The 72,089-nt window shown below is 38.1% G+C and overlaps 1 long non-coding RNA gene across 2 annotated transcripts; it reads left to right on the plus strand.

Annotated features, from left to right (window-relative positions):
• The first annotated feature begins 28,914 nt into the window (after positions 1–28,914).
• Positions 28,915–56,988, plus strand: LOC131491543 (uncharacterized). Of its 2 annotated transcripts, XR_009251520.1 has the most exons (5): positions 28,915–29,001; positions 29,515–29,555; positions 32,643–32,848; positions 53,569–53,699; positions 56,780–56,988. It is a non-coding gene; the product is annotated as an uncharacterized LOC131491543 (long non-coding RNA). The 2 variants fall into 2 exon arrangements; XR_009251518.1 differs by lacking the exons at positions 28,915–29,001; positions 29,515–29,555 and adding an exon at positions 30,814–30,924 and having other exon boundaries at positions 56,780–56,986.
• Positions 56,989–72,089: the final 15,101 nt, after the last annotated feature.

Below are 72,089 nucleotides of genomic sequence, written 5' to 3' on the forward strand. Positions count from 1 at the left end.
GAGTGGAGCCTAGTAAGTACTAAAGGAAGAAATTCTTTTTATCCAAACTTGGTTGTTTTATATTCTTTGTGTCAGAGGCACTGATTGCCCAAGACACTCACATCACTCTGAAAGGGAGTCATGCAAACTGCAGCTGGAACTCCCAACTCAGACAGTTCTGCAAGCTGGCACCAAATGCCCCTCTTGCACAACCACTAGTGTCAGTAAAAGCTTTATTAAAGAAAAAAATAGGTGTGTATTAGTTTCCTAGGGCTGCCTTAACAAAATACCACAAACTGAGTGACTTAAAACAACAGAAATTTATTGTCTCAGCAGTCTGGAGGCTAGAAGTTTTAAAATCAAGGTGTCAGCAGGGGAATCCTTTATTGCATCTGGTGGTTTGCTGGCCGTTTTTGGTATTTGCTGGCTTGCAGCTACATCACTCCAAATTCTGCCTTTGGCATCTCATGATATTCTCCCTGTGTGTCTGTATCTTCACACAGCCCTCTTCTTATAAGGATGCCAGTCATACTGGATTAGGGATCCAACCTACCCTCGCGTGACCTCGTCTTCACTAATTACAACTGCAATGATCCTATTTCCAAATAAGGTCACATTCTGCCATACCAGGAGTTAGGACTTCAACATTATCTGTTTTGGAGGACACAGTTCAATTCATGACAGGATAGATTCCAAATACTATGCAACACAACAGTTAATGACTCCAAACTCCCTAATATCCCCAAAGTACATTCCCTTTCATAGGGAGTCATAGTCCTCAGACTAGCTTGAGTTCACACAGACCAGTTACTCCCCAGCCTGGTGAAGAAAGGCAGGATGATGCAAGGAGTAGGAAGAGTCTGGATGTGGGAGTCACAACAACCTGCATTCTAACGCCAGCCGGGTTCAACATTTTATATGCTAGGGAGCAGAGGCAAGTCAGTTGACTTCTTTGAGCCTCCATTTCCTCATCCTTAAAATGTAGACAGTAATTAACTATAGCATTCATTATAGGTCCTCACCCATATTCCCTTGAACCTCCCACCTGCCGCATCTTCACTTACTTGTCTAAGGATTTCTCTGTCCACAAGAGCCCCCTCTGCTCACCCATGGCGGGCCACAAGGACTGACTGAATAATTAACATGCTCAGAGTGCAGCCCTCAACCAATGAGCAAAAGGAACCAGTGCATTAAATACCTTCGCTTCCTCACACGGTAGCTGCGACAACGCTGAGGCACCTGTCCCACACTGATTCCCAAGTTGCCCAGCACGATTAGCCCCCGTTGCCCACATTGTTAACTTACTTCTCAACACGCCCTTAACTGGCTACCTCCCCTTCCCTGCTCACTTCCTCACTCCTTCCCAGTACTTCCTGGGACCACTTCTCAAACTACTTGTACTTGAACCTTGTCTTACAGCCTATTTCTAGGAACACCACCTTGGGGCAATGTATTTTCCTTTGCAGAATTATTAGGAGAGTAAGAAATCATATAGGTGAAAAACATGATATGTGGTAGGGGCCCAGTAAATGGGGGCTATTAAAATAAGGCATTTCGGGGCGCCTGGGTGGCTTGGTCAGTTGAGCGTCCAACTTCGGCTCAGGTCATGATCTCACGGTCCATGAGTTCGAGCCCCGCGTCGGGCTCTGTGCCGACAGCTCAGAGCCTGGAGCCTGCTTTGGATTCTGTGCCTCCCTCTCTCTCTGACCCTCTCCCGTTCATGCTCTGTCTCTCTCTGTCTCAAAAATAGATAAATATTAAAAAAAAATTTTTTTTAATTAAAAAAAAAAATAAGGCATTTCCATTCAAGAGGGATTATAATATTTGTGAGGGGCAATGATACAACAAACTATTGGCTGCTACTAGAAACATACTCTCTTTTTCATATATGAATGTAACTAAACCCATTTCCAACAAGGGTTAAAGTGAATTTTCTTGCAGAAAAGAATAAGAAAAGGGGAGAAAGGGAAGGAAAGGGGGGGGGGAGAAAAAAGAAAAGAAAAAGAAGTTATTTTCTTTCATCTTGTTCAAATTCTGACTCCATCACCTACTAAGAGTGTGCCTTTGGAAAACTTTCTGAAGCTAATATTAACTATCATGAGAAGTTTTAAGTGGTAGAGCTGTGAATCCTCAAGAAAGATACATAATATCTCTAAGCCTCAATTTCTTCACCTGACTTGTTCAAGGTCACACAGGCATTATGGGATGGAGCCAGCAGTTGAACCCAGGCAGCCTGAATCTAAAGCCTACACATTTAGCCACAACATTATATTCCTTCCCTCATATGAAGCGCATTTAATCACCCAGCTGGGACCTGCATTTAAATCATTCAAACATGAAATTTTTAAGGAATAAGATGCCTTTGCATTGAAGTTAATGTACTTTCTGAGGTTTCTATAGCAACAAAAATCTAAAATCACCTCTGGTGGCATTACTTACAAAAGAAGAGAGAGGTTCCTGCTGACCCTTTATCAAAGAATTTGTTTCTTCAGGACAGGTCTAGCCACATGGAAGAGAATTGTGCGATGGATTCTCAAAGATGTGATTGCTCCACTTGACTGTGAGGGTTGTACATTAATATAATCAATAAATAGTTTTGAACACTTATGTGCTGGACCAAAGATGTTAAAATATTGTGTCTTTTCTCAAGGAACTCACAGTCCAGTAGAAAAGACAAATGTATTACAAGTGCCAAGACATCACATGACCTTATTAGTGATACAGGAGAGCCAAGTGCAAAATGCAATGGGAGTCGACAAAGGTAAAAACGTAATTGGCTGGAGAATCAAAGAAATCTTCCCAAAGAGGGAAAAATTGAGTGTCTATTCTCCAGATGAAAGGCAAACCAATCATTAACAAACGCCATCTTGTTTTTCCCTCTTTCTCTATCCTGCATTCCCCATTCCCGCATTTGAGCTTCCTGGGATCACCTCCCAAATAAACTACCTGCACACAAGGGCTTGTCTCTGAGTCTGCTTCTCCAGGGGAACCCAAACTAAGATGACATCAATCAGGTTGATTCATTCAATTTCCTGGATACATAATTTACAGTTAACTCAAGATGATGGGCCCTTCAGGATTCATTAAAGCAAGTTCATGTGCATTACAGGATTCAGAGTAAAAATCCCCAGCAAAGTGAGTGGCCCAATACTGGTCCCTGATCACTTCCCTCTTTCTTGTAGGAGCTAAACTTGAGTTCATTTTCAGTTCTTAGTGACCAAGCCAAAGCAAGAGCTCAAGAGCACATCCCCTACATCCCTGAGCATCCTCCTGTCAGGAGCCATGGGAGGCAGTCCTTCACCTTCGCTGACTGAGTTACAGGTCACTGTGGTCCCTCCGCCACCATCCCAGGATGCTCCAGGGACAGCCATTAGGAATTGTCACAGGGAATGTTTGGAGGCATTGCTCACCACACCCTCTGTGCCCTTCACATGGGGTTCTACCAAAATAGTGCTCCAAAACAGTGTTTGGGAAAGTTTTGTTTCGAATGACTGAAATACTATTCTATGTGGGTCATAACATCCACAATGCTGATCGTATTTTCCTTCTCACTTCTGCCAACACAAGCTTGGCATCAAATCTGAAGTTCACCCACAGTCAAAATCCTTTGTCACAGTAAGTGAGCTTATGTTCTTTCTGTTACCAAACTTCATATTTCACTTCTTTCCATTCTTCTGTTCTCATTCTGATTTCTAGTTTATAATGTTTTATTGAAAGTGACCTCATAATCATAATCAACTGTCTCAGATCTTTTGTGGAATTCAAAGACTGTTTTGAGTGTCTGTATATGTAAAAACTACATTCAGTAAGAGGAGCAGGACAGTGACCAAGGTAGCCAGGCTCCCCAGCACCACAGAGCTTACTTTCAGGGGGAAGAAGGTGGAATATAAATAGATTATGGGGTAAATTTTTGGCACAACAAAATTTGTCTACCAAATGGGCACTTTTTCTTTTCTGCCAAGAAAAAAGAAAAAGACTTACTATGTTTTCAATTTTGTCTTTATTATAAGGACCCCTGAGCAGTGTTTAGTGCTTAATTCCTATAATTCATCTCGGGATCCTAATACAATTACCTCTTCATTTTTTCCAACTTATTGCTGATGTTTTTTCGGACTATCCTGTTTTGTATGATTTAATTTTGTAGCCCGTCATAAATTATTTTCTGCAAGAGTAAGAATACATACCTTAATAAATTGGTGCTTTCCCTTCAGCCCTGAATTGTCAGTGTCTATGTTATATGGCATTTTCCTTATAAAACAAACCAACTCAGTTCTGTAACAAGCTCCAATAACCTGCAAACCAGAGCCCAGGCTATCAGTGCTGACTTGAGGGGAGAGAGAATGGCACCCAGATAAGATAGCAGCATTCTTTCCTTGCCTACAACTGCAAGCATCTCTTCAGGGAGAGCAATTAATTCAAGTCTGGAACCCATACTCAGGTGATCAGAGAAAGAGTACCTGGAATGGTAAAAACCCTGAAAACAATGCCTTGGAAGGAACTGATGAAATGACTGGGGAAATTTAACTTGGAGAAGAAAACATTCACTAGAGAAATCCAGTCTTTAAAAATCTGAAGAGGCAGATTTGTTATACATGGCTCAGCGGAGCAAAGGTGGAATCACATGTGGAAGCTTCAACTATGAACAAGGAAGAACTTTTTAATAGAGGAGTGTCATGCAACCACACAAGTCTGTGACTTCCTGCACCCTATATGACTCAGACTGGCTCCTCTGCTGGCTTTTTGTTTCTTGCAACAAGATCTAGGAAACCACTCTGTGATACTTTCCTCTTTAATGCTGCTTCAAGAAGTAATGAGTTCCTCATCATCAAAAGTAATCAAGCAAAAGTTGGACAAGCACTTGGTGAGGATGTTGCTGACAAAAGTTAAGTATTTCTCAGGTATCTCTCAAAGCTCTGGGATCTGAAGGTATGAGCTTCAAGAGGAGGGAAGCAAACTTCTCCCAAGAGTCTCAGTCTTTGATTAGATCAAGATGTGCTGCCTCGCTTCTCACACTCTGCATAAGCCTTCTCAATTTTGTAAGTACATTCCTCTCACCCCCTATTCCAATACATTTCTCACATGAGGTGGAACAGATGCTGGGGTAATGCTGACTAAAAATAAAAGCAAGGGGAGGAAAAAAAAAACCCTATTTTACAATAAATATCTCAGCAAAAATTTTATATCCTGAATGGATTTGGCAGCAAAAGAGCAGCTGCTGCCTGGTTTGTGGGTCTTCCTTCTCTCACTTTTATAACCTGATTAATATGCCAATCAGATTTTTGTAATCAGGAGCAGGGGACATTAACCTCATAAAGCACGTAAAATGAATCTTCTCTCAATAAAGAAGGATGTATTTCCTGAATTGGTCTCTTTGCTCTTTTTTTTACTTCCATCTGCATTGGGAATCCAGCCTGTTAGAGATGACCAAAAATCCTTGCCACCTGCCAGTGCTCTGGCCCTTGAAGTAGCATACTGGTATTCTCACCCTTGCTCTGATGGACCAGACAGCAGCACCACAAGGACCCTGACTGCACTAGGAGACAGTGGTACCCACTGAAGCTGTCCCAAGAGACTACAGGCCTGAAAAGGGTCTTACTACTCTCTAGATTTCTCTAGCCATCCAAACCAAATAATGATACATTGGAAAGGTGGGTTCCAAGCGGCTACACTAATTTCTGAACCTTACTGAGTTAGGCCATCATTATGGGGCCTTCAGACCTTCACATAGAAGCAATAATTAAGCACTGTTAGGTACAAGGCACCGAGAGAACTCTAAGGATCAACAGATGTGCAGCTACTCTCAAGAAGCTTATAATCTATAGGAAAAGATATATTATACACACCACTAAGTTTAAAAAGGCAAAATCAAAAGTGGCAGGGGATACAGAAGCATTATGGATAAAATGAATAGGAGCTCAGAGCAGGGAAATAATAGTTCTGTATCGTGGGAGAGAAGAGAGAGACATTGAAAAAGGAGGTGCATTCTGGAATAAAGTGCCATTCAGTCAGGTCTTGGAAAATGAGTAAGATTTGGGCAGTTGAAGAGAGGAAGAAGGTTGTGGTAAAGGATGAGAGAGAGAAGAACCAAATGAAGGAAAAATCATGAATAAAGACAAGGGTAGGGAAGCTCAGAACATGTGTTCTGATGGTGAAGTGAACCAATTTAAGTAAAGCATAGGGCAGAAGAGCGAAAAGAGAGGAAGGGGAACCTGGAGCCAGAGAATGGAATAGAACTTCCAGCATTTACTTTCTATAATTTTACGACAGGTCATTAATCTCTGTAGTTATCATTCTACCCTGTTGGCCACTCAATACTGCTCATTCCTGAATATCTTCCAACTCTGCCAAAAAAAAAAAAAAAAAAAAAAGGGGGGGCGGGGTGTATCTCAGGTCAGCTCCAGGACTGCAGACCTTGCAACATGCTGCCCCCCATTTGACCACTGGATACATGGGATCTATGGTTTACTTTGAAATCATTCAGCAGTGAGTGAGTGAGTGAGTGAGTGAGTGAGTGTGTGTGTGTGTGTGTGTGTGTGTGTGTGGAGTATGTATGTGTAAAGTACATTTGGCAAAATGTGGACAGTTGCTGGATCCACGTGATGGGTATATGTGTGCTCATTATTCTAATCTCCCTGCACACATTTGTTAATTATGAAACGGTTTTAAAGACAGACCTTATAAAAGGTTAAAAAAATAAATAATTAAATCCCAATTTCCAGCCTAAGAATCCTCCAAGGACCTCATTCCCAGCAGTGTCCCGCCAGGTTGTCCCAATCCCTGAGTTTGGCGTATAACCAACCCCAAGTCCATGCTGTGCTCCAGCTGGGGGTGGCTGGGATCCTTGGTCACGTCTCTGTGATGCCTGCGGTACAACTGCAGAGTTAACAGGCAACAAAATATAATCATATGTGGGAGGCGAAAAGAGCAGAGCAGTTTGCCATTTGTTCATTTTCACAAGTTGTAGGCGCTTTCAATGGCAAAAATATTCATGGGGTTAAGAATCAGCTTGTTTGGTAAACTGCAATTAGCATGAACTGGGTCTCCTCAGCTTCTGGAAAAGGGATAAATATAGATGTCGATACTTTCTGTGGGAAGACAGAGCCCCAAGCTTCTATTTTAGAATCTCAGAAAAAATGTCTTTGTAAAGGGGCATCCCAGACAGGAAGGAAGGCCTTGGCTCCACATCCACTCTGAAGATGGTGGGGAAATGCCGTGTTTTGGTCTGCTGGCTCAAGAGCCCAGGGCCCAGAATGTGCCCTCGACAATCTCTGAAGGAAGCATGCTCGACAGACAGAAGGCACGGAGGTTACACATGGACTCTGGGAGCCAGAGAGCCTGGGTGTGATCCCTGCTCTGCTGCTCATGAGCTGTGTAACTGTAGCTGAACACAAGTTAATGTGTCTGTGCCTCCGTTTCCTCATCTGTAAAATGGATATGGGATCTGGTGGCATAAAGTAAGTAGTATGTATGTATTAGCTGCCATTATTCTTTCATCTTTCAAAAAGCAAAAAAGACATTCACATTGATCTACCAGCTAATGCACAGACTTTACTTGACTTTTGCCAGTTTTTTCACTATTGTTCTTTTTCCTGGTCCAGGATCCAATCCAGGATCCCACACTGCATTAAGTCCTCATGTCTCCTTGGGGCCTCCTCCAGTCTGGGGAAGAGTTTCTCAGTCTTTGTCTTTCATAACCTGGGCACTTTTAAAGAGAACTGCACAGTTATTCTGTGGAATGTTCCTCAGTTTTGGCTTGTTCTATGTTTTTGATGATTAAATTGAGATTATGTTATTTGGGCGAGAATATTGCAGAAGTGATGCTGTGCCCTTCTCAGTGCATCATATCAGGAGGTAGAGGACATCAATACATCTTATCCTTGCGGGGGGGTGGGGGGGGTGTGGAGGAGGGGGGTGATTCTAGGTTATTGATAGGTTAACACGGTGTCTGCTAAGTTTCTCCATTTGGAAAGTGACTAGTCTCCCCTGTGTAATTAGTAAGTATTTTATGGGGGAATACTTTGAGACTATGCAAATGTCCTATTTCTCAGCATACTTTTTCCTACTACCTTTAACATCTATCAATGATTCTTTCCTTCCACAATTATCAATGTGGTGCTTCCCTAATGACGATCTATTTCTATCATTTCTGTTACATTTATTAATTGGAATTCTACTTTAAAAGAGCTGTCCTTTCTCTCACATTTATTTTTATTTTTTTTCATGTTTTTATTCATTTTTGAGACAGAGAGCACGAGCAGGGGAAGGGTAGAGAGAGAGGGAGACACAGAAGCAGGCTCCAGTCTCTGAGCTGTCAGCACAGAGCCTGACGTGGGGCTTGAACTCATGAACCGCGAGATCATGACCTGAGCTGAAGTCAGACACTTAACCGACTGAGCCACACAGGTGCCCCTCCTCTTGCATTTGTTGATGCAATTATTTATATACATATCACTCATGGATATTTATCCTTTAGGTTAAAATCCATTGCTTTGTTATTGTTATTGATGTTGCTTAAATCACCCATGTTTTTTGGGCATTAGGAGTTAGTTCAAGCTGGGTCCTGTGTCTCTTTAATTTCATTATAATTAAGTCAAATGTTAACATTAGGGAAAACAGTGAGGTGTATACAGGAACCCTATACTATTTTGCAACTGTTCTATAAGGCTAAAACTATTTTAAAATAAAAAGTTATTCAAAAGTTAAGAGGGACTTGAAGGAAGTATGAAGAAATCTTCTGGAGCACCGGTGATGTTCTATTTTTATCTTGTGTTGGCCCCATGGGTGTATTCAGTTAGTAAAAATTCATCAAGCTGTACTTTTATGATTTACATATTTTTCTGTGTTTGTTTTGCTTTAGCAAAAAGTTTTTAAAAGGAGATAATAGAGCTTTGTAAATATTGTTTGAAGATAATTTACCTATAAAGATATGGTAACAGAAGATAATAGGCAGGGATTCCTATAGAAGTAATCTTGTCAAGTTTCAAACCATCCTTGATAACCACTGGGGAAATCGTCAGTCAGGAGGAGCTAAGATCTGGGTTTCCATCTGGGTCTTCCTCAAACATCTTTTGCTGTCACTTTGTTCTCTGCTGTCTTCCGAGTCATTTGCATTTTTTAAGGTGATCCATGTTGGTTTCCATCCAGCTGGTCACCTCCTTGGACCAGAGCCAAATATTATCAGGTCTCAATTTCTCTATCTATAACTCCCTGCTGCTCCATCTGTAGGCTATAAAGACCGTCTGTTTTGCATTTTCAAAAAACTCACATTGATTTCTCCAGTTATAGATATTACTTATTGATAATTTCAATTAATTGCTCCTTCATCTCTGTTGCCACAGCCCTCTGTATACAGCTCTATTAAAACATGCATTATATTGTTTCTGTAGATTACAAACTCCTCAAAAGAAAGGATTTAGTCTCCCCCATACCCGTGTCTCCAGCAATGTATCAGGGCCTCCCCCCACAGCAACTGACTTCATCAGAGTGGGCAAAGAAGAGGACCAGGAGAGAGCGTTAACAAAATGAAATTCACAACAAAATGAAAGTCACAATCTTTTATAACCTAATATTGAAAGTAACACGCTCACATTCAAGAAGAGAGAATTACATAGGGGCAAGCATACTAGGAAGCAAGGCTCATTGGGACCATGTCAGAAGATGCCTACCACGAATGAGATTAAAAGAAGGTAATAAAGTATTGGTGGCTTTAGAAATCTTTTCTTGAAACTCTTGGTTGCTCTGCTTCTTCATTCATATTGACACCTATCTGCACCCAAATACAGCTTATTGCTTGTTTCTGTTACAAGCACATGAAAAGTGTTTTGATGGTTCAGGGTGATTGCAAACCATATAATACATTTCTCAAAAATTGTTTCCATGAATTCCCTTCTTGTTATATTACACTGTCTCTCAGCAACCCATGTTTCATCTATTCATTATTAATAATCATGTCATCAAAGATAATGATATAACAGGTTATAACTCAAAATCATAATCTATGTGTTTCAGCATATTTCTAAGTTCTTTTGCTCCCTCACTCTTAGCTGAGGGCATTTTCCCCCTACTCTGCCTTCACCAAAGCACAAATAAAGGTACAAAGAAACCCCTGATCTAAATACAAGACAAATTTTTGCATGCATGTATTGTTACTTCTGAAGACTATATTTGCCTGAGAAATAGAAATAGAAGGATGAGAAGGTAGAGGAGAGACTGAAAATGGAGAGGAAGGAGTGGAAGCAGTTAAATATGAATGAAGAAAGACCTGTCAACTTGAAAGCCAGGTTGAGACTCTGCACTGATTTCTTTTCAAGTATGGACACTCCAGTGCCCAACGTATTTGTAAGCTCCCTGAGTAGAGAGTACTCTGTATTTTACCTTTGACACCTTGTGAAGGAGCAGGGTTTGAAAGGAAAACCTTGCTCCCTGAACAAAGTAGAACCCTACTAAACCAGTTGAGGATTAACCTCTATGAGCTGAGGCAGCAGTGAAAGCAATACTTGTTATCATAATAACACCAGTAGTAGTAACTATCACTTTCAAGGCATTTTCTCATCTATATTATCTGGATAGGATTATTTCTTGCTAATGCAAAGGCAGATAAGTAACTCTCCTTGAACCTGTAGCTATGCCCTCTGAAACACCTAGCATCCAAGGTCAGCACAAGTAGGAGAAAAGACAGAGGAAGTATACTGGTTCTTATTGGCTTTGACCCAAATGGATTGACATTAGTTCTGCTCACATTTCATTGGCTGGCATTAGTCTCATGCTCAGAACTTACCTACAAAAAAGGAGATTGTAGATGAGAACACAATATTTGGTGAGCACTAACCCATCATCTTATATGATCACCTAAGCATCGGTGAAGCTCTGGGAATTTAAACAACATGTCCAAGATCATGTATTAATGAGTGACTATATACCTAATTATTTTTCTATGTTCTGCACTTACTTACATCTCAAAATCTCTTTGGCTCAGATCACATTCTTTCTGTCTTACTAATCTCTATGCTTCACAAAACCAAAATGCTGGTCAACACCACAGGTAATGTCATGCTTACCTAAGGTCACATATGCAGTTGTTAGAAACTATTCTTGTGAGCCACCAGAAAAGTCATATAATTGTCTAAATATGGTGCCATTCATTTGTGAATAGTAAAGGGCATCTGTAGCTAAAGACCCCAGTCTGTGAAAGAAATAAAAATATCCAAAGTTTCAAAGGGAAAGAAACATTTTTTTCATGAAAAAATGTTAAAACATTTTCCTGGCCCATCAATCACAATGACATAGGCTTTAATTATTCAAAAAGAAATTTTATTTCTGGAATCAAAGATTTGGATCTTTCTTCACAAGGTAAAAGTTTTGAGATATTCACTCTGCTGAGTGCTCTGTAAGATTTACTCTGACCTTATTAGAATTTAACACTCTGTAAGATAAATTGATGCCCATGCTTCAGAATAGGAAGGCTCTCTCAATCTATTTTCCAGAAAAACCATCATAAACCACAAATCAGATCATGTCACTCCTTCTGCTTAAAAAACTCCTTGGCTTCCTTGCTGGACACTTTTGGTTGACTACTCAATCTCCATTCTTTCCCCTTTTTCCTAGCTAACCAAACCTAGATTTTATTCAAGCATTAGGCAGATAATGTATTCAGGAAGAGCACATCCCTCCCAAATTCCAGGGTATGATTAAAAATACCTTATGTCAATCACTCCCCATTCAAATGCTTCCTTTTCCAACCTCACTATGTAGCCAGCTAGGGACAAGCATGTGATACAGCTTTTTTTCAGGGAGACATAAGGGGAAGTCATCCGGAAAATGTCCAGGAAAACTGATACAAACTCAAAAAGAGAGGTTTCCAGCACTATTTCTTCCCCTTTCTTCCTACCTTGAAAATAATTTTGTAAGAGGTGATGCAAGAGAAACAAGAGGAAGATCCTGAGCTATTGCAGATATTGTTCAGATGCTGCACCAATTGGAGTGATCTCTAGACTTCTTGCTCTATGAGAAAATTAAATGTCTGTATTACTTAAGCCATTGTCAGCTGGATAGTCTGTTACTTGTGACCTAAAACATTCCTAATTGATAAACTACAAGTACCTAAAGAAGAAAAAAATGGTCTTCAAGTTCTCTATCAATCTGGTCCCAATCTACTCCTTCAGCCTCACCTTCAGCCACTGTCTTCATCTCATGAACCCATACTCCATAATGAACTAAAATCAGTTCCCTGGTTTACCATGGATCATTATGCTTCCTTGAGATTACATACATCCATCCCTCTCCCAGGATTTTTCTTCTTCCCTTCTCCATCGAAGTCTTCCTTAAAGATCTCAAGTCAAATAGCACCTCTTCCTGTATTCTCTCCTGACTCCAGCATGCAGAATTAACTTCTTCCTTCAATAATATTCCATAAAACCTTTTAAAAACCTCTAGCATGTTCTTAGTTGCTCATTTGCCTGATAGTTTACCTGCCTGCCTCTCTTACTAGACCAAAAGCTTCTTAAGGGCAGAGACTATAATTCTTTTACTTCTGCTTAGTCCACACCTAGCATAGTCCCCATGGAGGATTCTTGATAAATACTTACCAAATTAAAAAGAATCATCAGATGCCAAATTGTTGACTTTCCCCCCAGAATCGATAGGATCTTTTAAGATTAACCTGTCTATCCCCCTCATTTCACAGATGAAAAAAAAAGTGAAACCCTGCAATGACCCAGACAGAATTTAGTGTCAGAACAGGTGTGGAACATAAACCTTCTGATGTTCAGGGCACTAAGATTTTTTTCCATTTCTCAGTTTCTAGGCTGAAGCTATTTTTTAGTTTGACCGCTTTATTCAACTCTGGTGACATGACCTTCCCCCAGCTTTAGCTTTACCAGTCATAGAAATAATTTTCCATAAATCCTAGTTTAAGCACAAGGAAGAAGAGAGAAATGTCAGAAAGTAAAAAAGAATACATCCTAGCTTGGAAATCAATCATCTTTAGGATCACACTAACCTAGCAAGCCCTCTGCCTTACCAGAGACTTTCTGGCTTGCAATCCACATTTCCTACACTGGGCCTGGAAGCCATCCCGGACCTTCAACCAGAATGGGTGGGGTTTGTTACCTTGCATATTTCTGAATAGTCAAACTCCTCTCCTGAAAGCAGCTGAACTAAGCCCTCTGGCCTACCAACCACTATCTGATTTCCTATTTCAGACTGAAAAGAAAACACAGAAACACAATAATGACACATAATCTGACATATTGTGCCTGGAGGCTCCTGCTACCCCACCCACCCCACATGAGAGCACTTGGACGCTGAGTTCAACCAGATATTCTTTTACCTCTGATACTAACTCCTAGCATGCTAAGCTCACCCAAGATGAGGCAGGAAGGAGTGGTGATGGCATTCTGGAAGGGCTTTGTCTAGGATCAGTATGTATTCGTGTATTCAACAAAAATTTGTATCTCTCAACATCACTAGTCATTAGAGAAATGGAAGTCAAAACCACAATGATATCACCTCACACCCATCATGATGGCTACAATCAAAAGAACAGAAAGCAAGTGTTGGCAGGGATAAGAACATAAAATGGTGTAACCATTATGGAAAATGGTACAGTGGTTCCTTAAAAGATTAAAAACAGAATTACTACATGATCCCACAATTCCACTTATAGATATATATCCAAAAAAGTTAAAGCAGGATCCCAAAGAGATATTTGTACATCCATATTCAAGGGAGCACTATTCACAATAGCAAGAGTAGGAAGCAATCCAAAAGTCCACCAACGGGTGAATGTACTTAAAAAAAAAAAAAAGTATATACATATAATGTAATATTACATAGCCTTTAAAAAGAAGGAAATCAGGGGCGCCTGGGTGGCGCAGTCGATTAAGCGTCCGACTTCAGCCAGGTCATGCTCTCGCGGTCCGTGAGTTCGAGCCCCGCGTCAGGCTCCGGGCTGATGGCTCGGAGCCTGGAGCCTGTTTCCGATTCTGTGTCTCCCTCTCTCTCTGACCCTCCCCCGTTCATGCTCTGTCTCTCTCTGTCCCAAAAATAAATTAAAAACGTTGAAAAAAAATTTTTTTTAAAAAGAAGGAAATCACACCACATGCTGTAATATGGATGAACATCAAGGGCATTATGCTAAGCAAAATAAACCAGTCAAAAGGACACATATTGTATGATTCCACTCACATGAAGGATCTAAGGTAGTCAAATTCTCAAAAACAGAAAACACAAAGGCAGTACCAAGGATTGTTTTTTACCTACTGCTTCCTCTCCATCTATACTTTCCTTCTGCAATATCATATATTTGTATGTTGGGTCTCTTGAATGTCTGCCCCTGTCACTTTTTCTTTCAAGCTTTCCTTATTTTTATCTTTTTGATTACGTATTTGTAACACGAATGACTGGTGCCCTGCTTCACATCCACTTGGCCAATCTCTGATGCCAACTGCAGCTGCAATGGACAGTGCCGTGTGTGCTCAAACTCGCCTTGTGCTGACAAGCTGTCCACTTCAACCACTGCTCACATCTTGAAATACAGAGGAATTAACGTTCCCAGGGGCACCCCTCAATTAATGGGGAATGGAAGACAGTAGTTAAATGCTCTAGACTCCTTTCCTTCAGGGGCTCAATTCCAGGAAGAATTCTGTATAGTTCTCAAGAGGTCTCAGTGGAATTGAGTCTCGTTGCCCACAGCAGAGACTTCAACAATGCATCCTCATATTGGATTTTACTCGTCCCCTGTTTTATTCTCTGTCCTATCTCACTCCGGCTGTCAGGAATCATCTCCAAAACACACTGCCTGCACCCAAGTCCTTGTCTCTGTTTCTTATTTGGAATGACTAGGTTGGAGGGGAGGGAGAAGGAGAGCCGAACCAAAGAAATGTTTTAAGATAATTCTTTTATTTATCTCTCCAGATCATTAATCTGGACCTCAACATTAATCATCCTCTCCTTTAACTCAAATAGTCTAATTTTTACCTCAAAAATTAAGTTATAGGGGCGTCTGGGTGGCTCAGTCGGTTAAGCGTCCGACTTCGGCTCAGGTCATGATCTCAGTTCGTGGGTTTGAGCCCTGCGTCAGGCTCTGTGCTGACAGCTCAGAGCTTGGAGCCTGTTTCAGATTCTTTGTCTCCCTCTCTCTCTGCCCCTCCCCTGTTCACGCTCTCTGTCTCAAGAATAAACAAACATTAAAAAAAAAATTAAGTTATAAAGAAGGTTATATCTTTCCCCCTCTGTCACTCCCTCTGTCTCATTCAATGATCATCCATCTCCTCTCGTAGATTTATTTCACCATGTTTGTGTCCTAATTGTTCATCTGATTTCTTCTCCCCTTTACTGATTGCTGGGGCTCATCAACCCTAAATGTTAGGATATCCTCAATTAGGGGAACCTGAAAGAAGGTAAAAGCTCAAGGTATATCTTATCCTATGGACTTGTGGTTTAAGAGCAGGCTATCAGCCTCCACAGAGGCTGCTAGCAGAAGCCTCTCTACTCTCAGTTCTACCAAAACTCCTTCAACATGGAGAAAAGGAAAGAGAGCCCACTCCTTTCAACTTCCTCCTGCCCTTTTGTAGGTTAAGGAAATGCGCACACTGCCATGAATTGCTACTAGCTTTTTTCAAATGTCCAAAGATCTCTGAAAAACAGCCTCTTCCCAGAACCAACCATCTCCTTTCCTCATCTTCGATCTCTGATTATTTCTCCGGGTGACTTCCCAAAAAACAGGAGAAATCCCATCAATTTCTTTCAAAGTACCTCAGCAGAGCCTAAGGCCTTATCCATACCCAGTCACTGAAAGATCCTGGCACCTGGTTAACTCAGAAGAAATAAATGTACTTGTGGTTGGAGTGGAAGAACTAGAGATATTTTCAGGTCTCAATGTTACTAATCCCCTACTCTCAGTTATGGATGATAAGTAAGCCTTTGGACTCGATGAAGTCATCTACAGAGTGAATACAAATAAAAAGAAGCCTGGGGGCAGGGGGTTCTGGAGCATGAAAACATTTAGAGGACAAAGAGAGGGGAAAACTTGTCAAAAATAATAAATAAGATATTTATTTAAAACTGTATTTTATTAATACAGTATTTAATACAGTATAATACGTATTTAAATAAGATATTTATTAAAAACTGTATTTTATTAATAAAAATATAGAGAGGTAGCCATCACATCAACAGGCTAAAAAATAAAAATCATATGATCATATAAATAAATATAGAGAAAGTATTTGACAAAATCTAACACCCATCCATGATTTAAGGTTTTTTATTTTAAATAAACTAGAAATTAAAGGGAACTTATTCAACTTGATAAAGAATATCTACAAAAACCCTATACCTAATATCACACTCACTGATGAGACTCTAAGCTTTCCCACTAAGATCAGGTACAAGGCAAGGGATTCTCCTACCACTCCTTTTCAATACTGTACTAAAAGTCCTTGTTAGGGTAATAAGGCCAGAAAAGGAAAAGGGGTGTCTGGGTGGCTCAGTTGGTTGAGCGCCCGACTTCGGCTCAGGTCATGATCTCGCAGTTTGTGAGTTGGAGTCCTGCGTTGGGCTCTGCGCTGACAGCTCAGAGCCTGGAGCCTGCTTCGAATTCTGTGTCTCTTTCTCTCTCTGCCCCTCCCCTGCTCATACTCTGTCTCTCTCTGTCTCTCAAGAATAAAAATGTTAAAAATTTAAAAAAATAATTAAAAAAAATAAAGTTTAAGAAAAGGAAAAGATACACAGATTGGAAAGAAAAATATAAAACTTTGTTTGCAGATGATATCATCTGTGTAGAAAATATAAAAGAATCTACCAAAAAAAATACCCTCTAGGAACAAATTAGTGCAGCATAGAAGGTTAATACACAAAAGTCAACTGCTTTCTTATATACCAGCAATGAACAAATAGCACTTAAAATAAAAAACACACAACACCATTTACATTGGTAACCCCCAAAAACGAAATACTAAGGTATAAATTTAACAAAATATGTATGAGATCTTTATGAAGAAAACTACAAAACTCTGATGAATGAAATAAAAGAAGAATTAAATAAGTGGAGAGGTATTCCATGTTCATGGATAGAAAGGCTCAATATTGTCAAGATGCCAATTCTTCCCAATTTTATGGATTCAACTCAATCTCAATCAAAATCCTAGCCAGTTATTCTTTTTCAGATATTGACAAACTAATTCTAAAGTTTATAGGGAAATGCAAAAGACCCAGAATAGTTAACACAATATCAAAGGAGAACAAAGTTGGAAGACTGACACTACTTGATGTCAAGACTTACTATAAAGCTACAGGAATCATGACAGCATGGTATCGGCAAAAGAATAGGCAAATAGATCAAGGAAATAGAATAGGGAGTCCAGAAATAAACCTACATAAATGTAGCCAACTGACCTTTGACAAAGTAGCAAAGGCAATAAAATGGAGCAAAGATAATCTTTTTAATAAATGGTGCTGAAACAACTAGGTATCCACATGCAAAAAGTGAATTTAGGCACAGACCTTATACCCTACACAAAAATTAACTCAAGATGGATCACAGACTTAAATGTAAAATGCAAATGTATAAAACTCCTAGAAGATAGCATAGATTAAAACATAGATTACTATTGGGTATAGTGACAACTTTTGAGATACAACATGAAAGGCATAATCCAAGCAAAAAATAATTAATAAGCTAGACTTCATTAAAATAAAAAATGCCTGCTCTGCAAAGGATAATACCTAGATAATGAGAAGACAAGCCACAGTCTAGGAGAAAATATTTGCAAAGGATCCATCTGATAAAGGACTGTTATCCAAAATATATGAAAAACTTTTAAATTTCAACAATAAGAATAATCCAATTTTAAAAAGAGCCAAAGAGTTTCACAGGCACCTCACCAAAGAATATATACAGATGGAAGAAAGAAAGAAAGAAAGAAAGAAAGAAAGAAAGAAAGAAAGAAAGAAAGAAAGAAAGAAAGAAAGAAAGAAAAAAAAGAAAAGAAAAGAAAAGAAAAGAAAGAAAAGATGCTCAATATCATGTCTCATTAGGGAAATGCAAATTATAACAATGAGATACCACTACACATCTATCGGAATATGCAAAATTCAAAACACTGACACCACCAAATACTGGTGAAGATGTGGAGCAACAAGAACTCTCATTCACTGCTGGTGGGAATGTGAAATGGTCCAGCCACTTTGGAAGACAGTTTGACAGTTTCTTATAAAACTAAACATATTCTTACCATACAATCCTACAATTGTGCTCCTTGATATTTACCCAAAAGAGGTGAAATCTTATGTCCACACAAAAACTGAGCATGGATATTTATAGCAACTTTATTCCTAACTGCCAAAACTTAGAAGCAGCCAAGATGTCCTTCAGTAGGTGAATGAATAAATAAACTGTACTATATCCAGACAATGGAATATTGTTCAATGCCAAAAAAGAAATGAGCTATCCAGTCATGAAAAGACATAAAAAAGCTTTAAATGTATATTACTATGTAGAAGAAATCAATCTGAAAATGCTACATACATGACTCCAATTAGATGACATTCTGAAAAAGGTAAAACTATGGCAACAAGAAAAAAGATAAGTAGTTGCCAGGGGTAGAGGGAGAGATGAATAGGTGGAACACAGATGATTTTTAAGGCAATGAGAATACTCTATATGATACCATAATGGTGGATACATGTCATTACACATTTGTCCAAACCCATAGAATGTATAACACCAATAGTTAGCCTTAAGGTAAACTACAGACTTTGGGTAATTATGATGTGTCAAAGTAGTTCATCAATTAGAACAAATGTCCCAACCCTAGTGGGAGATGTTGATAATGGGGGAGGTTACACACATGGAGAGGGAGGGGGAATGTGGGAAATCTCTGTACTTTCCTCTCAAGTTTGCTATGAACCTAAAACTACTCTAAGAAATAAAATCTTAAAAAAAAAAATAGAGAGGAATAGGTAGCATTGAGAATTGTGTCAGCAAAGAGGTCCTCAGAGGACTCAATTAATACAATAAGTGACTCTTCAACCTTAGACAGTACAAGACAGAAAAGAGGAGAAACAAAACTGCAACCATCAGTGAAATTAATTCAGCTACCTTCCCTTGGCAGAAAAAGCAAGCTGCAAAGGAAATAGCTCATGCATTTAATGAATGAAGAGCACATCAGCCAAGCAACCTAGGGGACAGCGCCTGTGTCCACACAGACAAGAGAATAGTCCAGGTCCTGGACGGGGAATCCAGTCATTTGCAAGACTCAGTGAATACAGGGAAACCCCGATAAAATTGGGAGTCCAAAGATAGGAATAAAGATATCACCAAGGCCCCCTTTACCAAGGTAAAAAAACACAGTCCTTGTTTGAAGAGTGGGAAAATAATGAGCTTATATGGAATTCCAACTTCTATACTTCTTAGCACTACATATATAAGGTATAGCATATTTAATGTTTATTAAACTCTGAAGAGTCTGGTAAAGGTACTTTCTTTATATTTCAAATAATCACAGGAGAACTAGGAAAGGCAAAGATGCTACCCAAAAATATTCCATGAAAATATTTACTTGAATGAATTCATAAAAACTGTGAATGATCAGGCATGCTACAAAATAATTTTTAAAAATAGAACTTCCCAGTTTAAAATCACCTTTAGGGGCGCCTGGGTGGCGCAGTCGGTTAAGCGTCCGACTTCAGCCAGGTCACGATCTCGCGGTCCGTGAGTTCGAGCCCCGCGTCAGGCTCTGGGCTGATGGCTCGGAGCCTGGAGCCTGTTTCCGATTCTGTGTCTCCCTCTCTCTGCCCCTCCCCCGTTCATGCTCTGTCTCTCTGTCCCAAAAATGAAAAAAATAAAAAACGTTGGAAAAAAAAAAAAAATTAAAAAAAAAAAAAATCACCTTTGCTTACCTAATTTAAAGCAATCCTTAAAACAGTCCTGTGTGAAAAGTAGTCAGATATCATAAATATCCCCCATTTTATAAATGAGGAAATTAAGGTTTAGAGAAGTTCAATGACTGACTCTAGGTTACTTGCTAAGTGACAGAACTGGGACCAAAACCCAGGGCTGGCACTGCCTCTGCCGAGGAAAGCATGGAAGGAAGGGTAATGACTTCTAATTGAAATGTCTACCAAGAGTGTGATGAGCTAGTGTGGGTAACGGCTGCCCCGACTCAGGCTGGGCCGGCATCAGGCCAAGAGCAGCCTGCTTCCCAAGCATTCCTTCACTTGTTCAAGAGATCATGAAAATTAAATTGGGCTATAACCAGGCCTTAATTCCCCACCCTTGATGTGAGGAGCCATATTTGTCTCATTAGCCTAGGTCATAAACTCCAGCAGGAGGGAGAAAAGGAGGCAGCAGATGAAAGTGAGGGAGGGAAAGGGAGACAACTGTATGAAGAGAAGGCAAGGTGGAGGAAAGCAAGAGGTTCGTGAAGGACAAGTACACCTCCTTCCATTAGGGGTGCTCTCCTCCCTGGCATAATCATAATTGTATTTTAAGTACACGTAGCTGTTTGTAGTTTTCTAAACAATTGTGTGTGCTCTCTCATTTGATCCTCATTATCTTCCTGGGAGTCAGGGCTGAGAGGACCAATTCCACTTTAGCAGGAAGGGGATGAGGCTCTGAGAAACTGACAGGCTTGTCCAACTAGCAGACCCAAGGCCAGTAAAGCCTGTTTTTTTCCTCCTACTCTGTAAACAGCAGGCCACAGTCTAAATCCCCTTGAGCTACACAGGGGCAAAAGGTAGAGCTCCAGTATTCTTTTGAACATACCATGCTGCCTCTCTTGTACCTTTCAAATCACAGAAACATACTGAATGAGGATTTTTATTTCTACAGAGCAATAGGAGTTTGGGTATAATCGTTCTATTACTGAATAGTTAAAAACCCAATGGATTGTCCCTCTTCTTTGATCTATGTTGGAACATGAACAAATTGCCTTATTGATTAAGCTAATGTGGGTCAAGAGTAGGAACTTAGAATTATTTTTGTTTAGTTTACAGATATCTCTGCCATAATGGTATGAATTAGAGAAACTTGATCTAAATCAAGCATGAAAGTCTTGGCTTCAAATTACATCTTTTGGATGTTTGCCTTCCACATAAAAGAAATATAATGACTGACTATCTCCAAAGAATAAAGCTCTTCAGAGAAACAGAACAAATACACTTCTAGAAAGATAATGAAGTGCTATACAATGATATGGGCTGTCAAATACAAGAATTCAAATTTGGTCTCTACCATTTAGTGGACAGTATATCATGATAAGACAGTAATAAAGAGCATAGATTGGGATTCAAACAGATCTAGGTCCAAATACTGGCCCTATCATCTCAGGAAAGTGATACTGGACCTCTCAAAACTTTTAATCCCACCATCCATACAGTGGGGATAATCATGCCTGTTTTACTGGATTATGCTGAACAAATGGTAACTATCACTATTAAGGCACATATATTCTTCAATGGAAATAGGTTTTATTATATCCTTTGCCTAAATGGCAAACCTTGGGACTTAAATAGCTCAGCTATACCACATAAGGTTTTTTCCAATAAAAATAATGATTGGACATCACCCCTTTTTTATTTTTTGCATTGGTACCAATTTGGTGAGTGCTTCTAAATTTACCTACCCTAGATAACAAACATAGATTATATTTCTGCTTCAAGTAGAGTTCACACTATACATATGGTACTAGTAAACTTCTATTGGATTGTGTTGGAAAACGATAGCACTTAGTCTACTGAAACAGGTTTCAAAGGTTTGGAAGAAAAATAAAATATTCAATAAATGTCTTTTAAAAGGAATTGTTAAGAATTTAGTTGGAAGTTTTAGTTTATGGCAAAGCATAAGCTTCCCATACCTAAGTAGTTCCACTGTAGTCTCTGAGGTTAATGTAGCATTTTATGGGATTTTTATTTGTTTTTTGTTTGTTTGTTGGTAATGAAGAGATTGGCCCATATTCATTAGGCTAAATCTTCAAAGAAAAATCAGTTTGTCAACACGCAAATACAATTTTGGAATCTCCTCAAAAAAATCTTCCAATAACCAGAGGTAGTATACAACAACCTTCATGGCTGGCAGAATTTCCATGTACCTTCTAAGGAAATAATTTAAATGACCTCTACACAAAGGAAATCCAAAGATGCTCAGGCCCCAAGGCTCTGATTCTTGGGAGAATTACAAAGGTATAAAAAAAGCCCCCTCTACCTACTGATCACTCAGTTATTGCATGTTGTTCTCCATTCACTGAGCTAGAACAAGATTGCTAGAACTTGTTCTAGCTGACTGTGTGTCCTTTGGAAATTCAGTTCAAATGTTACTGTTTCTTCTCTTAAAAAGAATTACTTTTTGAAGCAAAACAGTATAAAATTCTAGAGTCAGAATGCCTGGATTTGGATCTCAGATACCCACAGCTAACATATGCAAGTCAGAATTCTAAGATAGGGAGGGAGGGAGGGAGGGAGGGGGAGGGAGGGAGAGATACAAACATATGCACACACACACATATTTATGTATAAAATTGTATTTGACACATATAACAATGCTATAAAGTAGATACTTGTATTATTCCCATTTTACAAATGAAAAAAATGAAGCATTGGAAATTTAAGAGACTTGCCCAGGATCACATAGCAACTATTAGAACTAGAATCCAACACTGGCAACCTGGGTCCATCCTGCTCTTCACCCTCTCAAAGTCAGTTACTTACCAGATGAGTGGCTTCACATGGGCAAGGTACTCAACCTCTCTATGCCTCATCTGGTATGTGGAGATGACTATGGATCACTAACATATAGCAGACGGGTAGGATTGTTAAATGGATTAACAAAGATATTTCCTATCTTTTTCTTAGCATAGTCCTTGGCACCTAGTAAATGCTCAACAAAGACTATGCATTATTTGTAATACTATCTTCTGGGTGAGGTCAGGAACATTTTATTCATTCACTCATGTATGCTGCCGAGCAAGTCATTAAACCTCTCTGAGACTTCATTTCTTCATCTGTAAAATGGGATCATATAATATCAACATCACAGAATTATCCTGGCACACAAAAGACATTCATCAAAATACTTGATGAATTAGTGGAATCTCTTCATGCAGTATCTAACACAGTGCCACATGGAAATAAGCACTGCAATAAAAACTTCTTGATCATAGCAATCCATAATGTAAAAATGATAATATTGCCTCCTCCTCTTCCCTGGAGATCTGTGAGGATAAATGAGACAAGCTCTAGGATAGAGATTGTTAGGAGAAAGGTGCTTTATAAATCTAAGAGGTTGCTATTAATGATCATCATCATAATAATAAATTTGGTATTGGAGAAATCATAACTCATCATGCATTACTCCTCAAGGGAAGCCTATCAAGGCCTCCTTCAATGACACAGTGGAAGCTGGTGCCTGAGGCTTTGAATCTACGGAAATACGAGAGGGAAGACAGTGATGTTACAGAGAGAAATCAGAGAGGAATTTGAGCTGGCTATGTAAAGAGGACCTTCTCTTCCATGCCCTCCTGCCTCCCTATCCTCCACACTTCTCATACCAGGTCTCCAACCAGGTCTCTGGGAACACCAGAGCTTAGGTTCTGATCTTCAATTTCACAGGCCCCAGAACTCAAACACGTCCATACATCTGAGCCTATCAGAGTCTTAAAGGCACTACCCTACAGGGAAGTCTCAGAGAACCAGGCAAGCTGGGCAGGGAGTTTCCTCACGGTAGCCTGATACAAAACTCTCTATTCAGCAAGCCACAGTTTCAGCTCCAAAGCCAAAAGATGGCCCATATTGGAGAGATGAAGACAAAACTAGTATCACATCATAAAGGCAAGAGCATACAGATCTGAACAAGAATCCAGCTACGCTGCTTAGACTCGTGTGGTAGGCTCTGTTCCCAGTAAAACAGAAGGCTCTCAGAAGGGACACGTAAGGGTTAAAGAAGATAGAGTCCATGATGTGTCTAGCAGAGCAACTGACCCAAAAGCCCTCGGGTAATGATAGCAATTATCACTGGGGTTTCCGTGCTGCTAGTATTTTTATTTTGATTATTCAAAAAAAAGAATGTGTAGCAAAGCCAGGCTAAAATGAGAAAAAAGGAATAGTCCAGTCAGCTGATCAGATGAAGTTACCCCCATTTGTTCCATAATTTGGTCAACAGTGTCCTTAAAGGAATTGCATCAGGCTGGACAAACTTCCCCAACTCAAGAGACACTGATACAGAGACCGGACACAAATATATTCATTATAGATTCAGATGTCCATTTCCAGTAACCAAGCTGTATCAAGTACACGAGAAACCAAATTAGCTATTGAAAGATGACTTGGTGAGCATGAGATCATAGAAAATTGGAGGGTCCAGCGGGATATTTATCCAGGTATGTCAAAGCTAAATAGATTCTCTCCTACAATAGACTCCACCTCCTAAATGATCTGAATATTGGTCACTCGTGTCAAGTATGTGACATTCAGATACTTCTGTTTTACAGAAAACAGAGGCTTGGAGAGGTTGCCACACAAGCCTAAAAAGGGCAGCTACATTTCTGTTCATATCTGTATACTCTTGGCCATTATGATGTGATGCTACCTAATATGTCTCCTTCCAGTGTTCAGAGCTGAAGCCTTAACTCCCCTCTCCCCCAAATCCACATAGAAACTTCTCTCTATAAAGTTTTGAAGTCAACGAAACCTGGATTTGATTCCCTGATTCGCCAGTGACAAGCTGTGTGACCTTGGAAACATCACTCAACTTATCTGAACTTCAGTTTGCTGATCCATAAAATAGTGGTAATAGCCTACCTCATAGGCTACTGTGATGCTTAGCAAGAATGTATATAAATACTTAGCACAGTGTCTGTGTGATTATTGTTATAGTAGCTACTACTTAATTCTATTAAACCCACTCTTTCTTCAATTTCTGTGATTCTAGTCCTAAACACAAATTCTAAACACAGTGATTTACAACTGTTCTGCATCCACTCCCATGTCCACTCAATCACCCAAGTATAAACACATCTCTGGGGCTGGCCATGTCCAAAGATAGTTCAATTCATTGATTCTTTAACGATTTTTAGATACTTTACCTTCAGAGGGTGACCTCATTACCTAATTCTGAGGACATCTCACTATAACTGATGTGTGCAGGGAAAAGAAGAGGCATTCTGAAGACCCAGAGGAATGCAAAGGACTGAATATTCTGCCAACACCATGCAGCTTTCGCTCCATAAACTGTAGCCATTTCTATTTTTGTGCCCAGAGCATTTTCTTCTTCCCTAAGACCAGCCCCAGTTTGAAAGGACGATTGTTTTCCCTTGCTACTCTTAGTCAAGCAGCCAGTACTAACAGGAGCGTTAGAAGGATCATCTACAGTGATGTCACATTTTACTTTGGATAAAATGTCCCAGATAGCACTTTTCCCAGTGTCTTTGAACAGTCACTCTCTATTTCCAAATGCATGTGAGCTCTCTTCAATGAAGAAACACATTAACAGCAACCTCTCTATTCCCTCTAGGTTGCTTGTAAGCCTTCCTGTGTTTTCAATCTTCATAGAGCTCCAAAATCAACTGTGTTGAGTGATGCGAATACCAGGCTTCTCATTTCAGTAAGGAGATGGCTGGATTGGAGACTGTGAAGATTAATAAAAAGAAAAAAATCTACACCTAGAAAAACCACTGGTTTGAGAAAAAAGTAGAGCATGATAAAGATGATGATTCAAAAAAAAAAAAGGGGATGATATAAAATATTCCCTTCTTATCTAGAGTGGTGAAAAACTAGTGTAGGAGCAGGGCGATGCTGACCTGCTCTTTCATAACACTGGTGATAAGCAACAGGGATTCGGAATGGGGAGCGTGTTACAGCAAAGCACAAGGCTGGAGGTTTGGGATTCAGATCACAGAGAAAGGGGTTGTTGATTTAAGTGATGTGGAGAAAATGGAGAAGGTATTGCTTAAAGCAGTAACCAATGTTGTTTATTTGGGATACGAGCTAGAGAATATTATCATGGCAGAGAAAAGAAGTTATCTCTTGTGAATTGTCTTGAATTATGGGGGGAACGAGAGAGGCTCACTGAGTATGACATTTAGAATTGCAATTTCTAAGCAGAGCGCCATGTCTGATATATCATTTATTGTCTCTGCCTCTATCTTTCCAAAGCTGCATTAAGGACAGATGTGAACCTCACTTCCCTAGGTCTCCATTTTCACATTGATTTGGAGGACATTTATTTTCCCTTCTCAACAGAATCATATATTTTCCCCTCTCTGAAGGTTTAGTTCATCACTAAATATTCAGGTCTAGGAAGAGATTTTCTTTCCTCTTTGTGCATGATTTGTCTCTCTCTGGAGCTGAGCTCCTTTGGTTGAAAACAAGAATCTATACAAATAAAGGGTACAGGTGAAGAGATAGTGTGGGTGGATGAGCAGAGGGAAGGTTTCTCCAGTTGTGATGGAAATTTGCACTTCAGTCTTCCCGTTTTAGCTGATTTTACAGGAAGGAAGAAACAATGCTCATCCGATCAGGTATCAGATCCTGCTGGCTTAGAAGATTCAAAAGGCAGTTTCAATTACCATGCAGTGTACTCCTACTTCCCACTGAAAAAGCAGTATGCATATTGCAGATTCTCTTGGTTGCTCTTTGAAGATGAAGTTTCCACACCATCCCCCCTGCATTTCAGGTAGAAATGAACTGATTCCAGAGACAGACATTCAAATTTCAGAGAATCAATGAATTTTTTAACTGGAAAGAACCAATATACCCATTTTTTTGGTAGCTGGACAAACTGAGATATCAGAAGGTACTTGACCCCAGTCAAGGCAATATAGTTTTACAAGTAGTTGTATGTGTATATTTATGTGTTTTCTGTAGCACTTTGGAATTCTGTTTTCAGGATGTGTGTTGGGAACCTCACACTTAGCACAGGGTCTTTGCACTAGAAGTAGCACACAACCCTTTCTTGCATGGTCTTCCCACCTTCCCACCTGGGGAACCCACCTAGGGCTCTGTGAAGGGGTACAGGTACAGCTGCCTTCATATACCTAAATGGAAAAAGACTTTCCCTCTGTTCTCATTATTCTGCATCCCACACAAACACACTAGCCCCTCCCTCCCCACTTCTTTTAATTCCTTCTGTACACTGAGCCTTCTGAAACAAAAGCCAGCAAAGTCTGTTGTCTTCTAGCAACTTCTGCTTTTAGCCCTACAGCTAAAGCTCTGGAGAAAAGAGCTCATAAGACACAAATTAATATCTCAACAAATTATTCTACTACACTTGTCTTGTAGACTCCTGCCCCTGGGGCTTTGTTCATGCTGTGCCTTCTACCAGGAAAGTTCTTTCCTCTTCTCCCCTAGCTCTCCAAGTTTTGCTATCCCTCTATTGTCCAGGAAGCCCTCCTTGACCTCTTCACACAATTCCTAAGGCCTTCCATCTTTATTATTTCATGTCTCAAACCCATGTGACTTTTTTCCAATCAGATTGTTAGTTCCCTAGGGGCTCTTTTGTGTCCCCCAGATTACCTACCAGTCTAGCCAGTCTACCAGTCTAGCCAGTCACATGACTTCAGGTGAGGTTGGGTTTGCATCCTAAACAAATTATTTTTCCTCCCAAGACATCATAATAACCTCAGACTGCGGCTGGTAATATTTTTCCTCAAAAGCTTTATTAAAGCTTAATTGGGTTTTTTTTCTGATTATATAGATGACATTCTCATTGTAAAAAAGAATTCAAAACTACATACTACGGTAACAATGGGATGGAAAAGGTTACATGAATTCTACCTTCTTTACGTAAGGACCATTAACATGTTCTTCACCATCTTTCATACACCTGTTGATGACTCTCTATATGTATTTTTATATATACAGGATTTTACATTTTATATAAATGGGGTTATTTCATACATACTGTTTTTAAGTGGAGAATATTAAAGATCATGTGCAAAAGCATCAAGCAACATTAGTAAGTAAAAATACTAGTTTAATTGGAACTTCAATAAATAGTTTAAAATGAATAAAAAGTGTTTCCCATAAAATGTGAGGAAGAAAGGAAAGCAGAAGATGTCCCCAAGACCATTTTCCGGTCTTTAGGCACAACTTCACTGAAATATTCCTCTTAAATTGGCCCAAGGCCCAAAGTAAGTAGCACAAAGAACAAATGAACATTCTAATTGGAAATTCTATACCCGACAGATTTCTTCAGCCTAAAGTGGCTTTCAGACATTGCACATATTCTCAGTTCACCAGCTGGAAGCACTGAATGGGATGGACAGAGCTATACAACTTGGGTAAAATATTTACCAAAGTCAAGACAAAGTGACCAGACTGATGTGTATCTTCTCTGGATATCTTATAGAGGAGACCCCAGCTGCTAAAACCCAGTAAAGAACTGGGGTGCTTTCGGGGTGCCTGGGTGGCTCAGTGGGTTAAGTGTCCAACTCTTCACTTCGGCTCAGGTCATGATCTCATGGAGGGTTGATGAGATCAAGCCCCATGTCAGGGCTGTCAGCACAGAGGCTGCTTGGGATTCTCTCTCTCCCTCTGTACCTCCCCCCACTTGCCTGCACGCTCTCTCTCAAAATAAATAAACGTTTATTTAAAAGAAAGAACCTTAGCTTTCTTATCATGAGAAATAAACATATCTCATCTATCAGCAATGACATTAAAACCCACGTTAGAAAACTGGGAGCTATCTCCTTTTAATAGTCCTCAGTTAAAAATCAAATCCAGACCTAAAAGAAATTCTGTTTCCATGAAGAATAAATGTGATAATGGAATTCTCCCCGCGACAACACCCCACTGTCTTGGTGGTAGCGAGCTTCACATAGTCTCTCCTCCTGTCCCTTGCAGAGAGGCTAGAGTCTGTGTGCCACTCAGACAATCCATCACCACCCATTCCTGCCACCGGAAGTATGACTAATACATTATAAATGGTTCTTCTTCTGTCGACTAATCGGCTGGAACGTGATGCCTGCCATGACACGTAACAGTCCCGCTGTCCTGCTAACAGACACACAGGATGTGACCACCTCCACACAGGTGTGTATTCCTGACAGAGACTGAACAGCCGGGTGGTGGAGCCTGGCAGCAGCCTGAGCCTCTCTCATAAAAGAGTACAGACATCCAGGGCTAGGACCATGAATTTCTCATGCTATCCTATTTCCTTCAAGGCATTTGTCACTATTTACAATTACTTACTTATTTACTTATGTCTGTCGCTCCCATTAGATGGTAAAAGAAGGGCTATGCTTTTTTCATCAATTAAATTAACTCCCTCATCTCCTTCTAGTTTCTTCTCACATCTCACTTTCTCAATAACCAATACACCAAACTTAACAGTCCTCTACACACAGTGACCTCACTTTCTCAGGAAAGTGTTTCTGGAATTCCTGACCTCACTTTATCTTGTTTTTTACTTTTCATGTTTTTTTTTTTTAAATAGCTTCTATCATCTTCTAACATTATGTATGATGAATATCACTTATTGCTTGTCTTCCTCTATGAGAATGAAAGGTATATGGAGGCCGAAATCCTGGTCTGTTTCGTTCACAGATGAATCCCAAGAACCTGGAAGAATGACTGGAACATAATAGGTATTTAATAAATATTTATTGAATAAATGAAAAGAAATTATTCGCTTTATCCTTAACTCCCTAAGAATGCCTGGCATGGAGAATCTATTGCTTTCCTATGGAAGCCTCTGAGTTTACAAATATTTCCTCCAGGGTCCAAGTACTTGCCCACCAAAATGTCTTTCACTCATCGTCCTATGTCCCTAGTTAATAGCATATAATAGGAAACAAATGTTTGATAAACTAACCAATTAATAAGTAACTGAATTCACTGTACTCAATGCTCAAATGATTGATAATGACTGATACTCCATGTCTGACACTCTTTTCTGACAGCCTGTTCCCCTAACATAATTAACACCAACCTATCCCATTATAGCTCAATTAAACTAACATTTCCTGAATACCTATTATATTATAGTCACTATACTAGATACTGAGGGGGACAGTCAACAATACTAACAAGTGTTTACTGAGCACTTATTTCATGCCAGAAACCATGCTAAGCACTTCACATATATAACTCATTTAATCCTAATAACCGTATGAGGCAAGGATTACTATTATGCCCATTTTACAGAGAAACTTAAACCTTAAGAGGTAACTTGTCCAAAGTCAGGCACACAGTGAGCCAAGACAGTAAACAGGCAAAGCCCAGATCCTCACTCAGACAGCCCTTACTCCAGAGTTCATACTCCTAAGCTCAGTGATGATCTAAAGATGAAGAGCAATCTGAAGTAATTTCTCAAGAAGTTGTATACATTGAGGAAGGAAAAAACCATCTTCAAAAGTTATAAATCTCCATTTTTTTTTTTTTTTTTTGGTCCCCAATGCCTAGTATGGAATATAGCTCGCAGTGAGTAACGAATACATTTTGGCTAAAAGAATAAAGGATATTAAACAATAAAAAGAGGCAAAACTACAAGAAAGAAACATTAATTCTAATTGGAGGAAACCTGCAAACAATCTAGGACAATTGATTTAAACCAGACCTGAAAAAATATGTAGGATTCTAAAGGATCTAGAAGGAAGTCATACTTAAAAGAGAATATATTAGTTATCTATTGCTGTGTAACAAATTACTTCAAACTTTAGTAGATCAAAACAAAAACAAACATTTATTATCCTTATAGTTTCTCTGGGTCTGGTATTCAGGAACAACCTTGCTAGGTGATTTCAACTTGGGATCTCTCGTGAGGTTGCCATTATGATGTCGCCTGGGGCTACAGTCATTTGAAGACTTGGCTGGCAAGAAGATTCTCTTTCAAGGTGACTCACTCACATGGCTAGAAAGTTGAGGCCAGTTGTTGGTGGAAGCCTCAGTCTCTCCCTACAAAGGCCTACTCCATAGGATGTATGTCTTCAACAGTGGCAACTGGCTTCACCCAGAGTGAGTGATCCAACAGGGAAAGACAAAGAGCCAGGCAGAAACTATCTTCTTAAGGAACTAGCATCGGAAATCATATAGCATCTCTTGTGCCACATTCGATTAGAGGCAAATCACTAAGTCTGACTCACATTCAAGGAAGGGGAATTAGGCTCCACCTTTTGAAGAGATGAGTGTCAAGACTTTGAAGACATATTTTAAAACCACCACAGAGGCAGCCCATAGGAGAGTACTGGGCAGGTTCCGGAATGACAAGTTATCCAATGTCCCAGTAAATGGACTTCTGTAACCTGGTGACCTCTCTTATTTTTGCAATTTTCACATCACTCCATCTATTTCTTATATTTTGATCCTCTGGTCTTTTTCATTTTGCAGGGAGAATCTTTCAACATTTCTTATTCAGTTAATCCATTCCTCCATTTAATTTAAATATAGCTCTACTCGGTGTGTTTAGCACTAGAAATATAAAAGTAAAAAAGACATGACCCTACCATTCAAGGAGTTTGTTATCCATTTGATAATCCCAAATGCAGCCCACAGAATAATCACAAACAATATGTCAAAGGCCATAACAGAATTATATATGAAGTGCAAGGTAATACAGAGGAGACTATTTTTCTCATTAGAGGGACCTCATTACCCTATTAAGAGTTTGGACTTCATCTTCTATGCAACAAATGTTTTAAACAAGTGTGTGCCAAGATTCAGATCTGTATTTTAAAAAGACAATTTTGATGGCAACAGAGAGGATGCAATTGGTAGAGGGTATGTGAGCAATGGCATGTGAAATGGAGAGTTTGAAATATACTTGAGAGTTGTTTATTAGGAAGAATCGACAGGGCCTGGTGATTAATTACATAGACAGAAAAAGGTTGAGAATGACTTCTAGATTTCTAGAGAACATAGGATGGCCTCATTAACTAAGACAGGAAGGGGGTCCAGATGTGGGGAAGAAAATGAAATAAGTTCAGTTTTAAATATACGGAGTTTGCTTTGCGTTTAGTTACCTTGTGGAAGGATGTGTCACATCGCTGGTAAGAAATATGCAGCTGAAGTTCCAAGAGAGAAGTCCCAGCTGGAAATATAAATTTTGGAAATACTAGCATTCCTGTGCTAGTTAAACTCATAGTATTGAAGGAGATCATCAAAAGAGCTTGTAAAGTAGAAAAGGCAGCCAAGAATGGGACCTTGGGGGATACCAACACATAAAGGGTGTTGAAGAAACAGAAGGCATAAAAAACAGTGAGAAGGAGAATCCAAGAGAAAAGATATTCAAGAGAGACTTCAGGGTCATGAAACCTACAGAAAAGATTTCCAAGGAGAGAGAATCAACAGAAGCAAAGAGAGAGGCAGAGAGAGAGAAGGAAGGAGAGAGGGAGGGAGGTGCAGAGATATCAAATTAGAGGCAGACTAAAAATTATACTTCACGTTTGTCAACTAGGAGATTATTAATCACCTATAAGCATTTGAGTAAGGTGACATGGAATGGGATCCAGCTGCAGTATGTCGAGGGGTGAAGGAGGTGAGGGAGTGAACACAAGGGTAGACTAGAAAAGTTTGAAAGTGAAGAACAGCAAAAAAGATTGACTGCTATTAGTATGAGGTGGGAAAGCGATCCATATAATTCCATCTCATTAGATGGCGTTTTCAGGATTCTGTTTTATTCTCAACCTAGTCTCAAAAAAAAAAAAAAAAATTCATTCCCTCTTTGGTTCTTGCAGCTGTTTCTACAAAAGCATGTCATAAAAGGGAAGCTGCTTTAAGGGCCAAGGAGAAGACTTAGAACACACAAGATGTCAACTTCAAGACACAATGCCAGTGATTCAAGAGATCTGAACTTACCAGCCTGCTCATTACATTCAATGGACCAAATCCCTTCTCAATTTTCAACGGGATTAGCTGGTCAATAATTTATGACATTTTCAAGGTAAGAGAATGTCACCTAATTATTAATGAAGGTAACCAAAAAAGAGGGAAGTATGTGTTTATTTGATTTATGGAAACCTTCCCTTTACTCTAGGGAGCATGAGCCTATGAATATAAAAATCTTAGATTCATGATATTTTTCATCAGGGTAATATTTTCATCATTTATCAAGACATTCACAAGAATAATTAGAATTGAACATAAATTTCCACATTAGTAGATGAATGGACAAAACCTGGAGGTCCAAACAATAAAGGAGTACCATTGAATGACATAAATTAGCTCTCTGATGGGTAAAGCTGGGCATTTTAGGAGACTTTCACCAATCTGTTATGAGAAACAATGCAGAAACAGAGGCAAACTCTAAAGAATACAAGACCCAGGTAAAGAGGTCTTACCAAGAGTCCATTCTTTTTTTCTACCTTAGTAAAAATAATATAAAAAGTATATAGGAAATATGAAAAACAGAAGGGAATACTGCTCACAATATCATAACAACTGTTATCTTTGGGTGCTTTTTAGTAACAATAGATATAACAACAGTTGATTACATTCATTTATTTCACAAATGTTTGCCAGGCATTTATCTTGTGCCAAAGACTGTTAGGGGCTGGCAAACAAAGCAAACCTGTTCCTGGCTTTATGTACCTCATATTCTAAAAGGAAAGCAGACACTGGTTCACTAAACATACACTTATTTGACCACAACTGATATGGATGACAGGAAAAAGAAGCATGGGGTATTGAGAAAGCAGTGTTGGCCAAATATCCCCAAGTTCTTTCACTTTTTGAGGACCTCTGTCCTTTACCACCTGAATAAAACAACTCAAGCTCCTTCCTGCATTTGAATGTAAAGCCTGTCCCTGCATTGAACCCTCCTGAGAAGTCCCAGGACAGGTGATTACTAGTCATGGTTGTCTCCTATCAGCCCAAATTTCCTCTAAACCACCCCCTGGGCCTATTCTTCAGTGCATCTCATGTGCTCCAGCTCCCTCTGATTGATCTCACCATAACCATAAGAGGTTCACTCTTCAAGGCAGCATTTATAATACAAGAATAACTCTAAATGAGCCACTAATATAGCTCTACTAAAATTTTAATGAGTGGAGAGGGGGGAGGAAAAAGAAGAAAATTAAAACAAAAAGTACTGTATGCCAGACATCTTTGCATCCATTATGCACCCACACAAATTGTCACAGGGTATCTCCTGTTGGAACCTTCCCTTCTCATTAGTCTCTTACCTCTTGCCATTTCTCTAAGACCTGTGTTTGTTCAGAACCAAGTCCTTCCTTCCATTTCCTCTTCTCCTCCCAACGTCAAGGCTCCTTACAAAGTACTGATCAGAGATGCACTCTAATGAAGCCAAAAATTATTATACAGCAAAAACAAAAACACTTCTAACATTCATTTTATTATTCGGCAGAAAAGTTTACTTTTCTTAATCTACAATTCTTCATAACACTTCACATCATATTGACTTTCCTAGCAAAAGTTCCATTGCTGTGTCTTCCTAACAAAATATTAGGTTTCTCCTTGAGAATAATTCCTCAACATAGAATGTAGAAGTGGTTTTAGTTGTTTAATAGTTTTTCTTTCAGCTACAATAATTTATCAGTGGGGGGAAAATGAGCTCTTTGTACACTGGAGAGTGGTGTGGTCTTGTAAATTTTAAAAGTTCATTCTGATCAGAACTTTGAGCAAAGATTTAGCCATAAAAATTTTCAACCCAGACATATTTCGTTACGAAAAAAAAGCGGAAGTAATCTACATGCCCAACAAGAGAGAATGCTTAATTATGATAAAATCATTGGATGGAATATTATGTAGCCATTCAAATTATGTTCATTTAGACTTTGGGCAATAAAGGAAAATGTGCATTGTAATAAGTTAAAAATGCAGGATTCTGAGTTTAATACAGGACTTAATATCAAATATTCAAAATGTATTTCTCTAGGCTGTGAAAAAATGGAAATTTGACTACTATGACTAGTTCTCTCTCCCAGTCCCAAAAGATCAACTACATGGACACTAAATAAGAGAGAGGAAAGCAAACATTTGGGGGGAACTATCTAAATACCCTGAGAGCCCCATAAAAGCCTAAAGGATGTAACAGTCTTAAGAAGGAAGGGGCTGAGGGGATGGAGAAATACTAGATCAGATACTCCAAGCATAGCAGAGAATAAATTGGAAGATAACTGTACATTCTGCTCCTGACTTTCCTTAAATTGTCTTGAAAGGATTATAGTTGCCTGTTACCCTGTGAGATAAAAATGATAGTGTCAACGGGAGAGTAACAGGTAAGAACCAAAGCCGTGGTAGGGTAAAGGGCCAGGGGGAAAAGGCAGAGGTAGATCAGCAGCCTTCCCCACTCCAACCTAGGGACTGGTGGATTATAATCCAATTCAGTGGCTTTCAAAAATCTGATCTCAATCCACAGTTAAGGGATATATCCCCTGGCATATATCTTTTTATGTGTAAAGATACCGATACAGAGCTAAAACAAAAATTTCACTAAACAGTACTTAACATTTATCAACGGTGATGTACTCTGATATTTTCCTCTAAATTCAATTCTACTTCATTTTTAAAACAGTGGTTGTATTCCACTAAACGTTCAGTTTGAAAACCACTGATCTATTGAGATTATTATCTCTACTCAGTACTATTTCTAGCAAATAGTTTAAGGAAGAATCCCTAATCATAAAGGTTACCTGTCCATAAAGGACAGTCAACCGTTTATCTCTCCTCCTTCCTATATTCACATGAAGGAATATAACAGAGCCTAAGAACTAACCTCTTCTCCAATATACATTAGCAGGCTGGGTAGTTAATATTCCTAGGAAAATATGAGCTCATAAACCAAAATAATTAGTCATTTAAGATGGGCAATGATTATTTTTAAAAAATAAGCAAACTGAGCATGATATGCCACATGAAGTACAATTACAGAAACATATTCATAAATATTTTAAATTAAGCATAATTATCTCAAAAATAAGACAAGATATTGATTAAATGAAACAAATAAGAATTCATTAAAATAACGAAATGAAACATTAACTATGAAAAATATAGTAGTAAAGGAGTATAAAAAAATAAAATAAATTATGGAGTGGATAGTGCTGATGAACAAATTAGAAGGTGAAAGATATAATCGAGGTGATCTTCCAGAAGGCAGCGAAAGTGATAATGACATAAAAATGATAGGAAAGCAAGCAATATAGAGATGAGAACTGGAAATACTAACGCTCAGATAATAGTAATCCCGGGAAGATATGGAAAAAAACAAGGGAATATGGAAAGAAATAAAGAAAATAAAAACCTCCAGATTAAAAAAAAAAAAAAAAAGATGAAAAAGGAACTATGTTCAACTTCAAGGCTCAACACAGTGCCAAACAGAATACATGTAGAAAAACACACACTGAACTTCAGATCATCAAAGAGAAAGAAAACATTACGATAGAAAGTTGTTGTTTTTTTTTTTTAAGATTCCAAAAAGAAGCTGGTTACAAACAAAAGAGAAAGAATCATAATGACATCACACTCTTCAAGAGCAAACACTGGATATAAGAAGACAATGGTTCATAATTTTCTTATTATGGCAGGAGAAAAAACTTTGACCAGGTTTTGTCCAGCGAAATTATCATGTAAAGGTGAGGGTGCAACAATTAATTTCTGGTCATGACAGAGTAGCAGGAATCAGATTTACCCTCCCAACTCAAACAACTGGAAAACTGGAAAACATATATGAAACATGAGTTTTCAGACACTGGACAATAAAATAGACATACTTCCAGTCAGACAAGAGAGAAATTATCACTAACAGGAATGATGTGGGCACATCACTTACTACAAATCCTACAGAGAATAAAAGGATAATAAGCAATTACTGGGAACAAATTTATGCCAACAAATATGATGTCTTAGAAAAAACAGTCAAATACCTTAAAAGACACAAACTACCAAAATTCACTCTACCTAAAAAAAGGTTTTATTTTTGAATCATATTTTCATTGGGTTTAAGTAATCAAAGTTGACAACTTTTCTTTCATCAACAGTATATGTTGAATCCCCCCCAAAATATATGTTGAAGTCCTATCTTTCAGCACCTGTGAATGTGACCTTATTTGGAAACAGGGTCTTTGTAAATGTACTCAACCATTACAGTGGGTGGTAATCCATCATGACAGGTGTCCTCATAAGAAGTAGAATATGCCATGTGAAAACAAAGGCAAAGAGGGGGGAAATGCTGTCATAATGGAGGCAGAAACTCAAGTGCTGCAGCTTAAATCTGAAGACTGCCAGCAAACTAGAAGCTATGGAAGAGGCAAGCGAGGATTCTTCCCTAAAAGTTTTAGAGGGAATATTGCCCTGTCAATACCTTGATTTTGGAATTTTAGCCTACAGAACTGTAAGACGGCAAATTTCTGTTATTTTAAACCACTCGTTTGTAGTACCTTATAACGCCAGCCCTAGGAAATGAATACAAATATATTAAGAGGTTGCTCCAAAGTCTTCTTATCTGCATTCAATCCAAAGAGAAATCTGCTATCATTCTTGGGGGTTTTTTGTTCTCTCTACATAGTGTGTCCTTTTTTTCTTGCTACTAAGATTTTCTTTTTATCACTGATTTTAGACTGATTATGATGTTCATTGGTGTCATTATCTTCATTTCTTGTGCTTCGGGTATATTGAACTTCTTGGATATGAAATTCTTATCTTAGATCAAGACAAAATCTGGTCTTGCTTTTGCAATTTTTTGGGCAGGCCAGAACCAATGCTTAGTCTAGAGATACTTATGTCCGACTAATCAGCCAAGAGCCTTCTGTGGAGTCTACTCAATGCCCCGTGAATCTTGAGGCTTTCCCACCTGGCTGGTTGGAATGGGCAGTATTCCTGGCCCGGTGTGAACATCACGCACTTTTGTTACCTCTAATTCTCTAAGTAATTCTTAATCTAGACTCACACAGTTTCCTCACAGGACATGCTTGTCAGTTTTTCTGCTGAATATTCAAAAAAGACCCTCTGTAGACCTCCAGAGTTCGCTCTGTGTGCCGCTTTCTTCTAGTACTCTATCCTACAAATTCTAGCTGCCTTGGTCTCTAAAATCGGGGAATTGGTCAGACTGCCTGGTTTCTTCCTCCCTTTGACACAGCCTGGAAACTCTCTTCTGTAGTAAGCTCAGGAAAACATAGCTCATCTTGTTTGTTCTCCATTTCATAATCACTATCCTTTGTTGTCTCATGTTCAGTGTCTTGAAAACTGTTGGTTCATACATTTTCTTCATTTTTTGTTTTAGATGGAGAGCATGTTCTGTCCCTGTTCACTCTATCTTAGACAAACATGGAAGTGCTGATCTGAATCTTTTAAAATCTTTGAGGTCATCACATACTATACTGAATTTTACCTTTACTTTCTTGAACATATGACATAGTTATAACAACTCTTTTCATGCTCTTATGTACTAATTCTATCATCTGTGTCATTTCTGAGTTGCTTTCCTATGGACTGTTTTTGCTCTTCTTTATGAATAGTACTTTTCTGCTTCTTTGCATACTTGGTAACTTTTTAATTGAATACCATACATTTTGAATTTTATCTTACTGAGTCCTGGATATTTTTGTATTCTTACAAATATTCTTGAAATTTTCTCTGGGATGCAACTAAGTTCTTTCAAAACTGTGGGATACTTTTGAGGTTTTATTCTAAGCTTTGATAAGCAAGAGCAGAGCAACATTTAGTTGAGGGCTAATCATACCCCATTTTTGAGGCAATACCCCTCTTAGTTCTTTACTTCCTATCCCATGAATTTTGAAATTTTCTTCCACTGGGCTAGTGGAAACACAAAAATATTGTTGTTCTAAGCCTGAGCTCTAAAAGATTGTTCTAATTAGCCATTTTCAACTGAAGGCAATCCCATCACAGGGAACATCTAGCAATATCTACAGTTTTGTTTTCCACAGCCGGAGGAAGGTGCTACTGGAATCTAGTGATTAGAGACAAGGGATACTGCTAAACATCCTACAACACACAGGGAAACTCCCCCCACCCCGCCCCACCACAACACACACACACATACACACACACACCCCCAAATGATCTGCACCAAAACGTTAACAGTACAAACTGAGAAATCCTTTCAGATGATTTTACCCAAATTTGGGGACAGGAAAATCTCTAAACAGACAAAATCAAAAGAAGCCAAAAAAACCTAGAATGAAGAAAAATCTCTCAAAATATAATTAAAGACAAAACCATAAATAACAAAAAGATATTATATTCTTGTAAAACAAAAAGAAGAGCAGTAAGATGTAACAATTGTTAACCTATATGGACCTGATGATATCATACAACAACTAACAGACCTACTAAGAAAAGTAAAATTCACAACTTCCCCCTTTTAGGGGAAGAGTTGGGAGATTTTAAAATACTGCCCTCAAAAGCTGATAGATCAAAAAAAATCAGATATACAGAATATATAAATAATGTATTTTGAAGACTTATATTATTAGATGTATAGAGAGCTTTTCACATTATAAAGAATATACTTTCTTTTCAGGCACAAATTCAAACTTTACATAGATTAACCATGCACTGGACTAAAAAAAAAAAAAAAAAAAAAAAAAAGTCAATGAATCCCAAATAATTAGTATCATACATACCAAGAGGAAAAAAAATTTTAAATCAATAATAAAGATGTAATATACAAAATTCCTTGTCACCACAATCACCACAGCCTCTAGTTCTTTCAGGATCCATAGACTAAAGGGAGAAAGGATTTTCAAAAATTGAGAAACAAAGAATTGCAATTTCTCTTTGAGAACAGTCAGGGAATGCACATCCTTCCCTCTTGAGTTGCCACTGTAGTTTATCTGAGGGGGAGCTGTTCATGCTCACCTGTTTTCTGTCTGCACATAAGTGTTTTGTGCCCAGAGAACTTCTTTCATCATTCAACATATTTCCATTGGAATCACATGCACTCTCGTCCTCTAACTTCACATGCTGCATGGCAGACTCTTTCTCTCTCTGACCTCACTCCTTTTGTAGATGCCTGCATCTAGAATCTCACATGTTCCAATATATCTAGTCTGTCCATTCTCCCACATGCTGATTTTCCTCAGTGCACTCTTAGAGCCTGGCATTTGAGGTCCTAGCTCAGGGACCACCTGTGGGTCTACAGAAGAGTAACCAAATAATACTCAAACTGCCAAGGACCTGAAACCTATAGTTGTAGATATGATGATTATACAGTCTATCAGCCAAACCAAGACACTTTCAGATGACAATCCAGAATGTTTCCAAGAAACTGGAAACCTTCTTAATCACTCTAGTTAGAGACTAGTGGTAGCTGGAAAGCCTCTGTGGGTAGCATTTGATTACTCCTCAAAGATATTTTGCAAATGAAGGAAATTTCCTGGTTGGTTTTTTTTCATAATTTGATAATTTAAGCAAGAATGGACTAAAACTACAAATCTCCAAGCCAGACTAGATTATTGAGATTTTGTCAGAATATTTCAATTAAATGGAGGTGTGATCTCTCTGAATCTGATTTTCACAGCCTTTAGACATCTGCTAAGAAACAGGATGATGTTACTTATGAGGAAAATTTAAGCAAAGAATTTTTTTGTTTGGATCAATAACTAGTGCCAAGATGATGCAGGAGGATGACAGAATCAAAAAATGTGTCTCCTCTTCCAAAGAGCCCCTCAAACCATGATTGAAATGAACTGATACACTGTGGGCTCAAGTATTTCTTTGGCCCAAAGGAAAGAAGAAAGAAAGGATTGCCTCTTAATATATCCAAAGGTGGCAGGAATGAGACAGCTGCCTTGAAAGCAGTTCCACAGGCTCAGGGAAGACCTCCATAATCAACTAGTTCATGTGAGACCTAAACTCTGATGGTAAAACCGAGGAGACTTCAAGACTTCTAGAAAATGTTAATGCAATATATTAGTTTCAGTGATGCCACCCAACCCTGTGCTCCTTGGATCCAGCTGGCAATGTTCCAGTCTCTGGACATCTCTATAACCCCTCAAAGTGTCAAGGCTCTCACCATGTGCTTCACTTTGCAGCTCATTCCCCCATAGTCTCTCTTACATCTGAAGTTCTTCCCTCATACAAAGATGCGTTGAAAGTGGGGAGCCCATATCCCACCATTCAGCATCTTTGGCCACCTCCATCTGAAGTTCATGTTCAGGGACACAAGTCCCTGACAGCCTCAGTGCTAAGGACATTGTCTCCATAAGAGCTGTAGGAAATGAAAAAATATTTCTCCCACTTATCCAAATGTTACCCTCAAACATGGCTTAGAAATTCACAAGAATGTAGCTGGTTATTGACAATTCTGACCCTCCAACCAGACTGGAGTCTCTCCCTCCAAAATGGGTGAGGTTGGGGCAAGAGATACAACTTCATATCTCTAAGAAGGAAGTTCTCAAGAAGGTGGTGATTTTATTTTATTACATTTTTTTTGCAGTTTTATACCTAGCAATTAGTTCTCATCCACATTAACAGTCTGTAGATTTTTGAAAGTGGTGACAAGTATATAGGTAACCAACATAAAGAACTTGTTTGGTGAATCTTCATCCTCATTGTTTTCCAGACAACCACATATGGATATGGCATGGAATATTCCTTATTCCTTTGGCCCAGACTCCTTTGTTGAGCCTGGTGTCAATGTGCACATCTGGTGTGCCCATATTCTTCACAGCAAATTTCTGGATTTGAGTGTCCAAGGGGCACACTTCTTGAATCCCACTCCATGGATGTGCTTATGAATGCTGATGAATGATGCTTATGAACTACCTCGTTGATGGCAGAACGGCCCTTCTTCTCGCCACCCTTCTTTGTGGGAGCCATTCTACTAGGCCAGGTTGGAAAGGAAAAGTGGGAGATATTGTGGGAGAGGGAAAGCAGCATGACACCAAGAAGATGGTGATTTTTGCCACTACCTGTTAGACCAGAAAAAAATAGATTCATGGATTCATTCTTGGATTATTAGCTCATGGCTTGAAAAGTTCCTGTCTTACAGTTATAAATACCAAAACCACAAGTTTATTTTATAAATATTTCTTTAATAATATCAAGAGGTTACTTATTTTAAAAACCTGGAATTTAACAATTATCAGATTATGTATCCAATCTACATACTACATGGTCTAAGTATGAAAACTTTCTCAATTATAAAATAAAGCCTTCATTAAAAAAAAAAATCCTGGGAGGAGTTAAGATGGTGAGTAGTATGGGGACCCTGAGGTTGTCTCATCCCTGAAACATAGCTAAATCAACATCAAACCATTTTGAACACCTAGGAAATTGTTTTGAGGATTAATGCAATAATCTGCATAACTTGAGTGACAGATCTTCACAGGTATGTGATGAAGAGAGGTGAAGTGGGGGATAGAACAGCCACAGGACCATGGAGGGTAGGGAGCCATTTTCAGAGAGAGGACAGAGAGAGAAAAAGGGGGAGAGAGTGCAGCGCATGTGGATTCTGCAAGAAAAGCAACGTACCCCCTCCCCCCAGTACCTGAAGAGAAAGAAAGCAAAAAAGAGTAAGGAGAGGGTTTCAATTCCACCAGTTTCTTATAAGCAGTGGAGCACAGCATCTGAAGTTCTGGAGTTCATTGCCTGGCAGTGCTCCAATGAGGAAGCATGGTGAATCCAGTTTGTTTGTTTGTTTGTTTATTGGTGAATCCAGTTTACAAATATCTTAGTAAATTACAAGAAAAAGGCAATCTTATTAACAGCTTAATCTCCAGAAACCTGTGGACTCACTTTCCTGGAGCCCCAACATCACCCCTCCATAGTGATATGGGGAACAAAGGCAAGAAGGAAATGGCAGGCAAAATTAAATTTCTGTATAACCTGAAGCCCACTGACAAATACTTGAGGCTGTCAGAATAGATATTTCTCCAGGAACTCCCTACTTTCTTCATGTTAATGCTTTGCTAGAAGGAAAAGCAAGCTTAGCTTGATAATAGCTAGGCCTCCAGTATCCTGTGAATCTTCTTTAGCTTATGAAAATCTCTTTGAAAACTTCCCCTTGACTTTACCTCCTTCAACTGCATAATATATAACCAGTCACTCTTCACAACCCCAATACAGCTCTTTCTGCCCATGGGTCCTGTGCCCGTGCTTTAATAAAATCACCTTTTTGCACCAAAGATGTCTTCAAGAATTGTTTCTTGGCCGTCAGGTCTGAACCACCCCCACCACCCCAAAACCTCATCACTACCACACTAGTATGGATCAACCCCAGTGAGCAAAGTAGTGCCACCAAGTAGAGAATGGAGCCATTATACCAAGCCCCACCCACCTACATCCTCCAGGCGCATCTCCAGGAGGCCAAGTCAGCCTGACAACAAGAGCAACAGGCCTCTCTCCCTCAGAAGACCAGCACAAATCCCTCCCACCCACTTAGTCTATGGATCAGTGTGTGCTACAAAGATTCAGCTCTAGGGGAAACTGGATCTAGCTTCATTTGGGTTTCATTTTGTTTGTTCACTTTTTCTTTACTTCTGTTTTTATTTATGTGGGTTTTTTTCCCTTTCTTTTTTCTTTTTCTTTTGTAGATACAGAAAGAGCCAATTTTTTATTCTATTTTATTCTCTTTATTCTATTGTTTAAATAAAAAAAATTTTTTTCATTTTAATTTTTGTCTCTTTTTTATCAAGCTTCTCATAATAAGCAGATCAAAACACACTTAGGATCTAGCTTCCTTTATTAGATTATGTATTGTTTACTTTTTAATTTTTTACTTTACTTTATTAATTTTTTTATCTTCCTCCAAAATGACAAGAGGAAGGAATTCACCCCAAAAGAAAGAACAGGAAGAAATGATGGCCAGAGATTTAATCAACACAGATATAAGTAAGAGATCTGAAATACAATTTAAAACTACAATTATAAGAATACTAGCTTGGGTTGAAAAAAGCATAGAAGACATCAGAGAATCTCTTTCTGCAGAGATAAAAGAACTAAAATCTAGTCAGGCCAAAATTAAAAATGCTATAACTGAAATGTGATCTTGAATGGATGCCATGATGGCAAGGATGGATGAACGAGAGGAGCAAATCAGTGATATAGAAGATAAAATTATGGAAAATAATGAGGCTAAAAAGAAGAGGGATACAAAGGCCAAAGATCACAATATAACACTCAGAGAACTCAGCAACTTATTAAAGAGGATTAACATTCACACTTGTTGGGATGAGCAGTGAGTGTTATATGTAAGTGATGAATCACTAAATTCTATTCCTGAAATCATTATTATACTATATGTTAACTAATTTGAATTTAAATTTTAAAAAACTAAAATAAAAATTAAAAATTAAATTAAATTAAATTAAATTAAAAAGAGGAATAACATTAGAATCATAAGAGTCCCAGAAAATGGAGTGAAAAAGGGGCAGAAGGTTTATGTCAGCAAATTATAGTTGAAAACTTGCCTAATCAGGAGAAGGGCAAAGATGTTGAAATCCAAGCAGCACAGAGAACTCCCATTAAATTCAACGAAAGCTGACCACCACCAAGGCATACCATAGTCAAATTCACAAAGTACTCAAAGAAAGAAAGAATCCTGAAAGTAGCAAGGGGGAAAAAAAACGTCCTTAACCTACAAGGGAAGACAGATCAGGTTCACAGCAGATCTGTCAGCAGAAACTTGGAAGGCCAGAAAGGAGTGGCAGGATATTTTCAACATGCTAAGTAAGAAAACTATGCAGCCAAGAATTCTTTATCCAGCAAGGCTGTCATTCAGAATAAGAAGAGAGATAAAGAGTTTCCTAGACAAACAAAAACTAAAGGAGTTTGTGACCACTAAACCAGCCCTGCAAGAAATCTTAAGGAGGACTCTCTGAGTGGAGAAAACACAAAACAAATAAAGAACAAAAGCAACAAAGACTAGAAATGACCAGAGAACATCACCAGAAACACCAATTCTACAGGTAACACAGTGGCACTAAATTCTTACCTTTCAATAATCATTCTGAATGTAAAAGGACTAAAAGACACAGGGTATCAGAATGGATTAAAAACAATAACAACAACAACAACAAGATGCATCTATATGCTGCCTACAAGAAACTCGTTTTAGACCTAAAGAAACCTGCAGATTCAAAGTGAGGGAATAAAGAACCATCTATCATGCTAATGGATGTCAAAAGAAAGCCAGAGTAGCCATACTTATATCAGACACACTACACCTTAAAACAAAGACCGTAACAAGAGATGAAGGGCATTCTATCATAGTTAAGGGGTCTATCTACCAAGATCTAACAACTGTAAATATGTATGCCCCAAACTTGAGACACCCATATACATAAACCAATTAATCACAAACATGAAGAAATTCATTGATAATAATACCATAATAGTAGGGGACTTTAACACCCCACTTACAACAATAGACAGATCATCTAAGCAGAAAATCAGTAAGGAAACAATGGCTTTGAATGAGATACTGAACCAGATGGACTTAACAGATATATTCAGAACATTCATCCTAAAGCAACAGAATACACATTCTTTTCAAGTGCACATGGAACATTCTCCAGAATAGATCACATACTTGGTCACAAATCAGTGCTCAACAAGTACAAAAAATTGAGACCATACCATGCATATTGTCAGACCACAATGCTATGCAACTTGAAATCAACCACAAGAAAAAATTTAGAAAGACCACAAATCTGTGGAGGTTAAATAATATCCTACTAAAGAATGAGTGGGTCAACCAAGATATTAAAGAGGACATTAAAAAGTTCATAAAAGTCAATGAAAAAGACCCAAAACCTTCAGAATGCAGCAAAGGCAGTCATAAGAGGGAAGTATATAGCAATTCAGTCCTTCATAAAGAAGGAAAAAAGGTCTCAAATATACAGCTTAACCTTACACCTAAAGGAGCTGGAAAAAGAACAGCAAATAAAACCCCAAACCAGCAGAAGAAGGGAAATAATAAAGATCAGAGCAGAAATCAAGGATATTGAAATTAAAACAAAACAAAACAAAAACAGTAGAACAGATCAACACTAAGAGCTTCTTTGAAAGAATTCTTTGAAAGAATTAATAAAATTGATAAGCCCCTGGCCAGACTTATCAAAAAGAAAAAGGAAAGGCCCCAAGTAAAATTATGAATGAAAGAGGAGAGCTCACAACCAACACTGCAGGAAAACAAACAATTATAAGAGAATATTAGGAGCAATTATATGCCAACAAATTGGACAATCTAGAAGAAATAGATATGCTCCTAGAAACATATAAAGTACCAAAACTGAAACAGGAAGAAATAGAAAATCTGAACATACCCATAACCAGTAAAGAAACTGAATCAGTAATTAATGATCTCCCCACAAACAAGAGTCCAGGGCCGGATGGCTTCCCAGAGGAATTCTGCCAAGCATTTAAACAAGAGCTAATACCTACTCTTTTGAAATTGTTCCAAAAAATAGAAATGGAGAGAAAACTCCCAAACTCAAACTCAAATGCTGGTAAGGCCAGCATTACCTTGATTACAAAACCAAAGGACCCACTGAAAAGAAGAATTAGAAACCAATTTCCCTGATGAACATGGATGCAAAAATTCTCAACAAGATACTAGCATATCTATTCCAACAATACATTAAACAAATCATTCACCACAATCAAGTGGAATTTATTCCTGCACTGCAGGGGTAGTTCAATATCCACAAATCAATCAAAGTGATTCACCACATTAATAAAAGAAAGGATAGGAACCACATAATCTTCTCAATAGACGCAGAAAAAGCATTTGACAAAATATAGCAAACTTCTTGTAAAAACCCTCAAGAAAGTAGGGATAGAAGGAACATACCTCAACATCATAGAGGCCACATAAAGATTCACAACTAATTATCATCCTCAATGGGGAAAAACTGACAGCGTTCCCTCTAAGGTCAAGAACACATCAGGGATGTCCACTCTCACCAAAACAAAAAGAAATAAAGGGCATCCAGATCAATAAGGAAGAAGTCAAACTTCTACTCTTTGCAGACAACATGATATTCTATGTAGAAAACCCAAAAGACTCCACAAAAAAGTTTCTAGCACTGATACATAAATTGAACAAAGTCTCAGGATATAAAATCAACCTACAAACAGAAGACCATGGTGGGGGGGGGGGGGGAGGGGGGAAGGGGGAGAAAGGGAAAAAAAAAGTTAGAGAGGGAGGGAGCCAAACCATAAGAGACTCTTAAAAACTGAGAATAAACTGAGGGTTGATGGGGGTTGGGAGGGAGGAGAAAGTGGGCGATGGGCATTGAAGAGGGCACCTGTTGGGATGAGCACTGGGTGTTGTATGGAAACCAATTTGACAATAAATTTCATATTTTAAAAAATCAACCTACAGAAATCTGTCACATTTCTATACACCAATAACGAAGTAGCAGAAAGAGAAATCAAGGAATCTATCCCATTTACACGATCACCAAAAATCCAAAGATACTGAGGAATAAACCTAACCAAAGAGGTAAAATATCTGTAGGCTGAAACTACAGAAAGCTTATGAAAGAAATTGAAGAAAACACAAAAAAATGGAAAACATCCCATGCTCATGGATCGGAAGAACAAATATTGTTAAAATGTCTATACTACCTACAGCAATCTACATACTCAATGCAATCCCTATCAAAGTCACATCAGCATTCTTCATAAAGCTAGAACAAACAATTTGAAAGTTTGTATGGAACCAGAAAAGACCCCAAATAGCCAAAGTAATGTTGAAACAGAAAACCAAAGCTGGAGGCATCACAATTCCAGATTTTAAGCTGTATTACAAAACTGTAATCATTAAGACATATGGCACAGGCACAAAAACAGACACATAGATGAATGGAATAAAATAGAGAACCCAGAAATGGAGCCACAAATGTATGGTCAACTAACCTTCCACAAAGCAGGAAAGATTATCCAATGGAAAAAAGACAGTCTTTTCAGCAAATGGTGCTGGGAAAACTGGACAGTGACATGCAGATGAATGAACCTGGACCACTTTCTTACACCATACACAAAAACAGACTCAAAATGGATGAAAGACCTAAATGTAAGACAGAAAACCATCAAAATCCTAGAAGAGAAAACAGGAAGCAACCTCTTGAACCTTGGTCACAGCAACTTCTTACTAGACATGTCTCCACAGGCAAGGTAAACAAAAGCAAAAATGAACTATTGGGACCTCATCAAGATAAAAGCTTCTGCACAGCAAAGGAAATAATCGACAAAACTAAAAGGCAACGAATGGAATGGGAGAAGATATTTGCAAATGATACCAGATAAAGAGTTAGTATCCAAAATCTATAAAGAACTTACCAAACTCAACAACAACCCCAAACAAATGGCCCAGTGAAGAAATGGGCAAAAGTCATGAATAGATACATTACCAAAGAATACATACAAATGGCTAACAGACACATGAAAAGATGCTAAACATCACTCATCATCAGGGAAATACAAATCAAAACCACAATGAGATACCACTTCACACCTGTCGGAATGACTAAAATGAACAACTCAGGAAACAACAGAGGATGTGAGGTGAGGATGTTGGTGGGGAGGTGGAGAGAGGGGGATCCTTTTGCACTGTTGGTGGGAATGCAAACTAGTGCAGACACTCTGGAAAACAGTATGGAGGTTCCTCAAAAAACTAAAAATAGAACTACCCTATGACCCACCAATTACACTACTAGGTATTTATTCAAAGGATACAAAAATGCTGATTTGAAGGGGCATATGTTCCCCAATATTTGTAGCAGCATTAACAATAGCCAATTACAGAAAGAGCCCAAGGTCCATCGACTAGTGAATGAATAAAGAATATATGGTATATATAAACAATGAATTATTACTCAGCAATCAAAAAGAATGAAATCTTGCCATCTGCAACTCTAGATAGAACTAGAGTATATTATGCTAAGTGAAGTAAGTCAATCAGAGAAAGACAGGTATCATATGGTTTTACTCATATGTAATTTAAGAAACAAAACAGATGAATTAGGGGAAGGGTAAAAATAAAATAAGATTAAAAACAGGGAGGTAAACCATAAGAGACTCTTAAATACAGAAAACAAACTGAAGACTGCTGGAGAGGAGGTAGGTGGGGGCGATAGGTTAAATAGGTGATAGGCATTAAGGAGGGCACTTGTTGAGATGAGCACTGGGTGTTATATAGAAGTGATGAATCACTAAATTCTACTGAAACCAATACTACACTGCATGCTAACTAACTTAAATTTAAATAAATAATAAAATAATAAACAATAAAAATCCCATATATTGGAAAACTAAACAAAATGGCATTAAATAGCCCTTGAGTTTAAAGAATATTAGAAATTAAGAAATACTTAGAATTTAATGGAAATGAAATATAATATGTCCAATATGTCAATATTTATGAACACAACTAGAGAAATATCTAGAAATATACAGGCTGAGTGAGATACATTTTGTCAGTAAAAACATAATGATTTAAGGGGGAAAAAAAAGCTAAGCTTTTAACTTAAGAAGTTAGGAAAAAAGCCCCAACAGAACACGTATTCAAAGAAACACAAATGTAGTAAATAATAAAAGGTAAGTGCAGGGGCGCCTGGGTGGCTCAGTCGGTTAGGCATCCTGCTTCGGCTCAGGTCAGGATCTCGCGGTCCGTGAGTTCGAGCCTCGCGTCGGGCTCTGTGCTGACAGCTCAGAGCCTGGAGCCTGTTTCAGATTCTGTGTCTCTCTCTCTGACCCTCCCCCGTTCGTGCTCAGTCTCTCCCAGTCTCAAAAAATAAATAAACATTAAAAAAAAATTTTTTTTTAAAAAGGTAAGTGCATAAATCAATAAAATAGATAAGAAATAGGGGAAAGATGAGCTTAACAAAACTAAATCTGCTTCTTAGAAAAATTTTAGGAAGATAGTCCTTTAGCAAGATTGAGCAAGGCAAGAAGGGGAGGATACACATAACCAAATATAAAAGTAAAAAGAAGTAAATAACTATAGATACAATTTTTAAAAACTAGTAAAAATGTAAAATAATATTATGAACAACTATCCATTAAGTAATTCGAAATCTAAACAAATGAATACATTCCTGCAAAAAATAAAGTCATAAAATGCCAAAACTGGTGCAAGAAAAAAAACAGAATACTTGGCCAGACTAATAAACATAAAGAAGTTAAAATAACAAGGAAGTTAAACAGACCTCTCTACTGAAAAAACTCTAGTCTCACAAAGCCTTATTGGTGATCTACCAAATTTTCAAGAAATTGATAATTCAAGTCTTATACAAACGGTTCCCGTGATAAAAATGTCGAGATTATTTTATAAGACTAGCATCATGTTGATTCCCAAACAAAACAAATTTGTTGCCATAATCATAGTTAGCATTTAGATATAACTTACTATGTGCTAGGTATTTTTCTAAGTGTTTTCTATATTTTAACTCATTATTTACAAATACCATTTATAAGTTAGGTATCGTAAACATTAACCCCATTTTCTAGATGAAAAAAAAAATAATAATAATGCCAGAAAGGTTTACTGCTTCCTCAGATCACACAGCTAGTAAGTGGCCAAACTAGAAGTGGAAGCTAAGTAGTTTGTTTCCAAAGTCTATACTCTTAAGCACTATGTCATATTTTTCCTAAAGAAATAAATCAGTGGCCAAATTAATTTCATAGAAGCAAAAACATTAGCTAGCAATACCTAATAGCATATGTAAAACAAAATATATCAGGGGCAGGTAAGGCTTATCCCAAGAATGCAAAAATGGTTCAGTATCAAAAAACATCTCAAGGTAATTTAACACATTAATAGACTAGATGAGAAAAAATTTTGATACAGCGAAAAACAAAGTTTCTCACCTATTTCTGACAAAAACTCTTAGCAAACTAGAAATTACAGGGAACTTCATTACTATGGAAACATATCTGTAAACTCATCATCTATGTTTTTCTTATTAGATAAAATATAAGAACATAAACAAAGCAAAAATTGGTTTTCACCATTTGCCATCATCTTAGGTCATACCCAACACAATAGTAAAATAAGAGGGAAAAAATAACAGATGTCAGGGCTGCAAAGAAATAAAGTCAACAATACTTGAAAATAGTGTAATCATCTACATAGAAGAGAAATACAAGGAAATAATCAAGCTATTAATATAATTATAAGAGTTCAATGAGGTCAGTAAATATAAGGTAAATAAATATAAATAGGATTTTTCTTCCCCAGTAATTGCTAAACAGAAAATGTTATCAAATACAAAATGCCATTTAAAATAGCACGAAAAGTTATAATTATCTAAGAATTTACTTAAGTATATTAAAATATCAATTTCTCCCCAAAATAGCCTAAAAATTAAATTCCAAACTGTATTTCAGTTAGGTCTTTAAAGAACTCAATTTATTCTAAAATTTATATGAGAGAAAAAATGCCAATGATTAGTTAAGCTAAGTTTGAAAAAGCTAAATAAAGAGTAGAAATTTGCTTTTCAGATATTAAGATCTACACAAAGCCTCTGTAACAAAATTAATACTTAACAAGAACAAATAAACCAGTGGAAGATAGTAGACAGTTCTGAAACAGATCTATGAATTTATGGTAACCTGATATATAATAAAGGTAGCGCTACAAAGCAGTATTAAAAGGCCTAATTATAGATGGTATTTAGAAATAACGAGCCTAGTATATGAAAAAAACACTAAAAACTAGACACCTAACTTTACACCATATACAACACTATTTGCAGATGGATTAAAGATGTAAATGAAAAAGATATAACAATGTGATTGATACAAATAATGTAGAATACTTGTCTACCCACAGGAGGAAAGAACATCGAAAACAAAACTGAAAGTTTAATCCATAAGGCAAAAAAAAATTATAGATTTTATTACAAAAAAAATGTGGACATCCATTTAATGAAGAATACCCGTAATAATGTTAACAGACATAGGACAGATGGAAGAAAATATTTTTATTGGCTAAAAATAGGATACTAGTATCTGGAATTCATAGGATACAGAAGGAATTTCAAAAATCAATAATGAAAGAATAGGAAATCTAGCCACAATATGGTACAAAGATATTAACTGGAAATATGCAGAAGAGGAATTCTAACAGGCTAACAAACATATGAAAATATACTCAAACTCATTTGTATTTATGGAAATGCATATTAAAACAATGAGGGATATTAAAGAGGGGACATCACTACAGATCACATGGGCATTAAAAGGATAACAAAGAAATACCATGAACTCAAGACCCACTAATTTGATAACCTAGATGAAATGGACCAATTTCTTGAAAGATAAAATTTACTGAAACTCACACAAGAAGATTATGTCATTATACATTTGTCCAAACCCATAGAATGCATAACACCAATAGTTAACCTTAAGGTTAACTATAAACTTTGGGTGATTATGATGTGCCATCGTAGGTTCATGAATTGTAACAAATATACTACTCTCATGGGGGATACTGTTATTGAGGAGGCTATGCATGTGAGGGGTCAGGGAGAATATGGGAACATTCTGCAGCTTCACTTCATTTAAGGTTCACTTCACTGTGAACCTTAAATCGTTCTGAAAGTCTTAATATGTTTTTAAAAAGCTAATCAATAAAAGGACCCAAAAACTAAAAATTAGAAAGGTTGCTAATATTAGAATGAATGTAGTAATACAGGTCGCCTCCTACAATGGTGTAAGGAAGGTTGGCCAGGTACAACAATTCTCGTGTGCAAGCTATCAGTCCTTCAATTAAATGCACGTATATCCTTTGGCTCAGAAATCCCACTCCTGAGTTCATATCTCAGAAAAAGAATCACACAGATTGACATGAGAACATGTTCAAGTTATTTCACTGAGTTATTCTTAACAGTGGTGAATTGGAAACAATCTAGCTAGCTGTCTCTCACACCTCAAGAAGAAATGAGTAAAATTTATTTGTTGCATATTATGGAATACTAAGCATTATTTAGAAGCTACAAACCATATACACACAAAACAACATGGAGAGATCTAAAAACACAATTCTGAGTGAAAAGTAAGAGAAAACCTTGCAAGGACCATCGTTGATGATTGATCATCCATGAGTTTAGGAGTACAATTAATTCAACACTGCACAACACAGAGCCTAAATAGTCAAGTGCAGATTTTTAAACATGTTTTTGTATTTATATATGGTTGATATATATTTTTATATATGAAACATCTATATTTTATATGTATTTTAATATATATATAATTGAATATTACACAGCCAATTAAAAAAGCTGTTGTTTTTTATGTGTTGATGAATGATCTCCAAAATATACTAAGTAGAATATGTAAGATATTAAATGAAATATATAGCATGATACTTGTATGTTATATGTTTATACTTATGTATACATATGTACACATGTATATTATAAATATGTGTGTACTTATATACATATGAATATATATAGTATACACATATACTTTATACACCCAGAAGAAAAGAAAAATAAGAAACTGGTACCTGTGTTTGCCTCTGGGATGGAAAACTGGGGCGGCTAAAGGGCAGGGATAGGAAAAAGACTACTTTTACTCTATGCCCTTTTGTAACTTTTGAATTTTGTACTGTTTGCATCTATTTCTTAAATGAATACTCAAAATCATTACAAAAACGAAACTAAAATATGTGCATATACTGAGAGAAAACACTACAATCATTTGTCTATATGTCTTTCCTTCCAGGCTGAGCCAAGGGGTCAGTCAAATTCATCTTTACATCTCCTAAACGGCTCCTGCCACATAACAGGTTCTCAACAAATGTTGAAAGAAAGGAAGGGAACTACAAAAGGAAGAAGGAAATTAAAATGTGATGGGTGAGGGGCGCTTGGGTGGCGCAGTCGGTTAAGCGACTGACTTCAGCCGGGTCACGATCTCGCGGTCGTGAGTTCGAGCCCCGCGTCAGGCTCTGGGCTGATGGCTCGGAGCCTGGAGCCTGTTTCCGATTCTGTGTCTCCCTCTCTCTCTCTGCCCCTCCCCCGTTCATGCTCTGTCTCTCTCTGTCCCAAAAATAAATAAAAAACGTTGAAAAAAAATTTTTTAAAAAAATGTGATGGGTGAGATGTAGATGGTTATTAGTTCCTTTTTAACACTTTTCTATAATTCTCGCTTTCAAAATTAATATTGTTTTAATCAAAACCATGACTGGTGTCAGTGTGGAGTACAGAAGTGAAAATGGAGGCTAATAGTTGAGAGACTATTCTAATAGTTAAGACAGGAGATTCTGCATGGCCTAACTTGGGTGCTGCCAATGAACCAAAGGCTCTTGCCAGACTCTTTCCTCTGACACTTACTTGATGGTGTCTTCTCCACCACTATGATTCAGGTACCCTTAGGCAGAGTGAATAGAGAGAGCTGACCCGATGCCATCAGAATCAATAGTACACTAAATGATAAGCTGAACCCACCAGAGTGGTTTCTTGCTCTTTTTTAGCCAAAGCTTGAGGTTGTTGCTGGGCATAAGGAAGTAGGAAAGGAAAGGTAAATTGAATATAGCTCAGGATCACCAGGTGCCCAACATCCACGTACTCTAACACTGGGCTCTCCCATCTGTCCCTATGGTGGTCCTGGGTCTGTTCTTAATGGATCCCAGTCTTTAAACATTCATTTGACCTCCCTCTCCTCCAGGTCTTTTTCTTTCCAATTTCTTAACCCTCAGTCCCATCTTCACTTTCTAGCTGTTCTCCAAGGCTTCACCTTTTTAAGTACCTTTTATGTGTTAAATATTGGACTCTGTTGCTGGGCTCCAGTGAATGTTGCTTAAAACACAAAAGGTTAAGCAGAGAGCAACTGTATTGATTAAACATCCATTTTCTCTCCTTTTGTTTTTGTAAGAGCCCTTGATGTTGTCTCTGATTGACAGCCCCACCTGCACACCTCTGGCCCCAGATTCCCCTTGGTAATGTCACTGAGAGCTACAGAGCACCTCACCCACTCCACACAAGCCACAGATCCTTCATGTACAGCTTTCAAAGTAAAAAATGAAAAAGAAAGAAAGAGAAAGGTAGCTTTTCTCTTTTTTCCTTTCTTTCTTCATTCCTTAGACATATTTTATTTCCAGAAGTCCCTGTTGAATGAAGAAAAGTAAAACGGGGAGAAGAGAAAGCTTTCAGCACTGACCCCTCCCTTTTATTCGAATTTCTTCAGCTAGCAAGCCTTTGAATATGCTTTCAAGAAGGTGACAACCTTGTTAAATTAGCTTTTCCTTCTTGCCTCTCACAGTGTGAATGACCTAAAGAATTCTTCCTGCAAGACTAACAAAATTACACCCATTAGCAAACTCGGCATGAGAGGCTTGGTATGATGGTGGCTTTGCCCTGTTGTCGGTTCATGATAATGACTACATCAGCTGGCTTTGACTCTCCTCTGCTCTTCCCTAAAAGTGTAATATTGCAAATAATAGGGCATCACTTTGCCATTAGAGAAGAGGATAAGCCTCCCAAGTATAGAAGCCAAATGTCCAGTTACTAATATGTACCCAACAATAAATGAGGTCAACCAACTATAAAAATTCATCTCCTTCCCCAAAAAGCTCTATTTACACAACCAAGTGAAGCCTATTCATAAGAACAGGGTCATTCATAAGGATGATCACTACAGTTGGCAGGACTAACTAGAGTGACCAAAAGTATAGGGCAATGTCTTAGTAACTTGAACCCCTATATGGTTCCTTCACCAGGTTTTACTCCCATCCTCACCTCTGAGAGTTCAGTTTATACCTTTGCAGAGAGAAAGTCTAACTTGGATCATATTCTGAATTACTGTCAGTAGAATTTATCTAGACAAAAGCTGTGGGACAAAGAAATGAGGTGCAAAGCTCGATGGCTGCCTCTCTCCTCCTATACTTAGCAAGACCCAAACCTCAAACAGGAACCAACCCAATGGCCCAGGAATGTGATGGAACCAGTTTTATCAATTTGCAAAAGCTGACAACTTAATTTTCAGGAATTTTGCAAGCCAGTTGTTAATCACGCTATTATTAGAAATTAAGTTATATAAAATTATCATTAAGTTATATTAGAAACAAGGGTAATAAATATTCAAAACTCATCCCTTCCTAATTACTTTACTACATTTTGTGTTTCTGCACTTGCTGTGCTGATAATTTTACTATTATCTATACTCTCGCCATTATTTACATCTATTCACTCTGTATGGTTGAAATACTATTGTGCATCTACTCCATGTTCAGTGATATCACACTGATAGCTTGAAATCGGCCATGGTGGGAGTATTTATAGCACAGAAATTGGCAATGCTACAAATCAGAGCTTGATTTATTGTTCTACTTATTGTCCAGACCAGGCCTCAGTGATCGGTGGCTCAACAGACAAACCCAGTCCTTACTTTTGTATTGCCCACAAGCTAAAAGTGATCTTTACATTTTTAAAGGTTATAAAGGTCTCATCATAAAAGAACAAGAAAGAAGAGGAAGAGGAGGGAAAAAAAGAAGGGGAGGAAGGGGAGGAAGGGGAGGAAGGGGAGAAGGGGAGAAGATGCAGAGATTCAAAAGGGTCTGATAGTAAATATACTAGGATTTGTGAGCTTTACACTCTGTTACAGTTACTCAATTCTGCCACGGTAGTGCAATGGTAGTCACTGGGTGTGGCTATGCCTCAGTAAAATGTTATTTTCAAAAGTAGGTGGTGGATTAGATTTGATTCACAGGCCAACCTCTGATCCCCACTCAGGAAAGCATTCTTAAAGAATCAATTGCCTATATAAATTGACAACAAAGGGTGCCGTATACTTTCTGATTTGTAAATTTGTGCTATACACAAATCTTTATGTTAGTAAAATTTATAATAAACATAACACACACATACATTTTTATTGGCAAGCTGGTTGTTAAACACTTAACCACCGTACCACTGCTCACTGCCCACTTCCTTCACAGAAAGATGAAGTCCATGTTCTTCAGGAGCTCACAATCCAGTGTGAAAGGCCAATAAACAAAAGATGAATGGCACAAGGCAGAGAAATAGGTGCAGAAAACACAAAGGACCCAAGTGTTCTGGGGCAAAGAGAATGAAGAAACCAATGTTCACTATTCCAGGTAAATCCACAGAGAGAAGCTGACTAAATCCATACAGCAACCCCATGAAGTACATGTTAATTGTGTCTATATCATATATGGGCAACTGAGATGCAGAAATTTAGTTAATATGCCCCCGTCATAAAGCTGATAGAGGCAGAACTAAAATTCAAAGCCAGGGCTGGTTTGATGCCAAAGTCCTTGTTCTTTCACTCCACTCCCGATTAATCCCTTGTTTATAAAAATAGTGTAATCATATTCATACCTTGATTCACTGCAAAATGTCTCTCCCATACTCTTTCCTAATAGGTTCTCCTCTCTCCAGTACCTCTGCCATATGAGTTTATTATTGCCCCCAAAGTCAAAAAGTAAATGTCAACTAAAAGTTTTAAAAGAACATGCGTCAACGCAGCTCTGGGGTGGTAACAGTAGTAAGTTGAACTGTGACCAAACTAAAAACACCGGCATTAATTAACATTAACATGTGCAAGTATTTTTTTCTTTAAGGTAACAGTGAGCTCTTTGAGAATAGCAATCCACCATTCTTTCCACAGTGTCTCACAGAGGGCTGGTCATGCAGGAGAATCTATATCAAAGCACTTGAGTGACTAGGGAACCTGAGATAGGAACTACCGAGTCATAGCCTTAGCACACTCAACATGCATATTACCCACTGGTCTTTGGGCAGGACAGTTCTTATCTCTAGAGGGACAGGGAAACTAAAAAAGCTAAACTACCTGAATCCCCATCTCAGCTCTAGCAGGAGCCTGTTGGATGCAAAGTCAATACATTTATCAGTTCACAGAGATCTAAAGAAAATCAACACTTTCTTAAATGTATAGGGAAGAAGATTTCACAATCTCCCTTCAAAATTTCTTCTTGAGCAGAGATTCTTAAATTTTGATGTGAATCAGAGTCATCTAGGGAGCTTGTTAAAAGTATCTTTTCCTGGTCCACTCCCACATGGTCTGATTTAGTAGATCTCCAACCAGAAATGCACACTCCTGGTTAAGAATCTTCTAGAGTTTTTCAATCACTATAGTGAGTAATTTTTTCCATCACACCTAACAAATTGATATGCTACAGGTCCACACTCTTTAATTTGCAATTCTGAAATTCAAAAGCTCTGAAATCTAAACACCTTCACATAATTCATCTAGCCTCAAAACCTGTTGTGAACTTAATTCATTGGGGGCAAAATCTGACCTGAACTCACTAGAAACTTTTTAAAATCTTGGTTATCTAGCTCTGTGTAGACATGCATACATTATGCTACAGAAACATTAATGTGATGATTACAAGGCGCCACTCTAGAACCTCTAGGCATATCACAAAATCTAAAGTGCATGCTCCATGTTACTTTCCACAAATCATAAACATCTGATGTATGAAATATATTTGGCTCCAAGCATTTCAGACAGATAGAAGGCTATGGACCAAAATGAAATCCCTTGTAATTTGGTTACTTCTAAAAGATGGGGGATATAGGGGGATGAAGGAAGCAAATTTACCAACATTTATCTTTGAGCTGCCTCAGTTTTCCCCAGGTGCTTGATCTTCAGAAAGCAAGAGGCTGAAACGCAACAAATCGAGGTGAACACAAGCTTCCTAGCCACCTGTCTTTGGAAGTCCCATCATCTCTAGGACTACACTCCAATATCCTATTACTCTAGTTCAGACAAGACCAATTCATTCAAGACATTATAAGTCCATGGATATTTTAAAAGTTTCCATTAGTCTAAACCCCTATTATCCAGTCTCTTTTCCCAGGGCAGACCCTGGGAAGAATACTGGGAAACAGGACAGATAATAAAGTTAGGTTCCAGGGACTGAAGTATAATCAAGCCAGCAGAATTCTAAAAAAAAAAAAAACCATAAAATAAAACAAGAAGGGTGTGAGGGTCAAACCAAAAGAAGATGTCCAGACATTGGAGGCTGAGTAAATGCAAACTAATTAGCATGACCGTCAAAATCTTGCATTACTTTGTCAGTGCCGCCCTCTCCAATGTTCTGTCTCTTCACATCTTCACTCCATTGCTCTTAACTGATACACTTCACTGGAAAACCATCCCTCCAGTCCACCCCCACCAAAAATAAAACCAGCTGTACATGTTTATGGTTGATGTAAACTGAAGATTAATCTGGACAAAAGGAGCCATCCCAATACGAGGAAATCTAGAGGCTGATTAATCAAGAACTTATTACCTGAAGATGTTTCCAGCACCCAGACAGTAAAAATCTCAATGAAGAAAAATACAGGAAAAAGTCAAGGGAAGAGAAACATGCAGGAAGAATTAGGTAGAGAGGAAAAGGAAAAGGTAAGCAAAATGAAATCAATCTAGAAATATTTTATGAGTGCCCATTGTTTGGTAAGCATACAAAAAGTAAGAGCTGGACCTTTGGAAAACTTAGAATTATAATAACAATCCCCTACTTTTTTCTATAGATTTTTTCAGGGACTATAGAGACCAAAGAATTTGCACACAAATTACAATGCCAATTATTCAGAGTGATAAATTTTATAGTTATGTATGTATGTTTATTAATAAATATCACATGGCCAACTAACATGCTGGAGAAAATTATAAACAATGATCTGTTTTAAATACTGAAAATATTCTAAATATATGAGCAGACTTAATTCCAGGTGAATATCTCCATCATCTTCAGTTGCTTAGTCAGCCAAGCAAAGACACATTAGGCAGCAAAGGGCTTATATTTAAGACCTAGCTACTCTCCTATTATCTCTGTGACTTTTGGCATGATGCCCAACTTCTCTGGTCCTGAATTTCTACAATTGTAAAATAGGGACGATAATAACACTTACCTCACAGTGTTGCTGTGAATGCCAAATGAAGCAATATAATAGCTCCAAGATGCCAGAGTGTGAAAAATATTTCAGTCTGTAGCAAAATGGGAGAATGATGCACGGGTTTTTGATGAAGCTATTTATTCAATTAACATGACTACCCTTTATTTGGACATTATACTTTTCCTACTTTCCTAGTGTTAAAATCATCGTTGTGTTATTAAACCAAAGAGCTAGCAAAGGTCCGGCTCTTTCTGTAAGGTTTCAATAAATGGCTATTGTTTTTGTTTTGCTGTTTGGTTGTTTTCCTCAGTTGGCAAAATAAACAGTAGGCAATTCAATGTTACTTCTGCAAATGGTTTCTCAACTATTGCAGATCTTTGAAACTCAAAAGCCAGAGTACCACTAACATAATACATGGATGACAGAGGTCCCTATATTGGCCTAAGCTACGGTCACAGAAAGAATCAGTTGTGTTTGAAGTAGGAACAACCAGAAGGTAACTTATTTGCTTTAAGAACTAAGAAATTCAGAGGGGGAAAAAATTAATAAGAGATGAGAAATAGTCCCCTCAGGCACATTGGTTAATGATCAATGGTTGAAGTCAGAGAATGATTCCAATCCAAGGTCAGCATGCTATCTGTCCCTTGAAGGTATCTTTTCTTCAATAATGTCTGTGATGGTTAATTGTATGTATACATTTCACTGGGCTAAGGGATGCCCAGATTGCTGCTAAAACATTATTTCTAGATGCATCTGTGAGGGTGTCTCCAGAAAAGATTTGAATCCATAGACTGAGCAAAGAAGATCACCCTCACCAGTGCAGGTGGGCAACATTCGGTATGTTGAGAACCCAAACAGAACAAAAAGACAGAGGAAGGGAAAATTCACTCACTTTGCTAGAGTTGGAACATTTCATCTTCCCTCAGACATCAGAGCTCTTGGCTCTTGGACATTATGACTGGGGCTGGGGTTTATAACATTGGATCCCTTGGTTCCTAGTCCTTTGGGTTTGAGACTGGAACTAGACTACTTGTTTTCCTGGGTCTCCAGCTTGTAGATGGCATATGGTGAGACTTCTTAGCCTCCATAATCACATAAGCCAATCTCTCATAATCAATCTATCTATCTATCTTTCCTCCTTCCTTCCTTCCTTTCCATCTATCCATCCATCCTATTAGTTCTGACTCTCTGGAGAACCTCAACTAATATAAGGTCTCACTGCAACTTTCAAGAGGGCTATTAAAACTGTTTTCACTAAACTTTGTAAGCCACTGGGGAAGGGAGAAGGTAGTACTGCCTTAGGGCTTGATGAATGGAGTTCGCACAAAATAAGGAGTTTCCCCCTACTTGGGTGGCCTTACCACAAAGATACCAGACAGCAGGGTCACTATGCTTAGGCAGTGTCAGTAGTGACCAGAAACACTGGTAACTCTGGGAGCATAATGAGACTGGGCCCTCAATATAAGCTCCTTTAGTGGCAGGCACCAGTAGCCATGGCAACAGAGAGGCACCTTAACAATGCATCTTTTCAGGTGACAAACCCCAAACTTCACCAAAATAAATGAAACCTGGAGAGGAGGAAAATGGACAACACCAAACAGTAGCTAAGAGATTTGTGAGGACCTATGTAGGACCCCACAAAGGATCCCAGAAATACAAAGGGACCAGGGAACAGTGGCAGCAAGCAGGTAGGGGACACAGAAAAGAGAGGTAGGGTCAGTACCTGGAAAGTACTATTTGTTACTGTTAGGTGCACTGGGGGAAACCATGCTTACTCTGTCTCCAGCTGTGTGACCATGGCTGAATCCCTAAACATTTCAGAGCCCTAATTTCCTCACCTGGAAAATGGAGTGACAACAGATACTAATAACTAGCTCACAAAATAATTTTAAGAATTAAACACGAGAGCATATTTGAAAGTGTTTCTTAAATGCTAAAGTGCTATGTAAATATTAGTGTCAACATATAACAGTGGACTATTATGTAACATTTGGTGCTGGGATCCCCTCAGGATTTAACCTGTAGTATATCCACTCCAGAAATCATAGCTGAAAGCATGTCTTCCAGGAGAAAGAATGAGGAAAGAATGATCTAACTTAATTATAAAATGGGATGGAGGTGAAAACCCAACCAGTTACACTTGGAGAGCCAATAAGCCATCAAAGTAGGGCAGAATTTTTCAGGAAGGGGAGAAATATATTATGCATATCATGGTTACATAGATATCATTTATTCCCTGTAAAACTCTGAGGAAGAGATTGTCACTCCTATATCTGCAGATAAGGCAAATGAGACTCAGGTTAAATAGCATACTGAAGACCACATAGCAAATAGAAGGCAAGGCATGACATTTTCAATCCAGACATTTCTGGATCTAAATCAGATAGCATTTCCTTCTTTTGCTTTTGCTATTCTTTCTTTTTCTTTTTCTTCTTTGAGTAAACAGAGAATCCATAATCATAGCAATCATGACCAATATAAGATGACAAATAAGTCACTAAATATGTTGCATCAACCCCCATGCCTTCCCCATTTTTCAAGACCAATTCAAATATTTTTGCATATCCAGTAGCCAGCTTTGGCTCCCCATAAAAGTTTCTTCCAGATATGCTTATACTTGAACACTTTCTAAAAATGTTATTTTGGGTGGTAAATCATTTTATTTGTTTTGCAGTATCCTGAAAGTACTATAGCAAGATTACTCAGATAAAAAATAAAATCCCTTCATTATGTGTAAATGCAACACATGTACCCTACATAAGGAAAAAACTTAAATTCAAAGCACATGAGCTGAGAATGAAGTAGGAAGTAAGGATGGCAACCCAGCACAAGGAAAACCAGGAGCTTGTGGCTTTCTGCTCTAGAACATCATCATGCCAATGGGATGATGCAGGGCACCATCATGCCAATGGGATGATGTGACAGTATACCATTGTTCAGCTCTTTGTGAAATGGGGTATCCAGGGAAGCACATGTGGTAGTAATAGAAAAGATGCAATTCTCTTTGGCTGCTTTTCAAGCTTCACTATTCAGATAATTTGGGGACTTTTTTTTTTTTTTTTTTACTTTGAGAAATTCTCCCAGGACTGGACTGATTATAAGATGAGGATATGTCTTGAATTCTGCCAACAGAGAAAACTTGGCTGAACTAGATGTTTTATTTTTTAAGTTGTGTGCACTTTTGCTAAGGACAGATCTGTTTCCTCCCAATCAACCTTCTCTTTTCAGAAAACAAACTCAGATGCTGCCTTGAAAGAGTTTAAATCTTCCTTTCACAGGATGAAGGACCTTCAATGTTCTTCCCAAATAAACCCCCCAGTGCTCATTGTCAAGATGCCAAGCCAAATGTTGAAGACAATCTCATTTCTGTAGCCTATAGTGCCCTAAATTAATGGGATAAATTTCTTCCAATGAGTTAAAAACCCTAAGCAGTTCATTTATTGTTTGCAGTTCATTAAATTGTGTCTGTCTGCTGTGGTCCCTGGGTTCATGCTCAAGGACAAATAGTAACCAAAATGAAGAACCTACAACTGTTCTTACCAAAGCCAAAAAGGCTTTAGAGAAGAAGCAAAATTATGATAAGACTTACATGAAACTAAGCCCACACAAAGACGCTTTGGGAGCAAGGAAGATGAGCAAAACAATTAGGTATGAGTGAAGCAGGTTACCACATCCTGACCCACATCTGTAAAATAGGGATAAAGATAGCTCCATCCTAGGATTGATGCAAAATAACTATTGTGAAATTTCCTGGCTCTATTGGAGGCACCAAGTGATGCTCAATTATTGCTGATTTCTTTCTTTCTTTGTCTTTCTTTCTTTTTTTTAAATCTGTCTCACAGGGTTAATGTGAAGAGTGAATGAGATCACTGGGTGGGAGTTTTATTTACATGTGAGATAGGAATTTAAAGAACAAGAGTCCACCCCAGAGAACTCTCCAGGGTCCAGATCTGAGTATTTCCCAGATCTTTGTAGACAGATTCAAATTGCTGGCAGTCTCCTCAAGGACAGAAAAAAGCCAGAGCCATGCCCTTACATATAGCCTTATCAGAGAACTTGAGGGAAATCAATGGAAAGAATCCCAAAATCATAGGCTTTGCCACCCACTCATCTAACAAATATTTATTGAATACCTACCATTTGTCAGATGCTGTTCTAGAAGCTATGAATAAAAGCAGTGAACAAATGATTCAAGCTTATTTTTCAGTAAAGAAAGACAAAATATTTAAATGAACACAAAAAATACTATGATGGAGCAAAAACAAGGTAGAAAAGGATTGGCAAAGTTTGAGTTTTGTGGCTTTCCAATAGGGAGTAATATTAGGGAACCTCTCACAGATGTAAAGATCTGAAAGGAATTGAGCCAAAGGATATTGGAGAGAGATCCAGGAGGGGCCTATAAACTCCCTAAGGCAAGAGACTTCCTGTTAAGTCCAAGGACTTGCAAGGCACCAAGTCTGCCTGGAGTAGAGGGATCAAAGAAAAAAGTTCAGAGGAAGTAAGGTCAGACACGGGGCCAGATCATGGATGAGGATGACCTCATAAGGAGTTTGGCTTTTATTGATAAGGAGTGGGAAGTCACTGGAGGGTTCTGTGCAGAGGAGTGAGTTTCTAACCTTCACTTTAACAGAGTAACTCTGGTTGTTGTTTTTAAGAGGAAGTTAAAGGCAAAAGCAAGAAGATAAATTGGAGAAGCTTCACACAGTGGCTGCACAAGTTTGCATTCCCACCAACAGTTCACAAGGTTTCATTTCCTTTTTCTCCACATCCTCACCAATACTTGCTATTTCTTGTGTTTTTCTTTTAACTATTCTGACAGATGTAAAGCAATATCTCATTATGGTTTTGATTTGCACTTCCCTAATGATTAGTGTTGAGCATCTTTTCATGTGTCTGTTGGCCATTTGTATTTCTTTTTTGGAAAAAAATTTATTCAGGTCCTCTGCCCATTTTTTAATTGGATTATTTGGTGGTTTTTTGGTGTGTTGAGTCGTATAATTTTTTATATATATACTTTGGGATATCAACCCCCTAATCGAATATGTCATTTGCAAATATCTTCTTCCATTCAGTAGGTTGCCTTTTTGTTTTGTTGATGGTTTCCTTCAGCGTGTAAAATCGAAGTGTCCATCGATAGATGAATGGATAAAAAAGATATGGTATGTGTATACACCCATGCGCGCGCGCACACACACACACACGCACACACACACACTGGAATATTACTTATCCATAAAAAAAAGAATGAAATCTTGCCATTTGCAACAACATGGATAGACCTACAAGATATAATGTTAAGTGAAATAATCAGGGAAAGACAAATACCAAATTATTTCACTCATATGTGAAATTTAAGAAACAAAATGAACAAACAAAAGAGAGAAAAAAAATCAGGGATTGAAATATTGACAACTGGTGGTTGCCAGAGGGGAGGTGAGTGGGGGATGGATTAAATAAAGGGGGTTAGGAGTACACTTGATAAGCACTGAGAAATGTAAAGGATTGTTAAATCATTATATTGTACACCTGAAAATAATATAACACTGTATGTTATTTATACTTGAATAAAAAGTCAATTAAAGTAATTAATTAATTTTAAAAAGAAGATAAATTGGGAGTCTATTGCCATTTGCCACTGATAGAAAAGCTAGAGCATAAAAGAATGATTTATTTGCTTAACATTACAACAGAATCTCTGGAAGAATTAGTGAAAAAGACATGCCTATGGTAGAATTCTAAACTGATTTCATCAACTAAAAATCCACCATCATTCCAAAAATGGTGAGAGGGAGGAAACTCTGCACAAAAGTCCATCATTTAATTCTAGGTTACTGTTTGCTCCTGAGATAGCACATATTTGTTTTCTACGTGTAGGTAATCTATTTAACCTACCAGATCTTTTGAAACAGATACACCTTTGTAAGAGTGGAAATTTACCCTCAAGTTTTTGGTATTAAACGCTGTATAATGTTTTTCACACATCAAAGTATCCTGACTAAAAAGAAAACACAAATCTCCTCCAATGGTGGGTGATCTGATCTGTTTCCAATTGACTAAGTTCTCAAAGATGTAAAAACTGAGAATGGAGGAGCCAAATTCATCATTGGTAGAAACAAAGCTTGGACAGCCTGAATAGTTGAACTATTCTGCCGTGCAGATGGAATACAGTGTGCACGGAATCCTAGTTTAGAGAAAGGCAGTCTCAGAGACCGAATAACTTTTTTCCAGTTTGAAAGACCTCAGAAACAATCAAAATGCAGATGTATTAGGTAACTCACTTAAAAGTTAAAACTTGGGAGCACAAGACAGTCACGGTTGGGAAATTGTTTAGGCAAGAAGTGCAGGAAAGAGAAAGGTTCAATAATGAGGATTTCACTATATGGGAAACCAAGAGAGTTTCACCACTCAGGAGAATGGGGACTGCTTTGAAGAGAGTCCAATCTGAACCTGATGGTAGTGGTAGAGAAACTAGTAGGAAAAGGCCTCTTGTTTCCTCCAGGACTAGGAATGCCTTCAGGGAGAGCTCGCTTTTGTGGCTGAGGTTATACCATGCTAAAGAGGAGTGTGAAGCTTAAGAGAGCTGACAGTTAAAGTCTGATATTTTTATCAAGCTGAAGTGATACCTGAACTCCCTGCTCATACCCAGAATTCCTTTATCTGGTCACAAAAGTATTTTTAGACCACCAATGACTGACAAAACAGATACAATGGTTTTCTTTCTGTGGAAGAAAGATACCAGTAACAAGTAATGCATAAGTCCCAATGACCTGAGGGCACTGATGGCTAAATCATAAAATATTTGATGGGTTTGGAGGTAAAGATGATGGTGCAGGTTACCAACAATGGAAAGAGGTAAGTATAATATAGAAAAGTAAAAAGAGTAGATGCAGTTGACCCTTGAACAACACGGGTTTGTTTAGAATGAGCAGGTCCACTTACACACCGATTTTTTTCAAAAAAATACAGTATTTACTTTTAACATTTATTTTCAATAAATACAGTATAAATACACGTACAGCACAGTACTATAAATGTACTTTCTCATCCTTATGATTTTCTTAACATTTCTGTAGCTTATTGTATTGTAAAAATATAGTATATAATATACATATAACATACAAAGTATGTTTTAATTGACTCCTTATGTTATTGATAAGGCTTCTGGTCAACAGTAGACTATTAGTTAAGTTTTAGGAGAGTCAAAAATTATATGCAGATTTCCCACTGCGGTGTGGGGAGTCTGTGCCCCTAACCTCAGTGTTGTGCAAGATTCAACTGTACTTCAGTCTACAGTTTGGCTCTATGGATTAGAAACATAGATCTGCTACTCATTAGTTTTATGACCTTAAATAAATTACTAAACTACTCTGAATCAATTTGTTCAACCGTATAATGGTAATAATAACAGCGGACAGTAATTGTGATGCATAGAGCACATAGATCGTACTAAGTCTAATTCCTTCTTTCACCTTAGTACATATAGAGATTTGATCATAATATAGTCAAAGATTAAAATTACAGAATTTCAAATGACTATGCAACTGGGTTAACAGCCATAGCTGATTTTATTATAAATAACTTCACCTTGGGTCCCCTATTAATCCAATATTAAGTTAACCATAAAATTTCCCACAATTCATTAATTCAATAAACATTTATTGAAATTACACTACAGACCACGTATCACACAAAACACTGTAAGAGATTAAAAGAACAATGTTGTTGTTTCTGGCTTCTTTTTATAAACCCACAGCCTACAGGCATATGAACAAATAATCAGTACACTGTGATAGTCATGACCACAGAAGAATGAAGTATGAGAGTTCAGAAGAAGGAGCAAGTAGTTCTACCCAGGGAAATACTTACTGCCTACGTTTATTGACTATTTACTACCCACCAAACAATATTTTAAACACTCTACATGTGCCAACTCAATAAGCATCACAATAAGACAATGAAATAGTTACTATAATTATTTCCATTTTGCATGTCAGGAAACTGAGGCATAGGGAGGTCAAATCTCTTGTCAACGGTCACATCTAACAAGATCAAACCCATAATTTGAATCAAGCATGGTAGCCCCAAGACCACACTTCAAACCCTACAGTGTACCTAGGACATTGATGGATGCCTCATAGAAAAGGTGGCACTGCCTTTTGCCAAGGCCACAGTCCATGGAGACAATGCTAGAGAAGAATGTTGTGGGTCAGCTGGAACTCTTCGAGATAGCACTTTTGGAGTAGAAGCAGTGTTTAAGGCTGGATGAAAAATGTGCCATCTGGATTACATTCTGAGATTGATTTAGATGAGTCAAAAGTTATAGTAGATGACCTACTGACACTCCTATGATATTCCCTAAATCTCTGTAAAAAATCCTGGCTATGACTGAAAAAAAAAATTCCAATTACAATGTACTTCCCATGCTGCTATTTCAAGTAATCATTCGCTTTTATACATACATTTTTGTGGGAACTAAAAGGCTTGAAGATGTGGGGTTGTCATTCTTTCACTCACATTCTACTACTGATTTTAAGAAATGAAAAAATGTGTTATTTTAACTTAAAAAAAAAAAGAAAAAGAAAAAGAAAAGGTGGCACTGGAAACAGATCTTGTAGAATAAGCAGTTTGCAAGCCAGAGAAGGGAGGATCGGGAAGGTTAATGTACAACCAGGATACAGAAGCTCAGTGTTTGAAGGTAACTGGGCAGTATATATAGCCAAACGAGGAAAACATACCAAAAACTGGCAGAAGCCAAGGCTAATAAAGCTGCGTATTAAATTAGCCTCCCTAACATTCCCTCCCAGCTATTCGATTAAACTTGGGTTCCTGTCAATGGCCGTTCTCAGGGCTCCAAAGCCAATCTTCTATCTTCCTCTTTGGTCCCCTTTAATTCTACAGCTAGCCTTGTTGCTCATCAGAACAAATATACCATGAGGAATAATCATGGAACTATCCACCTTGGATAAACAATGTGCTTACACCACCTCACATCTGTCAGAATGGCTAAAATTAGTGACTCACAAAACAACAAATGTTGGCAAGGATGAGGAGAAAAGGGAACCCTTTTGCACTGTTGGTGGGAATGCAAACTGGTGCAGCCACTCTGGAAAATAGTATGAAGGTTCCTCAAAAAATTAAAAACAGAACAACCCTACAACCCAGCAAATGCATTACTAGGTATTTATCCCAAGGATACAAAAATGTTGATTTGAAGGGGCACATGCACCCCAATGTTTATAGCAGCCTTATGAACAAAGCCAAATTATGGAAAGAGCCCAAATGTCCATCGACTGATAAATCGATGAAGAAGATGTAGTGTACGTACATACAATGGAATACTACTCAGCAATGCAAAGAATGAAATCTTGCCATTTGAAACAATGTGGATGAACTAGAGGTTATTATGCTGAGCAAAATAAATCAGAGAAAGACAGGTATCATATGACTTAACTCATGAAGAATTTGAGAAATACAATGGATGACATAGGGGAAGAGAAGGAAAAATAAGATAAAAACAGGGAGGCAAACCATAAGAGACTCTTAAATACAGAGAACTGAGAGTTGCTGGAGAACCAGTGGGTAGGGGAACAGGTGATGAGCATTAAGGAAGGCACTTTTTGGGATGAGCACTGAGTATCTGTCATATGTAAGACATCAATCACTGGGTTCTACTCCTGAAGCCATCACTGCACTGTATGTTAATTAACTTGAATTTAAATCAATCAATCACCAACCGTTAGGTGTTATTTGGATAACTACCTAACACTGAGTATTTAAAAACGATCCCAAGTATTTGGCCATATGTTTATAAAGGCCATATTTTTGCCGTATCAGAAGAGGCTACACCATAATTTATTTATTATCTAAATGGAAAACCATTACCCAATTTTCCATGGACTTTGTGAGGGGTGAAAAGCAGAAGCAAATAAGGGAAATACTCTGCTTAATGAACTTTGGAAGCCCAAGATTGTAGGAGATTCCTAGAGAAGAAACTCCAAGGAAAGAAGCATTAGTTCCTTCCCAATGTATCTGCATCAGGTACTGTTTGCCCTTTACTAAATCTCTGCCAACAAAGATAATGGGAATGCAAGGAAACAAGAACTATGTGAGGCAAAATGTTCAGGACTGTTGGCTAAATCGCATGCCTGGAAAACACCCAACATGGCCCAATATCACTCTTTGCTCATATGACATCGTGGTGAGAACATCTATTCTGGGAAGCCCTGAAAAATATAGACTACTTACTAAAACAACTTGCTCTCAAAGAAAGATAGGGAACTGAGGGAGCAACTCAAAAGATCACTGAGATGGGCTAGATGGGTGGTGAGTATTAAGGAGGGTACTTGTTGTGATGGGCACTGGGTGTTGTTGTATCTAAGTGATGAATCACTGCATTCTACTTCTGAAACCAATATTGCACTGTATATTAACTAAAATTTAAATTTTAAAAAGATAATTGACATTGAGAGAAGTGTTTTTAATTCATAGTAGATAATGCTCAAATTGGTTTTATATGCTGAGGAGGATTCAGGGGGCGGGGGGGGGGGGCAGTGCAGGGAATGGGAGTTAAAGACACAAGACAAAATGAGGCTAAGAGATCTATGAATGCCATGGGAATGCAAGCTGGTGCAGCCACTCTGGAAAACAGTATAGAGCTTCCTCAAAAAACTAAAACTAGAACTGTCCTACGACCCAGCAATTGTGCTACTAGGCATTTATCCAAGGGATACAGGTGTGCTGTTTCCAAGGGACACCTGCACCCCCATGTTTATAGCAGCACTACCAACAATAGCCAAAGTATGGAAAGAGCCCAAATGGCCATCAATGGATGAATGGATAAAGATGTGGTATATATACACAATGGAGGATTACTCAGCAATCAAAAACAATGAAATTTTGCCATTTGCAATTATGTGGATGGAACTGGAGGGTATTATGCTAAGTAAAATTAGTCAGAGAAAGACAAAAATCCTATGACTTCACTCATATGAGGACTTTAAGAGACAAAACAGATGAACATAAGGGAAGGGAAACAAAAATAATATGAAAACAGGGAGGGGGACAAAACAGAAGAGATTCATAAATATGGAGAATAAACAGAGAGTTACTGGAGGGGTTGTGGGAGGGGGGATGGGATAAATGGGTAAGGGGCACTAAGGAATCTACTCCTGAAATCATTGTTGCAGTATATGCTAATTAATTTGGATGTAAATTTTAAAAAATAAAAAAAAAAACAAGTTAAAAAAAAAAAAAGAGATCTAGCAACGCCATAGAAAGAATGGCTTAAAACTGGTGATTGAAGATGTTATACGGAAATGGAGTGAGAAAACTTCCCCTGATATGGTAAAAAAGAGAAAAAGATGCACCTTCAGAAGGTGAAGGAAAGACTACTGAGAGCTGTTTCCTTATGGTCTTGTCTGCTCAGTACACATCCTTGCTTTTGCCCCTTGTCTCACTCCCAATGTCCACCCACCACCTAGTCCTGTTGATCCTGCCTCCAAAGTGTATCTATAATAAAGCCACATCTCCATTTCCAGTGCCACAATGATCCCTAGCCTAGATCCCTGCAAGAGCTTTCCAGGTGTTTACCTACTTCCTCTATTCTCCATGCAGCTGCCAGAGAGGGATTGCATAAGTGAGAATTGATTCCAGCTCCCCCATGGCTCCATGAATACAATAAAAATCCCTTTTCTGCCAAGCACTCTTAGATCCTCTGTCCGAGCTCTCCTGTCTAGCTCAATTTTATGTCATTCTCTCCCCCTTTTTGTGATCCAATAATTTTGATCTTCTCTCCATTTTTCAAATAAACCATGCTCCTTATTACTCAGGTCATTCTGAATGCTACTTGCTCTCACCTAAACGCTCTTTCCTGGCCCTTTCATTTATTTCTGTCTGTGTGGAGGGTTCCCTCTCTTTCCTGAAGCCTCATGCCAAATGCCTTCTTTTCAAAAAAAGTCCTCAATGATCAGCTTGTCCAAGGAAATACCCATCACTACTTTAAAGCAGGGATCTGACAGTTAAGATGGTAGACCAAGGAAACTGCCTAATTTCAAGTCTCTGCTTCATCACTTGTATGACCCCAAGCAAGTAACTTCATTGTTCTCCACTATGTGGGAATAATATGTAACAGTTATTTAGAGGCTGATTGTGACAATTAAATGAATCAACAAGCATAAGAAAATTACAGTGCCTGGTCCTTTAAGTGTTCAATAATGACTTACTTCCCTCAAACATTTTAATTTGTACTTCAGTGTTTCATGTTTACTTACTATGTTCACACATCAAACATTTGTTTCATGTTTTTTGTGTGTCATACTTACTGTTCGCCTACTATTTCATAAGGCAGAGAACTGATTGATC

Source organism: Neofelis nebulosa, chromosome 12, assembly GCF_028018385.1.
Source record: "Neofelis nebulosa isolate mNeoNeb1 chromosome 12, mNeoNeb1.pri, whole genome shotgun sequence".
NCBI lineage: Eukaryota > Metazoa > Chordata > Mammalia > Carnivora > Felidae > Neofelis > Neofelis nebulosa.